At 41.7% G+C, this 72,089-nt stretch overlaps 1 long non-coding RNA gene across 1 annotated transcript; it reads left to right on the top strand.

Moving 5' to 3' along the window:
- Nucleotides 1-48,286: 48,286 nt before the first annotated feature.
- LOC143856514 (uncharacterized) lies at nucleotides 48,287-54,034 on the top strand. Its single transcript, XR_013238256.1, has 2 exons — nucleotides 48,287-48,533; nucleotides 53,427-54,034. It is a non-coding gene; the product is annotated as an uncharacterized LOC143856514 (long non-coding RNA).
- The last annotated feature ends 18,055 nt before the right edge of the window (nucleotides 54,035-72,089 follow it).

Genomic DNA, 72,089 nt, shown 5'->3' with positions numbered 1-72,089 from the left:
GGTGGATTCAAAATTCCTTTAGGAACCCTTAGAGCCCAATTTAGGAACACTGGTGTCGTGTCGTGTCGTGTCCTAAGTTTTAGGGAGTCTTAGGTTTTAGGGAGTCCTAGAGTCAGGAGTCCAGCCTCATCACGGACGTTTGCTATGTATAGCAACCGTGCCATAGGTTTAGTTACACTAGTCACCCGATCTTTTCCATAGGACTAGCCTAGTAAACTAGGATGTAGGCTAACCTGCATTAGTCTAAGGGACAACTTGCATTTAGATAAGAATCATATAGCATCTTCGATGAAATCCTAAGATAATAAAATCCTCAACTTGAATTAAATAACTTCTCTTAAAACTGTTGAAACAGTCAATCCCGTCTAGGTCGGTGTCTTAGTTGAGTTAGGCATATGTAACTTAGCTTAGGTGCACCGAACTACGTCGACTCTGATCCCAGTGAGGCTTGGGTACGTAGGCAGCTTGGATGTCTGACGGCATACCACCCGCGAGTCGGCACCACAACAAATTGTGGTGTTTTATATATTAATTTTCTTGTAAATGCTTAATTAAATCACTTAGGATTTTCCATGAAATTAGAATTCTAGGAGAACTGTCACTTAGATTGAATCCAGACAAATTAATAAATCAAGATACACATCTAGGATTCACATTGAAATTAGATTCTAGGATGCATGTCACTTAGTTCGCACATTAACATAGAGTTGAATGAGCCATTTAAAATAAATTTAAAAGAGTTAGCTTTTGGAATCGAAGACCGATTATCGGGCAGGAATGGTGCATGTGGCGGATAACTCCCCATACCTTCCATTCTCGTAACCAGGTAGCGAGTCTAGATTTCTGGTTAATTACGGGTCCTAGATCCCACATCTAGGTGGCGACTCTGTCAGTCTCTTTCGTGTGGAATTCGGATTGCCTTAGTGATCCCAAGTTCACAGGAAAGATTAATTCAAATCAACATTAAAATGCACACGCCAATCGCGTGGATACGAGAGACCAAAAGAGAGAGCGCGTGGCGGCTCGCGCCCCGCCCCTCTCGCGGGATCCGGGTACCACAGTACCATTTCAGGAGGGCCTACCGCAGGAGGGACCTCTTCATCGGCCCGCAGGACCTATGCCCGGCAGGTCAACGCCGTCCATGCCTGCAGCAAGAAGGCCGAGCCGGAAAATGAGATATCCTTTTCGGAGGCAGATCTTGACGGCCTGATCCTCCCGCACGATGATGCCCTGGTCGTCACCATGCTAGTGGCGAACTGGGAAATGAAGAAGATCCTGGTCGACAACGGGAGCTCCGCCGACATCCTCTACTATCACGCCTTCGAACAGATGATGATCGGAGCTGACCGTCTGAAGCCGGCCAACTCTGATCTGTTCGAGTTCTCAGGAGAAGTTGTCAAGGTCGAAGGGCAGATTGAGCTTCCAGTTCTTATCGGGGAGCCGCCCCGCCAGTCCTTCGCCATGGTGACCTTCCTGGTGGTTAAGGCCAAGTCAGCCTATAATGCCATTCTAGGATGCCCTGGCCAGAACCTCCTCCGAGCTATTCCCTCCGCTTATCATCAGAAGATGAAGTTCATTACGCCAGGAGGCGTAGGTGAAGTTAGAGGGGATCAGCCCCAATCAAGACGATGCTATGCAGCGGCGCTGAAAGGGAAGAATGCGTCTGAGTCTCTGCCAATCGAGCTGTATGATCTGAGAGACGAAGCGCAGGTGATAGTCAACAAGCCCGCAGAGGACCTCATCTCTATTCAATTGACCAACGATGACGAACAGAGGGTTGTCCAGATCGGTTCTGCCCTGTCAGAGGCCGCGCAAGAGGATCTCGCTCAGTTCCTCAGAGCTAATGCGGATGTCTTTGCCTGGACTCCTTCAGACATGCCCGGCATCGACCCGTCGATTAGCACCCATGAGCTCGGTGTCGATCAAACCTGCAAGCCCGTGAAGCAGAAGAGGAGACACTTTGCACCAGAAAGACGAAGAGCCATCAGAGAAGAGGTGGAGAGGCTTTTGAAGGCCGATTTCATCCGTGAGATCCAGTATCCGGACTGGCTCGCGAATATGGTGATGGTGAAAAAGTCCAATGGGAAGTGAAGGACCTGTATAGACTTCACAGACCTGAATAAGGCCTGCCCAAATGACAGCTACCCACTCCCAAAAATAGACCAGCTCATTGACGCTACAGCAGGTCACGAGCTGCTCAGTTTCATGGATGCTTTCTCAGGATACAATCAAATCAGAATGTACGAGTCTGACATCCCGAAGACATCATTCGTTACCGACCAGGGGACTTATTGCTATCGGGTGATGCCTTTCGGACTAAAGAATGCAGGAGCCACTTACCAGCGGCTCGTCAACAAGCTGTTCAGAAATCAGATCGGTCGGAACATGGAGGTCTACGTCGATGATATGCTAGTGAAGAGCAGAAGTGCTACCAGCCACGTCTCCGACCTCGAAGAGGCCTTCCAAGTCTTGAGGGAACACAACATGAAGCTTAATCCGACTAAGTGTACGTTCGGCGTCGGAGCAGGCAAGTTCCTGGGCTTCATGGTAAGCCAGAGAGGAATAGAGGCGAATCCAGAGAAGATCAAGGCAGTAATGGAGCTGACTCCTCCCAACACTATCAGAGAAGTGCAGCGGCTGACCGGGCTGGTGGCAGCTCTGGGGCGGTTTATTTCTAAATCCGCCGAGAGATGCCTCCCGTTCTTCAATGCGGTCAAAGGTATAAAAACCGCGCCCTGGACTCCAGAATGTCAAGCAGCGTTCGAGGAGCTGAAGCAGTACTTATCCTCCCCCCCTTTGTTGTCCACGCCGGAGCCAGGAGAAGAGCTGATTCTGTACCTCTCAGCGGGACCCTTGGCAGTTGCAGCAGTACTGATCAGAGAAGAGTCTAACCAGCAAAAGCCGATCTACTATGTCAGCAAGGTCCTCCACGATGCGGAGACCAGATATCAGCGAGTAGAGAAGCTCGTGTGTGCCCTCATTATGGCGGCCAGAAAGCTAAGGCCGTACTTCCAGGCGCACACGGTCAGGGTCTTGACAGGGCAGCCCCTCAGGCAGATCCTCCACCGACCAGACACTTCGGGCCGACTTGTCAAGTGGGCCGTGTAGCTCAGCGAGTTCGATATCAAGTGTAATAACCGGTAAAAAATATATATATATATATATATATATATACAAATAAATAAAAATGGCCTCATAGGTGGGTAATCATTGGCCATTACTCATTTTTCCCCGAGTTAATCGGGCATGAGGACATCTGGCATAATGGGGCGTACGCGATTCGAACCCAACGCTGAGCGAGGATTGAACGGCTTCCTACCACTAAACCACCGTCCCAGATGTCAACTAAAAATGAGTAGATACTTACACATATAAAAAAATTACCAATAGTCACTATTCATAATTACTATTCACAATAGTCACTATGCAAGATTACTATGCAGAAATACTACGTAAGATTACTATGCAGAAATACTATGCAAGTTCACTATTGAAATAAGCTATTCAAAATTACTATTCACAGTAGGACCCACCGAGTACTATTCACAAGCGGGTCCCACCAACAGCGGGTCCCACATCAGCGGGCCCCACACAAACGGGTCCCACATCAGCGGGCCCCACACAAGCAGGTCCCATATCAGCAGGCCCCACATCAGCGGGCCCCACACAAGCGGGTCCCACAACAAGCAGGACCCACAAATAGCGGGACCCAACGCCAGCGGGACCCATCACTAGTGGGAACCACTACCAGAAGGACACACCGCAACCACTTTCATTAACTCATTGATTAAGCGGGTCACTCCACAACCACTATCATTAATGAGTAGTTGTGAATTTAAGACGGTAGTTGAAAAAAAAATACCTATAAATAGAGGAAGAGAAGAAGAAGAAAAATAAAAGGAAAGAGAGAGAGAAAAGAGAACGAGAAAGAAGAAAGAGTAAGAGAGAGAGGAAAAAAAAAAGAGAGAGAGGAGAAGAAAAAGGAAATCCACTTCATCACTACCAAGGTAAGTCTTTCATATAGATAGTTAAAGTATTTAATATGGTTGGTTCTGTAAGTCTTTCATATAGATAGTTAAAGTATTTAATATGGTTGGTTCTACCACCTATGTAAATAATAGGATAAAGAATGCATAAGAGGCGATAACTCGCTATAGATTATGCAAGTTTTATTATCTTATTTGAACGGTGAAATGCTAGCATAGTAACCGTAAAGTAAACTTTAATCAAAGAAAGGCGAACTGCTGAGCATAGTAGCCCATCTTATTTGAACGGTGAAATGCTAGCATAGTAACCGTAAAGTAAACTTTAATCAAAGAAAGGCGAACTGCTGAGCATAGTAGCCTATTTTATTTGAACGGTGAAATGCTAGCATAGTAACCGTAAATTACACTTTAATCAAAGAAAGGCGAACTGCTGAGCATAGTAGCCAAGAAATAAACTAAATCAAAGAATGGTGAACTGCTGAGCATAGTAACCTGTGGGGTCCACATGAATAGTAACATGTGGGGTCCACATGAATAGTAACCTATGGGGTCCATATGAATAGTGCATGCTGGGCCCCATGATTTTAAAATTTTAATAGAAAGAACACTGAACACAGGGAACATTATTTTGGACATAGATGGACATTACTTGGACAGAAAGGACACTGCCTTAAAACATGAATTTGATAAAATTAGAATATATTTACAGGTTATCCACTCCAAGGTGTAAGCTCAAACAAACCTGTGATCAAAAAGCTAAATGTAAAGGTTTTCGTCCATTGATTTTCTTTTGCTATATGTAAGAGTTTTCTTCCTTTGATTCTCTTTTACTATACTGGATGAAAGTATTTTCTATTCTTTGATTCTCTTTATACGCAATTGCCATAAGAGTTTCTATCATTCTGAGATCCACAACTGATGAGAATCCAAGGGGGATCCTTTCTTTCTGATCCCATTCCTTTCAGATAAATGACTTTACTGATAAAACTATAATTCTATTTGTATCATCGAAACTTGTTTCCGTGAGATATGTTTATGTTTAGGGTTTATCTTGTGATACCCTAATTCTGAATATGGACTGAGTTATGATATGATGACGGGTGGACGCGTTATAGTCCTCCATGTGCACGTGGGTAAAGACGACTCTAGAGAGTGTAAATCTAGAGGATTATGAGCCGAGGTATGGCTATGAATGGGCCGAGATATGGCTATGAATGAAAGCATCTATGCTTAATAAAGTCTATATATATAATTCTATATATATCAAGTTCTGTAAGTTTTCTCTATACGTTTGGAAAGTATGTTGTGCTTATTCTTTCTTTCCATGTTTATGTCCTATCTGCAAAATATCATGTTCTTATGAGCTTGACAATTCTACATCACTTGTTGTTTATACCCTACTGGGCTATTTGAGCTCACCCATTTTTCCTTGTCTTATTGTCCAACCCCCATGTGAAGTATAGATGAAAGATGAGGAATGCTAGAGTTGAATCCAGAACTGTTCTAAAGGACAAATATGTTTTAAATATGTATCAACTATGTCTTGAATTAAGATGTAATAAGTTAGACCTAATTTCTGTAAACCCTCTAAACGTAGTTGTTGTATTTGAGATCTTGGGAATAATGAAAGTTTTTGAAAAAGATGATGTAATATTCTTCTACGCACCGAGTTGGTATTTCAAAAAATCCGGGGCGTTACATTTGGTATCAGAGCGAAGTTTAGTCGGTTTTGGAAATTAGGATTCAAAGAGATAGGATTAGAATTTACCCTATCTTAAGTTAGAATATGTTAACTATACCGCTAGTAGTTGGTTAATATAGAACTTATGTGCTATTTATAACTTCTGTGATACTTCTATAAATGCTTTTAAATATGAGTTATAATTTAGATTACTAACGTGATACTATGATATGAAGATGGCGGAGAATCAGGAACAGATTATTGCAATCGAGGCCGAGACAAGGAGGGGACGTGGCAGGCCACGCAGAGAAAGGCAAGCAAGAAACGAACAACCTACAGCCAACGCTAGAAACAACAACGCAGGAAATGATGCCATTGCTACTGCATTGGCACAACTAGCCCAAGCAATGACAGCAAACATGAACCAACAACGAGCCCCATCTACTCCACTTCAAAACGAAGGAGCTACACTGGAACAGTTTATAAGGCAACGTCCTGCTGCCTTCTCGGGAACTACAGATCCCTTAGAAGCTGAAAGATGGATTCACTCCATCGAAAAGATCTTTTCGGTGATTGACTGCACCAGCCAACAACGTGTAAGATTGACGACGTATAGATTGGACGGTGACGCGGATTAGTGGTGGAATTTAATCCGAAATACAAAAACCGAAGAAGAAATGCACGCAATGTGTTGGAATGAATTCAAAAGAATCTTCCTCGAAAAATACTTTCCACAACCACTAAAAGCTCAGCTAGTGAGAGAATTTATTTCATTAAAGCAAGAAGAGGGAGAGACAGTCTCCCAATATGAAGCAAAATTCACAAGACTAGCTCGATATGCAACCCACCTAGTGACTGACGTTCAAAGTAAGGTGGACAAATTCCAATACGGATTAAAGCCTAGTGTCAGGCGAGCATTAGCAGCTTTAGATTTTCAAAGCTACGAAGCTGTGGTGAGATGTGCTTTGAAAGTGGAAATTGAACATTTGGACTTTCAGCAGTCCAAAAATAAGTTGACTGGCGTAAAGAGAACGAATGAAAGCCAATCAGGAGGATCTGGAACGAAGAGACCTAATGTCAAGGAAGCAGGAGACCAGCAACATTGCTCAAAATGTGGAAAGAGACATGGAGGTGTCTGTTACATGGGGACACGAAAATGCTTCCAATGCGGAATGGAAGGACATGTGGCAAAGGAATGCAAGACGGTCCCAAAACGGGAACAAAATCCAACTTTGACTCGGAACAGTCAGCCAACCCTCAAGCAGACTCTGAATGCTCACCCAGACATCAAGTGTTTCAATTGTAACGAAATGGGACACTATTCAAATCAATGCACCAAGCCTAGAGCAGTAGGAGGAGGTCGACAACAACAACAACAGCCAAGGGGACAGGCCCGTACTTTTGCTATCACAACTGCTGAAGTGGAAGCAACGAATGATGTGGTGACAGGTACTTTGTCTGTAAGTTCGAAGAATGCACATATATTATTTGATTCTGGCTCTACGCATTCTTTCGTTTCACCAAAGTTTGCCAAGCATTTGAGCATACCACTTCAGAAGTTAGATCTTGAACTTTCTGTTAAAACGCCTGGTGGAAATTCTCTAGTTACATCAGGAGTTTATCGAGCATGCTCTGTTGATATTTGTGGCAGAAACTTATCGGTAGATCTTATCTCCTTACCTATTTTAGAATTCGATGTTATATTAGGAATGGATTGGTTGACTTTAAACCATGCTAACATAGACTGTTACAGGAAAGAAGTCAGGTTTACTATTCCTGATCAACCCCAACTTGTATATAAAAGCCTTGACAGAAACAAAACTCCAGCACTAATATCATCGTTGCAGGCAAGACGATTATTAAAACAGGGCTGTGAAGGATATCTCGCTCAAGTTCAAGTTGTGGACACGAGTAAAAAGAAGATGAAATTGGAGGACGTGCCTATTGTGCAAAAATACGTGGATGTATTCCCTGACGATCTACCAGGAGCCCCACCGAATCGAGAACTGGAGTTCTCTATCGAGCTAGTACCGGGAGCAAATCCAATATCCAAAAGACCGTATCGAATGGCGCCGATAGAATTGGAGGAACTAAAGAAGCAACTGCAAGAACTATTAGACAAAGGATTCATCCGGCCCAGTGTATCACCCTGGGGAGCTCCCGTCCTGTTCGTAAAGAAGAAGGATGGATCAATGAGGTTGTGCATTGATTATCGAGAACTGAACAATGTCACAATAAAGAACAAGTACCCGTTGCCCAGAATCGACGACTTGTTCGACCAACTTCAAGGTGCCATGTACTTCTCCAAGATCGATCTCAGATCTGGTTACCACCAACTGAAAGTAAAGAAGGAAGACGTTCCAAAGACGGCGTTCCGCACGCGATACGGACATTATGAGTTCATTGTCATGCCATTCGGACTAACGAATGCCCCAGCCGTATTCATGGATCTAATGAACAGAGTATTTCACGATTATCTTGACAAGTTTGTCGTGGTGTTTATCGACGACATTCTTGTCTATTCTAAGAGTCGCGAAGAACATGAGGAACATCTGAAGATTATTTTACAAACACTTCGACAGAAGAAGCTGTATGCCAAATTCAGTAAATGTGAATTCTGGTTGCAACAAGTGGCGTTCTTGGGTCACATAGTCACCCGAGAAGGAATTTCGGTGGATCCAGCAAAGACTAAAGCCGTTGAAGAATGGCAAAGACCCACAACAGCAACAGAAATTCGGAGTTTCTTGGGACTTGCCGGCTATTATAGAAGGTTCGTGAAAAACTTCGCTCGATTAGCAAATCCATTAACGAAATTAACTCGGAAAGGTGCGAAGTTTATCTGGACCAAAGAATGCGAGGAAAGCTTCCAAACGTTAAAGAAGAGACTCGTCAGCGCACCTGTGCTAGCATTACCAACACCAACCGGAGGATTTGTGATCTACAGTGACGCATCAAAGGAAGGGCTCGGCTGCGTATTAATGCAAAATGATAAAGTTATAGCTTATGCATCACGCCAACTAAAATGCCACGAGCAAAACTACCCCACACATGATATGGAATTGGCGGCAGTAATCTTTGCACTGAAGATCTGGCGACATTATCTGTACGGGGAAAAGTGTGAAATTTATACTGATCACAAGAGTCTTAAATACATATTTTCCCAGAAGGAGCTGAATATGAGACAAAGAAGGTGGCTCGAGTTACTAAAGGATTATGACTGCACCATTCATTATCATCCTGGAAAGGCGAATGTAGTGGCAGATGCATTGAGTAGAAAAACTTCTGGAACCTTGGCAAGAATGCTAACCACTCAAAAGCATTTACTCCAAGATCTGAGAAAACTGGATATGGAAATAGTAGAACCGCAAACCAAGGGCTACATAGCACAAATGGTTGCTCAACCATCACTATTGGAGAAAATCAAGGCCACTCAAGTCGACGATCCTGAATTACAAGGAAAGATCGAAGCAGTTCGGAAAGGTAAACTTTCCGAATTCAATGTTGATAAAGATGACATCTTAAGATTCAACACAAGACTGTGTGTGCCCTCCGATTTAGAATTAAGAAGGAAGTTGCTAACTGAGGCACATAGTTCGGCATTCTCCATACACCCAGGGAGTACGAAGATGTATCGAGATCTTCGAACCCATTATTGGTGGAATAATATGAAGAGAGAGATTGCTGAGTTCGTGTCTACATGCTTGGTTTGCCAACAAGTTAAAGCAGAACGACAGCTACCAAAGGGAGCCTTACAACCACTAGAGGTACCTATATGGAAGTGGGATATGATAGCAATGGATTTCGTTACGGGACTACCGAGGACTACGAAAGGAAATGACGCAATATGGGTCATCATTGATCGACTGACGAAGGTAGCTCATTTTATCCCAATACGAGAAAATTTTTCCTTAGATCAATTGGCGAAGCTCTACATCAAAGAAGTAGTCAGGTTACACGGCATACCAGCATCCATTGTGTCTGATCGTGACCCGCGCTTCACATCTAATTTTTGGAGGAGTATACAAAAGCATTGGGGGACAAAGTTGAACTTCAGCACTGCCTTTCATCCTCAAACAGATGGTCAATCCGAACGGACAATTCAAACACTGGAGGATATGCTTAGAGCTTGCATAATAGACTTCCAAGGTAATTGGGACCAACACTTACCATTGGTTGAATTTTCTTATAATAACAGTTATCACTCTAGTATAGAGAGTGCACCCTATGAAGCTCTCTATGGTAAGAGGTGTAGAACACCGACGTGTTGGGATGAGGTCGGAGAAAGAAAACTTCTAGGCCCAGAGTTAGTACAAGAAACTACTGACAAAGTACGTATGATCCAACAACATATGAGGACGGCTCAAAGCAGACAGAAGAGCTATGCCGATCATCGACGTCGAGACCTGGAGTTTGCAGTGGGTGACCGTGTATTCTTAAAAGTATCACCTTGGAAGGGTGTGATAAGGTTCGGAAAGAAAGGGAAGCTCAGTCCCAGATATATTGGACCATACGAAATACTTGAACGAATTTGACCAGTAGCATACCGTGTAGCTTTGCCACCAGCCTTGTCACATGTTCACAATGTGTTTCACGTCTCACTTTAAGGAAATACTTGGCGGACCCATCACATGTATTGCAAACAGAACCAATGCAGTTGGAACAAGATTTGTCTTATGAAGAGCAACCAGTACAAATCCTTGATCGAAAGGAACAAATCCTTCGGACAAAGAGAATATCACTGGTAAAGATTCTGTGGAGGAGCCAGGCCACCGAGGAAGCAACATGGGAACCGGAGGAGGAGATGAAACAAAAGTACCCTCATCTATTTACTTCTTAAGGTACGTAAAATTTCGAGGACGAAATTTTTTTTAAGGGGGGTAGAATGTAATAACCGGTAAAAAAATATATATATATATATATATATATACAAATAAATAAAAATGGCCTCATAGGTGGGTAATCATTGGCCATTACTCATTTTTCCCCGAGTTAATCGGGCATGAGGACATCTGGCATAATGGGGCGTACGCGATTCGAACCCAACGCTGAGCGAGGATTGAACGGCTTCCTACCACTAAACCACCGTCCCAGATGTCAACTAAAAATGAGTAGATACTTACACATATAAAAAAATTACCAATAGTCACTATTCATAATTACTATTCACAATAGTCACTATGCAAGATTACTATGCAGAAATACTACGTAAGATTACTATGCAGAAATACTATGCAAGTTCACTATTGAGATAAGCTATTCAAAATTACTATTCACAGTAGGACCCACCGAGTACTATTCACAAGCGGGTCCCACCAACAGCGGGTCCCACATCAGCGGGCCCCACACAAACGGGTCCCACATCAGCGGGCCCCACACAAGCAGGTCCCATATCAGCAGGCCCCACATCAGCGGGCCCCACACAAGCGGGTCCCACAACAAGCAGGACCCACAAATAGCGGGACCCAACGCCAGCGGGACCCATCACTAGTGGGAACCACTACCAGAAGGACACACCGCAACCACTTTCATTAACTCATTGATTAAGCGGGTCACTCCACAACCACTATCATTAATGAGTAGTTGTGAATTTAAGACGGTAGTTGAAAAAAAAATACCTATAAATAGAGGAAGAGAAGAAGAAGAAAAATAAAAGGAAAGAGAGAGAGAAAAGAGAACGAGAAAGAAGAAAGAGTAAGAGAGAGAGGAAAAAAAAAAGAGAGAGAGGAGAAGAAAAAGGAAATCCACTTCATCACTACCAAGGTAAGTCTTTCATATAGATAGTTAAAGTATTTAATATGGTTGGTTCTGTAAGTCTTTCATATAGATAGTTAAAGTATTTAATATGGTTGGTTCTACCACCTATGTAAATAATAGGATAAAGAATGCATAAGAGGCGATAACTCGCTATAGATTATGCAAGTTTTATTATCTTATTTGAACGGTGAAATGCTAGCATAGTAACCGTAAAGTAAACTTTAATCAAAGAAAGGCGAACTGCTGAGCATAGTAGCCCATCTTATTTGAACGGTGAAATGCTAGCATAGTAACCGTAAAGTAAACTTTAATCAAAGAAAGGCGAACTGCTGAGCATAGTAGCCTATTTTATTTGAACGGTGAAATGCTAGCATAGTAACCGTAAATTACACTTTAATCAAAGAAAGGCGAACTGCTGAGCATAGTAGCCAAGAAATAAACTAAATCAAAGAATGGTGAACTGCTGAGCATAGTAACCTGTGGGGTCCACATGAATAGTAACATGTGGGGTCCACATGAATAGTAACCTATGGGGTCCACATGAATAGTAACATGTGGGGTCCATATGAATAGTGCATGCTGGGCCCCATGATTTTAAAATTTTAATAGAAAGAACACTGAACACAGGGAACATTATTTTGGACATAGATGGACATTACCTGGACAGAAAGGACACTGCCTTAAAACATGAATTTGATAAAATTAGAATATATTTACAGGTTATCCACTCCAAGGTGTAAGCTCAAACAAACCTGTGATCAAAAAGCTAAATGTAAGGGTTTTCGTCCATTGATTTTCTTTTGCTATATGTAAGAGTTTTCTTCCTTTGATTCTCTTTTACTATACTGGATGAAAGTATTTTCTATTCTTTGATTCTCTTTATACGCAATTGCCATAAGAGTTTCTATCATTCTGAGATCCACAACTGATGAGAATCCAAGGGGGATCCTTTCTTTCTGATCCCATTCCTTTCAGATAAATGACTTTACTGATAAAACTATAATTCTATTTGTATCATCGAAACTTGTTTCCGTGAGATATGTTTATGTTTAGGGTTTATCTTGTGATACCCTAATTCTGAATATGGACTGAGTTATGATATGATGACGGGTGGACGCGTTATAGTCCTCCATGTGCACGTGGGTAAAGACGACTCTAGAGAGTGTAAATCTAGAGGATTATGAGCCGAGGTATGGCTATGAATGGGCCGAGATATGGCTATGAATGAAAGCATCTATGCTTAATGAAGTCTATATATATAATTCTATATATATCAAGTTCTGTAAGTTTTCTCTATACGTTTGGAAAGTATGTTGTGCTTATTCTTTCTTTCCATGTTTATGTCCTATCTGCAAAATATCATGTTCTTATGAGCTTGACAATTCTACATCACTTGTTGTTTATACCCTACTGGGCTATTTGAGCTCACCCATTTTTCCTTGTCTTATTGTCCAACCCCCAGGTGAAGTATAGATGAAAGATGAGGAATGCTAGAGTTGAATCCAGAACTGTTCTAAAGGACAAATATGTTTTAAATATGTATCAACTATGTCTTGAATTAAGATGTAATAAGTTAGACCTAATTTCTGTAAACCCTCTAAACGTAGTTGTTGTATTTGAGATCTTGGGAATAATGAAAGTTTTTGAAAAAGATGATGTAATATTCTTCTACGCACCGAGTTGGTATTTCAAAAAAATCCGGGGCGTTACATCAAGTATCTGCCCAGGCCGGCGATCAAAGCTCAGATTCTCGCTGACTTTATAGCTGAGTGCACAGTTCCGTACCCAAGTCCCGGGCTGGTAGCAGTTCCCTCTCCAGAAGCAGAGCTGGCTGTACCGGAGCCACGAGTCGTTTCCAGAGCATCACCGCCCCCCGGGACTGAGTCCGTCATCGCGCATCCAGTTTTGGAAGAGCCGCTCTGGGAAGTTTATGTGGACGGGTCATCGAACAAGACGGGGTGTGGTGCAGGGCTAGTTCTTACTTGACCAGAGGACTTCGTCCTGAACTATGCCCTGAGGTTTGGTTTCCGTGCGTCCAACAATGAAGCAGAATATGAAGCGCTCATAGCCGGGATGAATCTCGCTGTGCAGACCCGTGCTCAGAGGCTAAAGGCGTACTGCGATTCACAGCTGGTCGTCTGTCAGATCCAGGGAGTATATGAAGCCCGTGAAGAGCGGATGATCAAGTACTTGGGAAGGGTTCGCAGTCTGGCCGATCATTTCAAGAGCTTTGAGATCGTCAGAATCCCCCGAGCAGAGAATGTAAAGGCAGATGTGCTATCAAAGCTTGCAGCATCAGGTTACACCGCCCTCAGAGAAATTCGTATGGAGTTTCTGAAGAGGTCCAGTATCGATGCCCAGTCCGTCGTGGTGATGCAGATTGACGATGAGCCGTGCTGGATGGATGAGATAATCAGGTATCTGCGCAGCGGAGAGCTCCCAGGAGAAAGAAAGGAGGCCCGCAAGGTCACGCAGCGGGCGGCGAGGTTTTCACTGGATGGCGGGACTCTATATAAGAGGTCGTATACCCTCCCATATCTAAAGTGTCTTCGCCCCAGTGATGCCTTGTTAGCCCTGCAGGAAACCCATGAAGGAATCTGCGGAGAACACCTCGGGGGCAAGGCCCTCGCCATCAAAGTCCTCCTGAGAGGTCTGTACTGGCCTACATTGAGGAAGGACGCGCTGAGCCTTGTGAAAAAGTGTGAAAAGTGCCAGAAGTTCTCTCCGGCCGTCCATCAGCCACCCGTTCCAATGGCCCCGATCATCAGTCCTCTTCCCTTCGCAGTATGGGGAATGGATATTCTGGGCCCCTTTCCGCCGGCCTCGGGAGGCCGTGAGTTCGTCGTTGTCACCATCGATTATTTCACAAAATGGGTAGAAGCAGAGCCTCTGGCCAAGATCACGGAGCAGAATGTACAGAACTTCTTTTGGAAATCAGTGGTGTGCAGGTTCGGAATCCCCCGGGTCCTCATAACGGACAATGGCAAGCAGTTCGACTCGAGGAACTTCCGAAAGTTTTGTTCTGACCTGCAGATAGAGCAGAGATTCACATCTGTGGCACATCCTCAGACGAATGGGCAAACAGAGGTGACGAACAGGACCCTCTTGCAGGGGATAAAGAAGAGACTGGATGGCAAGGCCGGGCGTTGGGCTGACGAACTGTATCATGTGCTCTGGGCGTATCGGACTACTCCGCGCACGGCTACAGGCGAGTCACCCTTCAATCTCTCCTTCGGAACAGAAGCAGTGATCCCGGTTGACATCGGCGTCCCCTCCCCAAGGATCGTCCATTTCAGTGAGCAGCTCAACGGGGACGGACTCCGTGCCAACCTTGACTTGCTTGAAGAAGTCCGTGAGGAATCTCAAATCAGGGCTGCGGCCTATAAGCAGAAAGTATCCAGATATCATGACGTCAAGATCCGACCAAGAGAATTCCGTACCGGCCACCTAGTCCTGAGGAAGGCCTCCGTTTCCCAGCCAAGAAGCGTGGGCAAGCTCTCTCCGACCTGGGAAGGGCCGTACCGAATCAAAGAAGTCATCCGCCCAGGAAGCTATCGGTTAGAGTCCCTTGACGAACAGATGCTACAACACGCCTGGAATTCTAGAAATCTTCGGATCTACTATCAGTAATTTTGTTTGCCTTCATAGGCTTGTAAAGAACTGCTGTAATCCCAAGTTCTGGAATGAATAAAATAAGTTTCCCGAACAAGTGTCCCTCTTTGAGTCACTTATATAAACATCATCATACAATAAGTGGTGCACTCCGGCTCATCCTAGTGGCTTGGAGATCAGTTCCAGCCGAGGACGCCCGCAGTGGAAACCACCTCCAAATATTTCCTAAGTGTTTGAGTACCAAGCTTCCAGCTCGGTTCTCGCAGACTTAGGACGAGCAGTAGTGGTGCACTCCGGCTCATCCTAGTGGCTTGGAGATCAGTTCCAGCCAGGACGCCCGCAGTGGAAACCATCTTCAAATATTTCCTAAGTGTTTGAGTACCAAGCTTCCAGCTCGGTTCTCGCAGACTTAGGACGAGCAGTAATGGTGCACTCCGGCTCATCCTAGTGGCTTGGAGATCAGTTCCAGCCAGGACGCCCGCAGTGGAAACCATCTTCAAATATTTCCTAAGTGTTTGAGTACCAAGCTTCCAGCTCGGTTCTCGCAGACTTAGGACGAGCAGTAATGGTGCACTCCGGCTCATCCTAGTGGCTTGGAGATCATTTCCAGCCGAGGACGCCCGCAGTGGAAAGCATTTCCTAAGAATCTAAGTGTTTGCATACTTGGTTCCCAGCTCGGTCAACGACGCAGCACAGAAATAATGCGTACAAAAAATAAGAATGCCGTACAGATAGTTAAACAAAAGTGTATTTGTATTCAGTATTCATATCACAAAATTGCTCTTTTCGCCGAGCTGGCTTACAAAGAATGGGCCTTACAAAAAAAAAAGAAGAAAAAACATATCACCAAAAAGAAAGAGGGCTGCTTCTCAGGCCTCCTCGTCGGCCACTACCTCGGTGACGACCTCTGTGGGAGTGAGGGTTGCAAGCTCGCCGCCCTCAGCAGAGGAGACTGCGGCCACAGTCACCTCCGCATCCACCTCAACAGGCCGGGAGGAGTCCGGTTCGTCTTCCTCTTCGTCTTCCTCCTCCGGAGGAGGTGCATACGGAACCGTCAGGCCATCCAAGGAAACGCCGGGGTGAAGCCTCTTCACCTGCTCGGAGCAGAGAAGGAAACCTGCCCTATAGGCCTGGAGGCCCAAGTCGAAGTGCTGAGCCTCCTTCCTCTCCTCGGTCTCCTTCACGGCCTTCTCCACGGCCGCCTTCTCCTTCTTTCCGGCCCTCTCCGTCGAACTGAGGAGATCCTGCACGGCCTGGTTTTTTACCCTCTGCAGTTCGTCCTGCAAGCTGTTGAGTTCGGCTTCTTTGATCTGGACGGCTTCGGTGAGTTCGCCGTTCTCCTTCTGGAGTTGGGCCTTCTCAGACTCGATCCTTGTGATCGTCTCAGAGAAGAGATATCGCTTCTTAGCCATATCCCTCGAGTAGACCTGGAGTTGATAGAGGGCGGAGCTGATTGCCGCTTCGCAGGTCTCCGGCACCTCTTTTTCGACTTCCAAGCGGTCGCGTGGGAGGACGCCCTTGTACATCAACTCTGTGGCCACCCGGGTATCCCCCAGACCGGTGTCCGTTTTCTGCACGGCCCAGTTCGGGCGGAAGACGTTGTCGCCTCCAACCGATGCGGCGGCCGCAATACCCAGTACGGCCCCGCCGTGTTTTGGCCCTGTCGTCGCTCCGGACTTGGAGCTCTGACCCGTGGTATCTGCCCGGCTCGATAGGGCAAGCTTATGCGTCGCCCGGCTGCTTTTCAGAGGCTTAGCCAGTGCGACAATTGGCGGAGTCGACTCCGGCACCTTCCTCTTCTTGCCCTTTGTTTGGGGCTGCTCCTGCGCTGGGGACGCGCCAGAGGTCTGCTTGATTCTGTCCAAAAGGGACATCTGCTTCACCATTTCTGCAAGAGAGAACGAAACGCAGTCAGAACTATGAAAATTGAAGAACAGTTCAGGAAAACAAAATGCTGGCCTAAAAAGTCTACATACGTGCCGGCGTCGCACGACTGACCCCGAGTGCTACCAGCTCGGCCTCATCTTCGAACTCTGAGCAGTGTATTTGACCTCGCTTGAGCTCTTCTTTGATCAGAGCGAAGGTCATATGGTCATAGTCCTCGAGGGCTGGTTTCTTACTAAGGCGGCGAGTGTCCGGCGTTCTCCATTGTAATGAGAACGGCCAGTGCGAGCCCGGCACGGTGTCCTTCACATAGAAAAACCTGTTCTTCCATGTGTGAATGGAAGTAGGTATCCCGGTGATCATTCTCATTTCAGGCCTCTGGCTAATATAGATCCAGCCGCCGTCCTTATGCCTCTTCAGATGCGCACACATCCTGAAGACGGGCACGGTGGGGTTCCTACGGAGCCGGACTTCCAGAAGGTATAAGAAGCCGACCAGCGTTCTCCAAGAGTTTGGGACGACCTGTGTAACTGCCAGCCCGTAATAATTCAGTACGTCCGCAAAAAAGGGGTGGAAGGGGAGTCTAAGCCCGGACCGTAAGGCCTCTTCATATATGCAGAGGTCTGCACTATCGTTGCTGGCCCGATCCCCTTCAACAGCCGCCCTCAGAATGTACCGGCTAGGAATACAGTATTTGTCCCTGACGGTCTGAAGCCTGCTCAGCCACAGATGGTTCACCTCGTATAGGGCCCCGATGTTATACTGTGGGTTGGCTTCCATCTGTGCCTCCGCTATCACCTCGACTGGCATGCGCGACGATCGAGGAACTGCCGCTTCGACGTCCTCTTCATCGTCGCTGGTTTCTACCCGGTCCGGTCCGTCCCCACAGACCGGGATTGTGTCTAAGTCCACACTCATTTCCTCACCGCTCTCCTCGTCTATTACGATTACTAGCTCTTCGCCCTCAATACCGGCCTCCACTATAGGTGAGGCCGGCACCGCCCTCTCCGACGCCCCGGACCCCGTGGTTGTACTGGTCGAACCGGACTCCTTTGAGCTGGAGTCCGTCTCCGAACTAGTGCTAGACATTAAAAAGGGAAGAAAAGAAAAGCTAGAAGAGATTACCGAACTGAAGTGTTGGACGAAGATCTCCGGGCTCACTGATCCGAAGCGGGCAGAAAACTTGAATGGCCGAACAGAGGAGGAGGAGAGTAAAAGATGAAAAGTAAGAAATGAAGAGTAAACTTCAGTACTTATAGAGAGGCTGGGAAGAGCGGGAAAAATCCCGCCCCTTTCCGCCAGCCGGAGTGCGCCACGTCGCCTGCCGCATTAAATGCGCCGTTCGCATTAAATGCGCCGTCCGCATTAAATGCGCCGCCTGCATTAAATACAAGGCACAGGTCCCAAAGCGCTAGAAGACAAAAGACCTGTCCGGCCGTCCGGACAGGATATGGCGCGTTCGCTAGATGACAAAAGCGCTAGCAGACAAAAGACCTGTCCGGCTGTCCGGACAGGATATGGCGCATCCGCTAAAGAAGACAAAAGACCTGCCCGGCTGTCCGGACAGGATATGGCGCTTTCGCTAGACGACAAAAGCGCTAGAAGACAAAAGACCTGTCCGGCTGTCCGGACAGGATATGGCGCGTTCGCTAGACGACAAAAGCGCTAGCAGACAAAAGACCTGTCCGGCTGTCCGGACAGGATATGCGCATCCGCTAAAGAAGACAAAAGACCTGCCCGGCTGTCCGGACAGGATATGGCGCGTTCGCTAGACGACAAAAGCGCTAGAAGACAAAAGACCTGTCCGGCTGTCCGGACAGGATATGGCGCGTTCGCTAGACGACAAAAGCGCTAGAAGACAAAAGACCTGTCCGGCTGTCCGGACAGGATATGGCGCATCCGCTAAAGAAGACAAAAGACCTGCCCGGCTGTCCGGACAGGATATGGCGCGTTCGCTAGACGACAAAAGCGCTAGAAGACAAAAGACCTATCCGGCTGTCCGGACAGGATATGGCGCGTTCGCTAGACGACAAAAGCGCTAGAAGACAAAAGACCTGTCCGGCTGTCCGGACAGGATATGGCGCATCCGCTAAAGAAGACAAAAGACCTGCCCGGCTGTCCGGACAGGATATGGCGCGTTCGCTAGACGACAAAAGCGCTAGAAGACAAAAGACCTGTCCGGCTGTCCGGACAGGATATGGCGCGTTCGCTAGACGACAAAAGCGCTAGAAGACAAAAGACCTGTCCGGCTGTTCGGTGGCGCGTTCGCTAGACGACAAAAGCGCTAGAAGACAAAAGACCTGTCCGGCTGTCCGGACAGGATATGGCGCATCCGCTAAAGAAGACAAAAGACCTGTCCGGCTGTCCGGACAGGATATGGCGCGTTCGCTAGACGACAAAAGCGCTAGAAGACAAAAGACCTGTCCGGCTGTCCGGACAGGATATGGCGCGTTCGCTAGACGACAAAAGCGCTAGAAGACAAAAGACCTGTTCGGCTGTCCGGACAGGATATGGCGCGTTCGCTAGACGACAAAAGCGCTAGAAGACAAAAGACCTGTCCGGCTGTCCGGACAGGATATGGCGCATCCGCTAAAGAAGACAAAAGACCTGCCCGGCTGTCCGGACAGGATATGGCGCGTTCGCTAGACGACAAAAGCGCTAGCAGACAAAAGACCTGTCCGGCTGTCCGGACAGGATATGGCGCGTTCGCTAGACGACAAAAGCGCTAGAAGACAAAAGACCTGTCCGGCTGTCCGGACAGGATATGGCGCGTTCGCTAGACGACAAAAGCGCTAGAAGACAAAAGACCTGTCCGGCTGTCCGGACAGGATATGGCGCGTTCGCTAGACGACAAAAGCGCTAGCCGACGAAAGCGCTAGACGACAGAAAGCGCTACAAGCAAAGACCTGCCCGGCTGGCCGTCCACAGCCTTAGCCGAACAGGACCGCATAACCTCCTGAACCAAGGACGTCCAGGAAGCCTGGCCGCCCAGACCTCTGGTCAAAAAAAATTAGCCGTACTGGATAGCCGAAAGCCTACTGCCCGGCCTTGCTCCTTCAGGCCAAACTTCAAGGCCTGGCCAGGGCGCCCGGAGGCTCCTGTCCGGCCACGATTTCTCCTAGCTGAATCTGAGCCTGGCCTAAGCTGCCCGGAGGCCTTAAGGCCGGCCCGACGCTGTCTTTACCTTCTCTTTGCTTCTTCTTTGCTTCTTCTAGCCACTCTCATGGCTTGAAGAACCAGGGGGCAACTGATGGGGTCCGGACTCAGCACTGAGGGAATCCGGACTCACCACTGAGGGAATCCGAACTCAGCATCCAATGGGCTGCTGGCACGTGGCCCTCGCAAGGACCGTTGGAAGGCCAACACCTGTCCCCACTAGCTGTGGCACCTGGACCAATCAAGGACTTCCACCTGCCCTTCTTAGGTATGAGACCTGGTCCACACAGAGCCCACCACCTGTCTTGGACAGGTGGCTCAGAATTACCACCTGTCCTAGACAGGTGGCTCAGAATCACTATAAATAGCCTTCACTTGTGCTAAGGTGAGGGTCCTGAAATCTGAGAACCAAAACTCTAAGCTTTTGCTCTGACATTGCTCCGCACTCCTGCTCATACTGACTTGAGTGTCGAAGCGCCCATCCGGAGTATCACTCCGGGTTGGTCCTCTGACCCTTTTCTTTCTTGTCTGTACCCTTGTGCAGCGCAGGACTCAACCAGCCCTTCAGTCGTGGCTTGTTAGCTGGGACCATCCAGCCCTACCATAACCTGTTAGCAATTTTAGGCCTAACATGGGCACTCCTGTATTTTTGGGCTGCACGTGCATGCACGACTGTGCTCTATATAATTTCTCGTATGATCCTAACCCCTTGATTTGTGGAGGTCTCTGTAATCATCATTTTTAGCCATTTATTTTACACCCTCTATTTTATACCAAGGCACCGTTTCTTTCGGCTTACAAGTGTAAAAATAAATTTTATGCCTATTTTTACACTATAAATGAGCATAAAAACATTTTTAGCCGTTTATTTTACTCCCTCTATTTTATACCAAGGCACCGTTTCTTTCGGCGTACAAGTGTAAAAATAAATTTTATGCCTATTTTTACACACAAAATGAGCATAAAATTTGTTTTATGTTCATTTTAGGTCGGATGAAACGGAGCACAGATGTATTTGAGGGCTACAATCATCCCATGGAGAAATTTTTTGGAGCCCTTATTTACGATGGTTAACAACAAATGAACGGGTTGATCATCTAAAAATATGGGCCCCGCCTTATTTGTTGTGGCTCATCATAGGGGTCTCCCAATGGGTTTAACAGATGTATTTATTTTTAGCAGTTCACTTTGGTCAACTACTTGTAATTTATGTGTATCTGTGCGGTTATTGGCTCAATATTATATTGTCTGATATCAGCGACTCAATGGGAAAACACTTCCTAAACCACATGATTTTCATACTCGTGATGAAATATTAGACGAGAAAAGAGTTTAAAGGCACAAGGGATGATGTGGCAATGCCTTTAGAGATATCTCAATGTGGACATAGGAAACAATGCAAATCATACTTATTTGCCCTTGGCCCTACATTCATCAAGTAATTCTTGACCTTTAATCATGCATGATGAAAAAGATGCCCTTAAGATACCTTCAAGCCATTCATTTTTCCACGCCCTCAATCGATCGAGGCCCCTGTTAGGCCAAAAATCGGTAACAGATACGGCAGTGACGTAAAAGCTGGGCTGGAAGACCCGTTCATTTGTTGTTAACCGCCGTAAATAAGGGCTCCAAAAATTTTCACCATAGGTTGATCATAGGTTCCATTTCTTTCGACATAAAATGAACGTAAAACAAATTTTTTACTCATTTTTAGTGCAAAAAATGGGCATAAATTTGGCAACCCCAACTAGACCAGACTCGAACTGCACTTCTATTCTTGAAACTTCAATGACAGGGTAACATTGAACTGATTAAGGTTGGTTTTAAATAAAACACTTTTTAAAATACTTTTAGTACCCTTTTAATTGGGATTTGCTAGCTCCCATCGCATAAGGCATTTCACGGATGGCCTGTTGCATGTGTGAGCAGCCACATCGGCTCACTTTTCAGCTGATTCTGTCTTCATTCATGATGTGGCTGCTCTCACATGCAACCGGCCATCCACGAAATAACTTTTTCCATGGATGCTAGAAAATCCCCTTTTAATTATTAAGAAACCTGTATAATAATGGTTTTGATGAAAAAGATCTGACAAAGCTTGCTTGTTTTGCCTATATGCTAGTATTAAGTAACAGATGAAAGAGACGATCACTGGGAACATTACTAGTTATTAATTACTCTGCTTTTATTATTTTAAGTGGTCCTGCTTACTTGATGGAATGGAGCAGATAACCATTTCACTTTCTTGATGTCGAAAGGAATACTAAAATATGACATGACACAAGACTAGGCGATCCAATTTTGGTCCCTGCAATAGAAGTGATATAGAATAAAAATCCTATTGATAGGGATAATCCAAGAGAAGAGGATTGATTTCGACTTGCCTTTGCTTGAGTGCGTAGACTCCTATTTATAGGGGAGGAGGCCAACGATCTTGAAGATATCAATTAAGCCTTTGATTTAGCCCACGTGGGGGCGTGATGGACGGAGGATAAGATCGTGGAGATAAGATCGTGGAGATATGATTTCCTGTGATACAGCGCCTTACGTGTAACGGTTGTCCGGATTGGTCGTATAATGGCGAGATTCCGGCAATCGTATCTGGCATCTCTTGATGTTCGATACTGAACAAGGGGGAATGTTGTGGATGTTTTGGCATGATTCGATAACGGGCGTTGTTCGTGGCGGTTGACTTGACCCGATCGAGTGGCAGAGAATGGTTTTGAGGGTCGGTACTGTTTATACCGATTTTACCCATAACATACTGCCCCCTACTTTCTTGTCCCTTTGTAAGAGTCAAGGAAGTAGCTAAATTTTTGAGCGGTGGACCGGTGCCGACTATCTGACGATGGCGGAGATGAAGTGTCCTTGGCGGGAATTGGCGGGTGAATTCGATGCGTCATGTCAATTGATGGGCGCGGATTTCAATGTAGCGCAGTTTCCCGCAGAATTTTATTCGTTTTGACCATTATGGGCTTCGAGAAGTGGCGGGGGTATTAAATTTTCCCTAGGTTTTTCCGCACAATTTTTTTGAAAATGGGCGCTTAAATGTTGTTTCGAAAATCGGCGGGGTTATTAAATCCCGCCCAGTTTTCCCGCCTATAGGAGCTTATAAAATAGGAGTGAGGGGAAAGGGTTCTTTGCCATTTCCCCTTCCTTCTTCAATCTTTTTCGCTACGCCTGGGATGTCTCAAGAGCTTGCCTTCGGTGATCAACCGGAGGCGAGAGTTCCGGTGGTGGAGGTGAACTCGCCGTCAGATGGAGACAAGGAGCCTCAAAGTACCATCGGAGAGCCGGTGGCCCAAGGAACTAGGAGATCACAGAGGGTGAAGAGTGTGCCGGTGGTGGAGCCTGGTTCGTCTGGAATGGTGACTTCGGGGGCGGTGTCTTCGCCAGTGGCTTCCCCAGCGACCAGAGAGAGAGGGAGGTACCTCATGGCTCCCAAAGCAAGAAGAAGCAGAAGGTTTAGCATAGTGGTGGCTCGAGCACTTCATCCGCTGGGGGTAGCCTTGCTCCTGGTGACGTTCCAAACTTCGCTGCTAATTACAAGTGGTCTTTGAAGCACGTGATGGAGAGGGGACGCGGGGTGGCGGATCAACTCCTCCGGCTGGGTGCGAAGGTTCTTCAACTATGGGCCAGAGTTGGGGAGCTGGAAGAAGAGAACGAAGCCCTGAAGGCCCAGTTACAAGGGGCGTCTGAAGGTGATACAAGGGTTGGATCTGTGTCCCTCCAGTCTCGAGCCTCATCTGGAGGAAGATCTGCTGGAAGAGGATCTTAAAGAAGACCCTAAGGAGGATCCGTCAGAGTGACCGCGCCATCAGCCACAATACTAATAATGGCAGTGTGGGACCCGATCCCGAGAGAGGGGCGCGATTCGCCTCCCTCTCTTGGTCTCTTGTACCCATGCGATTAGCGTGTGCTTTTTATTATTGATTTAATTTATCTTTTCCGTGAACTTTGGATCATTAAAAAAATCCGAATTTCACGCAAAAGAGAATGACAGAGTCGCCACCTTGATGAGAGATCTAGGAACCATAAGTGATCAGAAATCTAGATTCGTTACCCGATTACGAGAAGGAAACGTATGGAGAGTTACTACCACATGCACCAATCTTGCCCGATAATCCGGTCTTCAATTCCAAAAGTTAACTCTCTTGAATTTCTTTTAAATGGCTCATTTAACTCTATATTAATGTGCAAACTATGTGGCATGCATCCGAAAATCTAATTTCAATATAATCCCTAATGTATCTCTTGATTTTTTTGATTGGTTTGAATTCAATCTATGTGAAAGTTCTAATAAATTCTAATTTTAAAATATCTTATGTATTTTAATTAATTCAATTAAGAGAATAAATAAGTAAACTATCCTAAAACCCCCCACCATGTGAGGAGGGCCGACTCGTGTTCGGTATGCCATCCAAGCATCCAAAGCTGCCTACGTATCCAAGCCTCACTGGAATCAGAATTGATTGTAGTTTAGTGCATAAACTAAGCTATATGCCCAGACTGCTAAGACACTAATATAAATTGGACTAACTGTTTCAACAGTTTAAGGGAATTCATTTAATTCAAGTTGAGTAGCTTTTATTATCCTAGGACTTCATCTAAGATGCTATATGGTTCTATCTAAGTGTAAGACGTTCTCTAAACTAATGCAGGTGAACCTATATCCTAAGTTAACTAGGCTTGTCTTATAGGGAGAAGGGTTGACTAGTGTAACTAAATCTATGGCACGGTTGCTATCCATAGTAAACAGCCGTCATGAGGCTAGACTCCTAACTCTAGAACACCCTAAAACTTAGAACACAACGTGATGTAAGTGTTCCTAAGAGGCCCTAAAGATTCATACGATGAGAGACCGCAATCCAACGGTTCCAAACATAGGGGTTAGATCGACCCGAATTTTTAAGTTAAATAATTTTTAATTTTTCAAAAATTTTTGATTCCTAAACATCTAAGGAATACCAAAGGCTCTAAGGCTTGACAAATTTCATACTTAGATTGCATTCATGGAAGGGAGCGTGCGCTTGCGCGATTTAGTACGTAAGTTATAGTATATTATTGCCTGGCATGGTTCTCAGGATTTTTGTGGACTACAATCTCAGAGCCAACAACACACTATAATTTAAATACTGTGGACCCCGATCCTGAGGACGGTGCCGAGGGACGCGAGATCCCTCCTGCAATCCTCTAAGATCTCCACAACGGAAAGAGAGCTCTGCCAAGGAACTCTCGAAACGGATGCCACCCTCACAGCATAGCATGAGTGGCGATATAAAAAAGAAAGAGATACATCCTGATCCGGAGCCAGGGCTCGAAACCAAGATATATCTGAAAAATAACTCAGAGTCGCCATCCATGGACAAGCCATGGAACCAAAACAAATGCTCTGTTTGCAATGGATAACCAGAGATACAAAAGGTCCGTGCCTGATGACGAATGGAGAAGGTCCGAAGAGCGCCCCCAATTCGCCCGAGTGCGAACACTTGGTCTCTTATGCCATTTATTATTAACCTTGAAGAATTTCAAGCAAAAATCATATGAAATGGGAACACGCATCTCCGAGAAAACGTCTATCTAATCATGCATGTCTCGGAGATGAAAATAAGCACACAAAAGAACCGAAATAAATGTCACCTAATGATAACTAGGTCATGAGCGACATTCCTAAAGGGTGTCTAAGTTCTGGTGAACAAACACATACATGCTACAGCTAAAGGTATAGGTCTGCACAAAAAGTAAGAAAACACAACAAACTATACAATATAACAACACAACAAATCCTAAGACTCTAAACGTTTAGCCCGAGTCCTCGGATGGTCTGGTATTCATCCAAAGAAGCCTACGTATCCCCGCCTCCACGAGAATCAAGGCAACGTAGTTCTTCGCACCTATTCTAAACTAGGATGCCTAAGACACCTAGACCTCTATCTTAGACTCGATCTAAAAGACCGGACTAATTATTAAAGCTTCTTGTACGATTATTTAAATTCCAGTGAATTGTAGATTTTAGGACACCCTATATGCCCTAACTAAATGCAGGTTAGCCCTAAGCTAATGCAGGCGGTTCCTACAACCTATGTGTAACTAGGCTGTGCGTCCTAAGGAAAATAATAGGATTGCTAACGTATCCAAGACCTAGTCATCAGTCGGCGATGTGAATCGCCAACTAACCGGACGGAGGCACTCCTAGCTAGGACAAACCCCTAACTCTAAAACAAACATGAACAAGCACACAACAAATCAAAGACGAATTCCTAACTCTAAAACTCTTTATCTAGGACAAACTCCTAACTCTAGAGGAAGATTTTTGTTAAAAACAAGGTTTTAAAGTTGAAAGGTTAAAGCATTTTTTATTTACAAAGTTTGGCTGGACTTGGGATGAAGATCCCAAGCTGCACTACGTACCTCGTGAAAGATGATCAAGCCAACGTAGTTCGAAACGAACTCTCAAACTACGCTTATAAAAGAAAACACTCAACACTTTAGATTTTTTAAAGGTTTTTGATATTTTCAAATGTTTTTGAAGTGTTTTTTATATTTTTGACGATTAAAAGATGCGTTAACACCCTTCGGCTAAAGGGGATCCGATAGAAGAGCCTCCTTACCCACCATATCGCGGTAGAGTAATTTAGAGGAAAACGGGATCCCTAAAGCCTAAGGGGAAAGAAATCCAAACAGGGGGGACTAAAGTCCCGAAGAAAAGAACAATCTCGAAGAGACGAAAACAAAACTAACGAGCCCTAATCAATCTCCAAAGGAGACAATATCTAACCCGCGAGGGAAAACCCTAAATAAACGAGAGATGAAAAAGATTCTAACCCTAAGGGCAGACTTCTAAACAAAAGGAACAAACAAGAACCCTATAAGAAGAACTCCTGAACAATCAGCCACTAAGGAAGGGTTCTAAGCAGTTAAACGCTCTGAGAGAAGGAAATCCCTTAATCTGTGAGAACTCTAAGGCAGGAAGGGAAGAGGTTGGCTCAAGAAACGTTCCATCGTCGCCGAACCCAAGAGAAAGATGAGAATAGCCCCCAAAATCGATGGGATCCCGAAACTCAAAAATGACCAAAGGAATGCGCAAAGAACAATCTCAAAAAGAAAGGAAACCCCTCAAACCCTGTAGAAAGTGATAATCCTAGAGAAGAAACAACCCTAACCCTATAAACAAACCTAATATGCCGAAGGAGACAAGAGATAAACCCCAGGCACGAGAGGAAGATCTTGAAGACACTCTATAGGTAATCTCGAAGGCTACAATGAATCTTGAGGGACAGAGAAGATCCTAAAAGTCCTATAGGAATCATGCACGAAGACTAAAATCATAGAAAACATACAAACATCCCAAGCTTCAGAGTAAAATGAGAGGGCAGAGTGACAGAGAAGAGAATAAGGGAACTCTTTCGACCGATTCATTCCATATGACGCGAAGTCAAGTTGACCCAGAAGCATCAATTACTTTCTAAGAGTACACATCAATCATTCTTCTATTCACTTCTAAGTGTATACGCCAAAAGCCCCGATCCGATAAGAAGCAAGGAATGGGAATATGGAGATTAAACATAGAAAATGAACTCTATCTCATGTCCAACAGGGAGTTATTTCCAAGATTCGATCCAATTACAAGGTATACAATCAAACACAACCAATGCAGAAACAATCTACAGATTTCAGCCTTTAAATCTACTAAGCTGACTTAGATCCAGATTACATTACTGAAACACCATGAATTACAATCAAGTATCATTAACATTCAATCAGCTCTAACCAATATTTGCCTTAAAACTTAAACATGCTAAACGGAGGATATAATGAAATTATTAAATGTAAAAAAAAATCAGATATTACCTTATTAATGCAATGAGACGAGTATATATCAATTCACCTCTGTTAAAACTTGATAGAGAAATATGACCCGCAAGATCCTCGAATTCTAGATCTGGACAGAACCTTTAACATCAAACAATGGCGAAATCGCAGCGAGGTTGAGACGTCGGTCACGACGATGACCAAGCAGATATAATGGCCGAAGATGAGGGCTGGAAATTTTGTATCTCCCTCTTGCTCTTTGTCTTCTCTAATCAAGCAGAGATATGAGGGTAAAATGCCAAGTAGAAAGGAGATGGTGGAGAGATCCAATCGGCTGCAGATGATGGAAGAGGCACGGCCGGATCCCGTTTGAAGCCACCAGAGAAAAATAAAAAAATAAAAAAAGGGTTTAAGAAAATGGGTGATTAAGGTGGAGAGGAAGAAGATGGTTGGAAATGAAAATGGTCGAGGGTTTGGCTGATTCAGGTAGTGGTTATAATGGAGGTGGGTTTGGGGGAAGGAGAAGAGGATGAAGGTAAAGATGGATGGGGTGGCCGATGGAGTCGGGTGGGTTTGAAGGTGGAAATGGGTTAGGGTGTTGCAGGTGGTGGGTTTGTCTAAAAAAATAAAATAAAATAAATGAAGAGGAAGAAGATGGTGAGAGGGAGTGATGGTGGCGGTGGTGGTGCTAAACGGCGGTGATGGGGAGGCCGGATTGAATGGCAATCGATCGGATTCCGGCAAGATTGCCGGAATCAACGGATTTGCAGAAAAGAGGTGGGGATGGGATCTGCCGGTGGGAATGGGCTGGCCGGAGAAGACGAAGTGGGTTTTGGGTTCAAAGAGGTTCAAGGAGGTGGAGGAGAATCCGGTAAGGGTGATGGCGGATGGGGGTGGCTGTGATGTCCGGAGTGGTGTAGAATGGAGGAAGAAGATGAGGGTTGCGGTGGTTGATGGCGGATGGGGGTGGCTGTGAGGACCTTGCCGGATTCCGGCAGACCCACCGGAGAAGAAGGGGTGGCGTTGGAAGAAGAAGAAGAAGAAAAAGAAAAGGGGTGGAGGAGCTCGGAGGTGGTCGGAATCCGGCACTACCTTGCCGGAGAAGAGGAAGGAGAAGGGAAGATGATGGTGGTGCTGAGTGGTGGTGGAAGATGGGTCCGGTCGGAGTTGATGCCGGAGAAGAAGGCCGGCCAAAAATAAAAAATAAAATCCCTCTCTCTGCTTCTGTGCTTTCTCTCCTCCCTCTCTCTGTTCTCGACGAAAATGAGCTTTTTCTATTTGCTTCGATGGTTTTTTTTTTATACAAAAGAAAAAGATGTAATTAAACACACCCCTTTTCTACTTGGACAACCACCTCTAGTGTAATTTTTAACAACTTTTTAACTGGCAGGGGGGCTCAAGTAGAAAACAGGGGGAAGAAAATTTGTGCAAAATATCTTCTCCTCCTTTGATCATAACCTTTCAAATTGCCTTTATCAATGAAGGGCTGAGATCAAAAGCTCTCTAACCACCTGAGATTCTCCTAACTAATTTTGTTACACACTAATCAGCATGCTCCTGTATCTCCCTGGACAGCCCATAATGGCAAATTGGAACTGGTTTTCCAGATTTAAGCAAAACCCCTTTTCTGGCTAAATCGCCACCCTTCTGGACTTGCACCACGACACCGCCTTAGCTCGTTCACTAGGCAAATGTGCACGGATCTTAACGAAATTTCATAGGGACCTTGGTGGGACCCTAAGGCAGCCTAGGGTGAAATTAGGGACCCTGAAACACTCATCTGATGGAATTTTTATTCAAAATGATAGCTTGGGGTACGGTCAAAATGGGGTGTCTACAGATGCCCCTCTTTGGCAGAGCGTGTACAACATGCGAATGGCAAAGCTGAACAGACAACGCATTTTGATCGACCCGAAAAATAAAGCAAAACAAATTTTTGGGTTTTTTGGTTTTAAAACGGTACTTACAAGGGTAAAATGGATTTTGGTGTTGAAGTTTCAACATTCAACATGACTTATGAGTAATTTGGTAAAACGCGGGACACATAACTCGCCAATCAAAATATATTGGTGAGAGAAACTCTCACCAAACAAAACATAGTAACATACCAAAGAAACAAACGCAGGCATACCTAAATCCACACGTGGGGCGGCGGTTACCTAAATCCACACGCGGGCAGCGGTATACCGCAGAACAACGAATCATGTAAAACATGACTCAGGCTTTCATTACGAACAACAAAAATAACCAGATAGAGTTGCGGTCCAACTTTTTACCAAACTAGACAAGAAAGAACAACAGTTGAATGAAAATTTTGATTAAGGGTCCATGGTGATAAGCCACGAAGAGCCTTGAAAGCGGGAATCAAGGGTCCACGGTAATAAGCCGTGAAGAGCCAAGAAAGAAGGAATCAAGGGTCCATGGTAATAAGCCATGAAGAGCCAAGGAAGCAAGGATCAAGGGTCCACGGTGATGAGCCGTGAAGAGCCAAGAAAGAAAGAATCAAGGGTCCATGGTAATAAGCCATGAAGAGCCAAGGAAGCAAGGATCAAGGGTCCACGGTGCTAAGCCGTGAAGAGCCAAGAAAGAAGGAATCAAGGGTCATTAAGCCATGAAGAGCCAAGGAAGCAAGGATCAAGGGTCCACGGTGATAAGCCGTGAAGAGCCAAGAAAGAAGGAATCAAGGGTCCATGGTATTAAGCCATGAAGAGCCAAGGAAGCAAGGATCAAGGGTCCACGGTGATAAGCCGTGAAGAGCCAAGAAAGAAGGAATCAAGGGTCCATGGTAATAAGCCATGAAGAGCCAAGGAAGCAATGATTAAGGAAATGATCAATGACATGTAAGAGATGTGAATGGAATGACTATGAATAGTGGGTCCATGATATATCTGAGAGGACACATCACGAAGAGCCACTCAGGGAGCAAGGGTTCATGGTGTACCTGACTGGTAGACCATGAAGAGCCAAGGATGAACAAGGATAATGACAAGCAATGGAGATGAATAGAATGAGTATGGATAGTGGGTCCGTGATATAACTCGAAAGTCAGATCACGAAGAGCCACTCGGGAAGCAAGGGTCCATGGTATTCCTAAATGGTAGACCACGAAGAGCCTTGAATGAATATAGAGGACTAATTTATTGAATGGAGAATTGATTTTTGGATTTTTTAGATTTTTCTGGAATTAGCTTTCTCTTGCCAAGAAAATTGGGAGTATGAGTTCCTTGCTGAGGATCAGACTTAAGTACTTGACGGGGCTTTCAGGTGTTTACCCTTCTTTAACAAGTGAAAAGCATTCTGCTGAGGTTTGACGGTTGTGGGAGCAAATTCTAGATTCCGCTGGGGAAATTGATTTTCTTTAGAAAATGACTCTTTTAAGAAAGAGGGCTCATTTGAAGAGTTTAAAGATTTGGCTCAAGACGTGCTCGCATCTCTCTTACTTCAACTTGTTGTAAAAATTGGCACTGATTGCCTTTGCATGCTTGATATCTTTTATGACTCAAGTCATAAAAGATGCCCCTAGTGTATTGTACTTCCATGACAAGAGTCTCAAGGAAAGTAGAACAAGGATAGATAAAGAAATTTTGGATTTGCATGGGTTCTTTCCTGGGAATAAAGATGGGAAAATGGCTAAGCTCAAAGACTTCTCCTTTCATTGACCACTATTTGAGGTTCGCTCTTTCCGACACCAACTGCTTGAAACTTGACATATTCAGCCTGTCCGAACAGGATACCTAAACCAGGGTCTTTCATTTTAAAAGGTATACATCCCTTCCTTTCAGTGCCGGACAACTTAGACCTTGAAAGAAAATAAATATAAATGAAGGACATACTCCCAAGGACTCTATCAAAGAAGATGTACATTATTCAAAGAACTCAACTCACTTTTGATTCACCTTTAGATAAAATGGGTTATTTTTTAAATGGTAAGGTCAGCCACCCTCCGAGTAATCTCGAAAACCATGTCAAGAGGATCTAATTTCCTCCATCGGGATTTCCGTCATGGTTACTACCCCCTTCGGATTGCTCGGTTTTAATGCCCCTAGTTTAAAAAGGATATCAAAGCAAGTCTCACTGACACTTCTCGGGTTCCGGGATCCTGTGCTGTTTGAAGACTACTTCTCCATCTCCTTGATTTCTCTCTTCAAAAGAAGTCACAACTTTTGCTTTACAAGTTTTCAGTCTAAAAGACCACTTGTCTCAACTTTCGCTTGCACTAGAAGGACTTTCTAGGAAGGCTTGGGATCAAAAGGGTGGGATATTTAAAGTTCAAACGATTTGGACCGAATCTGGTCTAGCCAGACTACCTACGTACCCCAAAAATGGAGGATCAGATCCGCGTAGTTCGCTTTGGGATTTTTCAAAGAATGGTTTAGCATTTAGCTTCAAATTTTTGAAAGGGATTTTATCCCAAGGTTTGACCGAACTTGAATTAATCAAGTTGCCTACGTACCCCTGAAGAGATGGGGATCAGGTCCGACGTAGTTCGGGTACATAAATGCCCCGGGTTTATAATGTGTTTGAAAAGAGATGATTTTATTTTACTTTAGGCCCAAAGGGTTTACAAAAAGATTTTTAAAACATTAGGATTTTGGCTATAAAAGCTCAGACTATCAAGGATGGCCTCCTGGCGTATTTGATGTACAAGCTCTTTTGCTTAAGGGTCAAAGACTATGAAATTTTTTTTCGAAGAGTCTGACGGTTTTTCAGGCAAAACTTCAACCGCTGTGCTCCATTCCCACATCGAAGATCTTGAATTTATGCTTAAGGTTTCACAACCCATTGTCTTTCTTCTTCTTTTTTTTTTATTTTTTTATTTTTTATTTTTTAGGACTCAAATTTATCATACTTCCTTGCCAGAAACTCTTCTCTCAATATTTCATCAGCTCCAAAGGATGTCTGATGTTTCGCTCTTTAAAATCTTCACTTTTCAACTGGATGTCTAAAGCCAATGAAATCTTGCTTTGAGCAACGACTGGGCATTCCCCTGGTTTATCCTTATAGGATCAAGCAAGACTACATTAAACCCCCCTAAACAGGTTTATCAATTCTTTGCGCTCCTCGGGAGATAAAGTTTTGCCATTCCATCTTTCTCGAGTTTTGGATTTCGATACCACTATCAATGGCTTCGACTTCTTCTTCAAGTGGCTATGCTCGACGCTCTTCCTCTCGTTTGACCATCTTTCAGATCTCGAGGTGAATTTCGTCTGCATTCTCATCCGAGAAGGGGGTCTTTAGTTATTTAAACATTAAATCTAAGAGCGAATCAATAAGATATCCGAGATACAAAAATAACAACTTTATTGAATTGAAAACTTTCGATTGCATTAATGACTCATAGACACGCCTCTATGAGCTTTACATTTGATTTGACAGGAAACAAAAAAAACTAACTCGATGAGAAAACTGACAGACATGACATACACTTCCCTCTTCTTTTTTTTCTTTTTTTTTTTTGACATCAACACAATATGACTTACCAACTTTGCGAGAGAAAAGTTGGTGTACACTCAACGAAAGACAAACCTAACAGCACAGGACACTTCTTCAATAATGATGAACCGGCGCTAGAAATTTATGAGTAGTACTCCTTCCTCCATGATATTAATGACTGGGGGTTCAACCGTGGCGCAAATCTTGTCGATCCGGGTTAAGCTGATCTTCAATAACTGGCAGTGGTGATATTCTTTCTGGCATAGAACCACCTCCTGACATCTCAAACTCTGACATTCCCAAATTTATAACTGAAGAACTCCCTAACTCAAAGGTGGGATGAGCGGTGATAATGGGATCCTCAAAAGGCTCAACCATCGAGTTAGCTTTAGTACCAACTGAAGAAATTGCAACATGTCTTGGCAAAGGATGCTGTGTAGCATTAAACCCGGGCCAAATGGGACGATCTCTATCTATGAGGTATTGGATTGCAAATCTGAGAGAGCGACAACAATTAGTGATGTGACCAGGGCCTTGATGATATTCACAGTATTCATCCTTGTTGTAGAACCTTGGAAGAACCTTAGGTGGTGGCTTTGGAGCCATAAGTTTCAACTGCCCATCCTTAACAAGCTTTCGGAGAATGACTGCTGGAGGTCTCGGCAATTGAGTGAATATCTTCTTAGGTTTCTTTACTGATTTCTCTTCTACTTCATCAGACTTATGCATGACAATTTGAGATGCCTGATGAGATGACTCAATACCGCCGATCTTCTTGGAATAAACAACAGGTTTGTTATCGCCCTTTGGGTTCTTCACATTCTGTTGATCAAAGGTTAACTTCTTAAGCTCTTTAACAAGTTCTTTCGCCTTTTCTTCTGAAGTAGGAGTTAGAAGACACTCCTTTTCAACATGTTGCTTACCTTTAAAATCATCAAGACACGCTACTGCGGCTGGTATAGGAACAGAGACCGTAGGAGGTAATTTCTCAACTTCTTTTGCAAGTTCTTCCTCTTTTCTTACGGCAGTGGGAAGTGGCAGATTCTTCTCGTCAACATGCTCCTTGTCTTTAGAACCACTGATTGGTTCTACAATGGCCTGGACAGGAACAGAGATCAGAGGAGGAGGATTTTGGACTACAGACTCCTCCAAGGTCAAAGAGTTCTCATTACCTAGGTTTTTCAGCTGGTTGAAATCCTCCTTCACATTAGAGAACTCCCTAGATAGGTTCATTACCGATTCTTGCATTTTCTTTAGGAAATCTTCAGATATGGCCATTTTGTCTGAGCAGGGAGGGAAAACTGATGCTGTCAACGGGTAAGGTGAATTAGGTCAGACTCATGTCATGGAATTGACAGACACTGACTTTAGTATGAGGCAATCTCATGAAAATGATATACACAAGTTGAAACAAGAGATAATACAAACACATCTCTCCCTAGGATAAAACTAACAGCAGAACTGTAAGAAAGATCATGGAAGGGTAAGCACATGACTTATCAATAATCCTAAAGGATAGCGATCATACTGAAAATGAGTTAAGTAAAATCCGGCAGCATGACGGCCCTAAAAGGATCGTGGTAGAGTAAACTCATGGCTTATCGATAACTCTGAAAAGATAGCGATCACGCTCAAGGTGTTTATATAAAATTCGGCAGCATGACGGCTATACAGGGTGATCCTCACAACTCAACATAAGGGTAAATGAATAGAAACTCAGTAATGTAGGACTCTCAGCAAGGATACTTGCACTCAAATAATGATGGCAAGATAAGCACACAATCAGTAAGCAGAATATGGCCACCACGGAGATGTAATCACATGAAGGACTGACCATGAATGACGACGCTTGGTCATGGGTTGGATTTGTGACCAAAGATATATCATGGCTATAGAGACACCGGACAAGCCATCGACCAGATCTAAGACACAACAAAGAATGGATATACAATCAAAAGGGCAGCAAGTAGACTGTGGCCCTGAGAGTGACAAGTACAGGCCACCCGTCAGGTGAATCTGAAAGAATGTAAATACAATTGATTAAACCAGGAATCCCCCACTAGAAATGGGTCCTAATCTAATCAACTGACAGAATCATATACAAACAAGAGATATGTACAATCCGACGACGAGATGACAGATTATGGTTTCAACAATGGCAAGGGAAATACCACCAACCAAATCCAGAGAATGTAGATAGGATGAATTAGACCAGGAATACCCACTGAAAATGAGTCCTAATCTAGACAATCAACTCAACAAATGGTATAGGTACAAGAAGGTAACTAGAAATCGACTCAGCAAAGAAGTCACGTACAAAGGAACGACACAAATATACACTCGAGAGACAAAAGGCAGACCATGGTCAAAATAATGATAGAGGAAAATTACTGACCAGGTCCGAAGGCTGGGGAATGAAACAATGTGGCTAATGGATAGACCAGAAAACTTCATTGATAGACAGGCCCTGGTCTAACAGCTAGCAAGAAGAATGGATAACAAAGAATCAAGAAATGAACCCAGGCTATAAAAGGTGGTGAACAAGAATCATTGGCCTGATCCAAAACTGAAATAGTGAACGAACTCTAATCAATGATAATAGGTCAGAAAATCTCAGTAGAAAGTAGGCCCTGATCAGACAGCCGACAAAACGGATATAAATCCGAGATACAGGAATAATCATATGATAAAGATGACAGGGTAGACCGCGATCTGGATGATGACCAAGCAAGAGCAAGAGTCATCGACCGGGTCTGAAAGAATGGTATGACTGAAATAGATAAAGAAATCTTATTCGAAAGGATAAGCCCTAATCTAAGAATAATACACTATACACACATATATATACATATATATATATATATACACACACCCTAACCAGGGGCACCAGCCCTAATCTAATCTAACGGAGTCGAGAAAATCTCGACTTGCGACAGACCAGTGAGTGTACTAGGACCGTGTTGTAGCCACGCAAGGTGAGCTACCCTAGTCTACAAATGGGACAAGGCTCCTAACTCTAGGCTTCACATGTGTAAGCAACACATGTTCAACCTTATATGAATGCAATATACTTATATAAACACGGGTACCTCCTAGTTGGGTTTCACTAGGTCAATAAGTATATACATAATATATAAAACAAAGTAGGGCTCCGGACTCAATCTAATGGGTACTATGCGTATGAAACATACTTAATATGTATAAAAAAAGTACGCCCAATGTTATACATAGTATGCTTCATTGCTCATCGGCTGCTGTAAACACAAGTACGCCCAATGTTTACAGCTGCAGCACCGGCGCATAGCTTGGAAATAGACTCAACAGTACCATCAGGGTGTAATGACATCCCAGTCGAGCACGCATTGAATCTATCCCATGGAGCCAATAATGAAAACAAATAAAAAAACAATGAAAGGAATAAAAAATAGGATAATGCATGATGTGCAGTGTGTGAATCTCTTGTTTTAATTACGCACCTATCTGGTGCCCCTGGATTCTAAGCGAAAAGGTTCCCATTTAAGATGATTTTAACCCAAATTCCTCCAAAGTTAGCAAAAATGGCATTCTAACAGAGTTAGGCAATGTTTCAAGAACTCCCCAGCAGAGTCGCCAGCCTGTGGACCCCGATCCTGAGGACAGTGCCGAGGGACGCGAGATCCCTTCTGCAATCCTCTAAGATCTCCACAACGGAAAGAGAGCTCTGCCAAGGAACTCTCGAAACGGATGCCACCCTCACAGCATAGCATGAGTGGCGATATAAAAAAGAAAGAGATACATCCTGATCCGGAGCCAGGGCTCAAAACCAAGATATATCTGAAAAATAACTCAGAGTCGCCATCCATGGACAAGCCATGGAACCAAAACAAATGCTCTGTTTGCAATGGATAACCAGAGATACAAAAGGTTCGTGCCTGATGACGAATGGAGAAGGTCCGAAGAGCGCCCCCAATTCGCCCGAGTGCGAACACTTGGTCTCTTATGCCATTTATTATTAACCTTGAAGAATTTCAAGCAAAAATCATATGAAATGGGAACACGCATCTCCGAGAAAACGTCTATCTAATCATGCATGTCTCGGAGATGAAAATAAGCACACAAAAGAACCGAAATAAATGTCACCTAATGATAACTAGGTCATGAGTGACATTCCTAAAGGGTGTCTAAGTTCTGGTGAACAAACACATACATGCTACAGCTAAAGGTATAGGTCTGCACAAAAAGTAAGAAAACACAACAAACTATACAATATAACAACACAACAAATCCTAAGACTCTAAACGTTTAGCCCGAGTCCTCGGATGGTCTGGTATTCATCCAAAGAAGCCTACGTATCCCCGCCTCCACGAGAATCAAGGCAACGTAGTTCTTCGCACCTATTCTAAACTAGGATGCCTAAGACACCTAGACCTCTATCTTAGACTCGATCTAAAAGACCGGACTAATTATTAAAGCTTCTTGTACAATTATTTAAATTCCAGTGAATTGTAGATTTTAGGACACCCTATATGCCCTAACTAAATGCAGGTTAGCCCTAAGCTAATGCAGGCGGTTCCTACAACCTATGTGTAACTAGGCTGTGCGCCCTAAGGAAAATAATAGGATTGCTAACGTATCCAAGACCTAGTCATCAGTCGGCGATGTGAATCGCCAACTAACCGGACGGAGGCACTCCTAGCTAGGACAAACCCCTAACTCTAAAACAAACACGAACAAGCACACAACAAATCAAAGACGAATTCCTAACTCTAAAACTCTTTATCTAGGACAAACTCCTAACTCTAGAGGAAGATTTTTGTTAAAAATAAGGTTTTAAAGTTGAAAGGTTAAAGCATTTTTTATTTACAAAGTTTGGCTGGACTTGGGATGAAGATCCCAAGCTGCACTACGTACCTCGTGAAAGAGGATCAAGCCAACGTAGTTCGAAACGAACTCTCAAACTACGCTTATAAAAGAAAACACTCAACACTTTAGATTTTTTAAAGGTTTTTGATATTTTCAAATGTTTTTGAAGTGTTTTTTATATTTTTGACGATTAAAAGATGCGTTAACACCCTTCGGCTAAAGGGGATCCGATAGAAGAGCCTCCTTACCCACCATATCGCGGTAGAGTAATTTAGAGGAAAACGGGATCCCTAAAGCCTAAGGGGAAAGAAATCCAAACAGGGGGGACTAAAGTCCCGAAGAAAAGAACAATCTCGAAGAGACGAAAACAAAACTAACGAGCCCTAATCAATCTCCAAAGGAGACAATATCTAACCCGCGAGGGAAAACCCTAAATAAACGAGAGATGAAAAAGATTCTAACCCTAAGGGCAGACTTCTAAACAAAAGGAACAAACAAGAACCCTATAGGAAGAACTCCTGAACAATCAGCCACTAAGGAAGGGTTCTAAGCAGTTAAACGCTCTGAGAGAAGGAAATCCCTTAATCTGTGAGAACTCTAAGGCAGGAAGGGAAGAGGTTGGCTCAAGAAACGTTCCATCGTCGCCGAACCCAAGAGAAAGATGAGAATAGCCCCCAAAATCGATGGGATCCCGAAACTCAAAAATGATCCAAAGGAATGCGCAAAGAACAATCTCAAAAAGAAAGGAAACCCCTCAAACCCTGTAGAAAGTGATAATCTTAGAGAAGAAACAACCCTAACCCTATAAACAAACCTAATATGCCGAAGGAGACAAGAGATAAACCCCAGGCACGAGAGGAAGATCTTGAAGACACTCTATAGGTAATCTCGAAGGCTACAATGAATCTTGAGGGACAGAGAAGATCCTAAAAGTCCTATAGGAATCATGCACGAAGACTAAAATCATAGAAAACATACAAACATCCCAAGCTTCAGAGTAAAATGAGAGGGCAGAGTGACAGAGAAGAGAATAAGGGAACTCTTTCGACCGATTCATTCCATATGACGCGAAGTCAAGTTGACCCAGAAGCATCAATTACTTTCTAAGAGTACACATCAATCATTCTTCTATTCACTTCTAAGTGTATACGCCAAAAGCCCCGATCCGATAAGAAGCAAGGAATGGGAATATGGAGATTAAACATAGAAAATGAACTCTATCTCATGTCCAACAGGGAGTTATTTCCAAGATTCGATCCAATTACAAGGTATACAATCAAACACGACCAATGCAGAAACAATCTACAGATTTCAGCCTTTAAATCTACTAAGCTGACTTTGTAGACACCCCATTTTGTTTTGTTTTAATCAACAAATAAATTAGTGTGTTAAATCCATGTGAGAACCCCCTCTATCATTGATTTATATGTTTTAGGTCATTAATATCTTGATCTGACTTTACGGATCATCAATCGGGACAAAATAAGCTAGGGTCACTTCATAGCCCGGACCCTGATTCCATTCCGAGACCCGATTTCCGTAAATCGTTAGATCAATGGCAGATCATGACCTGGGTCTAACCATCCAAAACCACCTAACCTCTCCTCTCATCCTAACCATTCAAACCTCACCTAACCTCACCTAACCTCTCCTCCCATCATAACCATCCAAACCTCACCTAACCTCACCTAACCTCACCTAACATCACCTAACCTCACCTAACCTTACCTAACCTCACCTAACCTCACCTAACCTCCTATCCCATTCTCCTATAAATACCCTCTCATCTTACCAAAGAAAGGAAGGAAAAAAAAGAAAAGTGGAGAGAACCCCTCTCTTAGAAAATTCAAGCCCTCTCTCTAGACCAAATCCCTCTTCTCCATAAGTTTGCATGGAATATCGTCTACAAAAAGGTATGTCTTTTGGAATTTTATTTTCTTTTCTATATTTGTAGGATTGAGTGTTGTTTTGCGTATATTTTGGTTGATGTCATGTTTAATTTTGTACTAGTTTGGCCTTGGTCATGTTCTCACTTATGCTAAATATGATTAATGTGTTAGGGTCATTAGAACCTATTTGCAATGGGATGTTGAAATCATTGGCTTGTTAGGGAATTTAGATTTCTTTTGGGAAAACAATTCATTAAAAATTTTGAACATTTACAAGAAAGAAAACTTGAATTTTACATGAATTATCAAAACCCATTTAATTTGGCTTACAAAACCTCCATCTTTCAATTGATAACAACAGCCCCCACTCCAATTTGATAACAACAGCCCCCACTCAATCTCAAGAACCCAATATCCATACCCCACCTTGCCAAGTAGATAAAAACAACCCCTTTTTCAAACATCCCATTTGAATCTAATCTCAGGCCCATTCAAGCCATTTTTCATATTCACCGTCTTTTAATCACTAAAAAAATAAGAACTATCAAAAGAAAACATGGGGGTGCCAATATCATTCCCGTCATAGTGCTAGCTGTTAGACTTTAAACAGATTTTTCGACCTCTAAACAACAGAATCGTGGGAAATGGTTAACTACAAAGTCGTAGATATTTTCGTGCCGTTTCCAACGAGTATTCGTGCTAGATCAGACAGCGAGCGGTTAAAAAATTAAGTCCAAAATGGTTGCGGCACACCTTTAGGCATTTCCAGTTTAATGTTGCTGTCCTTTTGTTTGCAACACAAATTCGAACCTCTAAATCACAGATTTACAAACAATGGAGAACTACAAAGTTGTAGCCCTATAAAAGATCTTTCCAACGCATGTTTGTACGTTGAATTTGGCCAAGCGGTTAAAGAGTTACGACAGTTTTAGTGGGCTGCATTTGTCAGATCTTTTAATGGTCAATGGTTTGTCGAATTTGTGCAATTGTCAAAACTTGGTTGTGTTAACGTCATTTTCCAAACCAAAATCGAAAGACATTAATCTAAAGTACATCCAACCTAAAATTAACAAAACTAAAATTCACCCATTTAAAATCCACTGATAAAAATCCGTTAAAAGCCATTAACCAAAAGACCACTAAAAATTTCAAATGAAACTAAAACCTTCTAAATAAACAACTTTAAAAGCTACCAAACACACTAAATACCTTCAGATAATAAAAGCTTCAAGAAAACTCTAAAAGTTTCCACAAACCCAAAAGAATTCGAGATTCCCAAGAGCCGGTGGATTCAAAATTCCTTTAGGAACCCTTAGAGCCCAATTTAGGAACACTGGTGTCGTGTCGTGTCGTGTCCTAAGTTTTAGGGAGTCTTAGGTTTTAGGGAGTCCTAGAGTCAGGAGTCCAGCCTCATCACGGACGTTTGCTATGTATAGCAACCGTGCCATAGGTTTAGTTACACTAGTCACCCGATCTTTTCCATAGGACAAGCCTAGTAAACTAGGATGTAGGCTAACCTGCATTAGTCTAAGGGACAACTTGCATTTAGATAAGAATCATATAGCATCTTCGATGAAATCCTAAGATAATAAAATCCTCAACTTGAATTAAATAACTTCTCTTAAAACTGTTGAAACAGTCAATCCCGTCTAGGTCGGTGTCTTAGTTGAGTTAGGCATATGTAACTTAGCTTAGGTGCACCGAACTACGTCGACTCTGATCCCAGTGAGGCTTGGGTACGTAGGCAGCTTGGATGTCTGATGGCATACCACCCGCGAGTCGGCACCACAAACAAATTGTGGTGTTTTGTATATTAATTTTCTTGTAAATGCTTGATCAAATCACTTAGGACTTTCCATGAAATTAGAATTTTAGGAGAACTTTCACTTAGATTGAATCCAGACAAATTAATAAATCAAGATACACATTTAGGATTCACATTGAAATTAGATCATAGGATGCATGTCACTTAGTTCGCACATTAACATAGAGTTGAATGAGCCATTTAAAATAAATTTAAAAGAGTTAGCTTTTGGAATCGAAGACCGATTATCGGGCAAGAATGGTGCATGTGGTGGATAACTCCCCATACCTTCCATTCTCGTAACCAGGTAGCGAGTCTAGATTTCTGGTTAATTACGGGTCCTAGATCCCACATCTAGGTGGCGACTCTGTCAGTCTCTTTCGTGTGGAATTCGGATTGCCTTAGTGATCCCAAGTTCACAGGAAAGATTAATTCAAATCAATAATAAAATGCACACGCCAATCGCGTGGATACGAGAGACCAAGAGAGAGAGAGCGGCGGCTCGCGCCCCACACCCCTCTCGCGGGATCAGGGTACCACAGTCTGGCGACTCTGCTGGGGATCACCTAACTTCATTAAAACTTCAAAAGATAATTCATTTGAATTTAATTTTAAATGGCTCATAAAAACTCTATACTTGTTAGATTAGTTTGTCTTGTTTTATTTTCTCATCACATTTTACTCGAACTTAACCTAACAAAACCTGAGGGCATCATAGATTGCGCAAACATATTGCACACACTTACATCACTTGCATCTAAACTCTTGCATCTCACGTGCACACACGTCCTATTTTAGGAACCCGGAGTGTTATCTAGCATGGTTGACTGGGATTTCATCACCTGGTGCCTCTGTGCTAGAGAAGCATTCCACCCTTAGCCTAGTACCTTTATGGTACGTAAACGGATCTCTTGTTCACGTACTGATACGCCGGACACTGGTACAGTATATCGAACAGGGATTCGCGCTAAGGGAACTCTTGGCCTTACCCCTAGATTAACCCACACATGCATGTAGTATACGAACACATGTGCATCATGTGTGTGAGCCTAGTTTAGGATATCCTACCCATTGGTGTCTAGATTAGGCCGTGGTCCATCTTCCAATGGTCACGATCGGTCCTTAGATACACGAACAAAGTCATGAGTCGAGATTCTCTCTCCACTCCGATAGATTAGGATTAGGGTTGATGCCTTCAGGTAACACTGATAAAATGTGAAAAAAAAAAAAAAAAAATTTCCCTTTGGGTTAGGATATAAATCCCATAATTTTCAAAGATCTCATAGGATTAGTCATTCATGATCTATCCGTTGAAAGCAATCTTATGCTATCTCATCTAATCTTTTGATCGTGCGTCTTTCGTTCTTCTGTCATACGATTCGATCGTATCTTCATGCCATCCCCTAACTGGCAGATGCAGAATCTCACAATCTTTCGATTATGCGTTCTCATGATCTGATCATGCCTGGTCCAGATAATCCAATCTTGCTTGTACCCCTGGTCTGTTCCTCCTCTAGGGGCTACCTTTTTCAAGATTATTTTGCTAAGTCCTTCAGAGTTCACTCTCAGAATCATTGAGCTAGGGGCATTTCCCTATGCGAATCAGTCATCATTGTCCAAAATTGAAAGTATCAGCCATGATGATGTTCAGAACGAACCAGCCTTCGCCGAGCCTTCAACGCCAAACAGTTGCAGCAGTTAAAGTTTTTGTCACTTACTATTTTATGTTGAGTCAGTCATCATGGTCAGTATAATTGTTGAGTCCGGTCTTACAGTTAAAGGTCAATGCCTAGTCCAGGCAAGTTATCTTCTGTTTCTCTTTCTTATTTAGAGTTGTGAATCGTGAGCATGTTCAGGATAGGTCGTCTGATGTAATAGCTTTTCTTTAAATAAAATTTCGGTCAGTTCCAAAAAGTTCACTTGTGTCTGTTCTTAAGTGTGCTTCTGATCTTAAAATAAGACTCCCTCTTCAAATGAGGACAAAATTGACGAAACTCCACTTGAGTCACAGCAATTACTTGAACGAGAGGAGGAGCGCCAATCCCAACCTTTCAAAGATGAAATTGAAATGATAAACACTGGCACTGAAACTTTGATTCAGTGAATGCCGATTGAAAATACATTACCCTCTAAAGAGTGTGAAGAATTGATAAAATTATTTCAAGAATAAGAAGATTGTCTAGAAAAGCTACAACCGATACCAGGGGCAAGACATAGATAGAAGGTTCAAGAAAGAATGAAGTGAATATCATATGCTATGCAAGGGGCATAGAGTGGAAATAACTTTCATATTTCCAATCAATGACCTTGGTTCTCAAATTCATAACATGAAGCCAACAAATTCAAGATAAGAAGTTCAAGAACAAGTATTGAAAAGTGGTCATCAGATATCAAGAGTTACAAATCCATAGATGGAGGATGTCAAGGAACAAGTTTCGCTCTATGAAAGCCGAAAGCACGCATTAGAATCTTGAAAGAAGAAAATCCATTATCTTACCTGGAAATGCCGTCAAACTCCGTGAAAAAAAAAAGAGAAAAAAAAGAAATAAATAATCAGTACCAGACAGACTCTAGTAACCTAGATCGATTCCCAATCTGAACATCGAAAGGCCTCCTTTGGCCGATTAAATCCCAAAATCAAAACCCAATGTCAAAAGAATACCGATTTGCAAACCCTTCGAGCCTAAATCAAATTTTCTTGAAAACCCATCAAACTTGGGGCATTCCCCCGAACTACGCGAGACCTGATCCCTATACTGGGGTACGTAGGCAACTCGGTTGAACCGAGTTCGGTCGATTCAAAAAGGAAAAGAAATTCAATCCTTTCAAAAAAAAGAAGAGAGGGACAAGTTCCAAAAGAAGAGAAGTTAATTGTTCCAGAAAGAAAAGAAAAAAGGAAAAAAAAATCAAACAATTTATCTTCAAACTAGGGGCATTCGCCCTGAACTACACACGACCTGATTCCTACCTTGGGATATGTAGGCGACCTGTTCACAGGTTCGGTCGAAATCTTTGTTGAGCCTTAAGCCATTCTTTGAAAAGCCCTATCCTACCTATAAAAGTCCTTCTGGTGTTCAGAACTAATGAGCTAGGTCCTGAGATACAATAAAAAAATGAAATGATGATGAATAAGAAAAATAACGGAGTTTGAAGATCTGCTAGACTGAAAACCTGAAAGGGCGGTCTAGGCAAAATTTAAGATCATTCCCCTGCTAAGTTGAAAACCCGAAAGGGCGGCTTAGGCAAAAGCTAAGGGGATAGCCTGCTGGATCGAAAACCTAGAAAGGTGGTTCAGGCAAAAGTTAAGGCTAGCGCGGTCCGCCAAGTTAAAAACCCTGAAGAGGTGACTTGGTCACGGTAAGAGAATCAGTATAAGAAGGCAACAGCCGGTATCAAGACTGAAGATCAACTGAAGTTCAAGCAAATTCAAGTGATATCCTCAAAACTGGGGGCATTGAAGCTAAGCAATCTTAGGGGTCGTAATTAAATTCTTGAGGCATTACTGTTTCGAGGAAGAAGTCCGGTGTTTACCAATTGAAAAACTATTCCTTGAAAGGATAGACTTACCAAACAAAACATTAACTAAGTCAGAAGCATCACTATGTTTGTCAGTATAGTCAGTCAATCTTTATTATTCTAAGTTCACTCCTTCAGGGCTGCTCAATCCTTTGAGTAGTGCCTTTCATCTAAGTTTTCTCTTTAGAAAGAGTCAATTGTCGTTCCTATGTCCAAATGATGTAACTGTCTTGGTGAAGGAGGCCAGGCCTAGGCAGCTCCCTGCAATTATACCTGAAAGAGCTCGAGAATTTAGTCAAACAACTTCATTTCAAAGAAGATCAGCTCAGAAAAATTCAGAAGTAGAAACATCAGAAAGCCCAGCTTCCGTAAAAAGATCATACCCCAGGAAGGCACCTTAAGCTTGGAAGAACCTCAGATGCAATGGTGGTTGAGCCAATTTCTCAGAAAGATGAACCATTCAAATTCATAATTCCCTTCCGGTTAGTTATCCTGGTCAAGAAATGTTTATCTAAACACCTGTCAAGAAGCAGATCCCGCTTTTCCATGAGAGTCGTTGTTCTAAATTACCAATCTCAAATGTCTTGTTCAAGGTTTCAGTTATCAAAATCCCCAGAAGACAAGACCAGCAGTCTCTTTGAGAAAAATCTTGTTGAAGTTTCATAAAAATGTTCCTAATCCATTCTTGCTAGTAATGGTTCTTCGTTCCAAAGGTTTGCCGTTTCATCATTCGTCAAAGTCCTAGTTTCCAACATCTTTGTCGGGCACGATCCATAATATCCCCGATTTCATTGAGTTCAAAAAAATAAAAAATTCATCAAATCCAATCTTACGTCAAATTCAAGTTCATGGAAAATCTCTAAATTCTTCGAGCCCGTTTGTGAACGGTACCTCTTTTCTCGAGCCCATTTGCAAATGGCCTCGTCTTCTCCTTGAGCCCGTTTGTGAACGGTGCCTCATCTCTCGAGTCCATTTGCAAATGGCCTCGTCTTCTCCTTGAGCCCGTTTGTGAACGGTGCCTCATTTTCTGAGTCCATTTGGGGATGGTCTCGTCTTCTCCTTGAACCCGTTTGTGAACAGGTTTCTCATTCTCTGAGTCCATTTGTGAATGGTCTCATGTCCTCTTTGAGCCCGTTTGTGAACGGTGCCTCTTTTCTCGAGGCCATTTGTGAATGGTCTCATCTTCTCCTTGAGCCCGTTTGCGGACGGTACCTCATTTTCCAAAAATAAAAAAATTTATCAAATCCAAATCCTTAATTAAAAAATAAAAATAAAAATCCATTCCTACGTCAAATTCAAGTTCATAAAAAAAATCCCTAAATTCTTCGAGCCCGTTTGTGAACGGTGCCTCATTTCTCGAGCCCATTTGTGAATGGTCTCGTCTTCTCTTCGAACCCGTTTGTGAACAGGTGTCTCATTCTCTGAGTCCATTTGTGAATGGTCTCATCTTCTCCTTGAGCCCGTTTGCGGACGGTACCTCATTTTCCAAAAATAAAAAAATTTATCAAATCCAAATCCTTAATTAAAAAATAAAAATAAAAATCCATTCCTACGTCAAATTCAAGTTCATAAAAAAATCCCTAAATTCTTCGAGCCCGTTTGTGAACGGTGCCTCATTTCTCGAGTCCATTTGTGAATGGTCTCGTCTTCTCTTCGAACCCGTTTGTGAACAGGTGTCTCATTCTCTGAGTCCATTTGTGAATGGTCTCATCTTCTCCTTGAGCCCGTTTGTGAACGGTGCCTCATTTTCAGAGTCCATTTGTGAATGGTCTCGTGTCCTCTTTGAGCCCGTTTGTGAACGGTGCCTCATTTCTCGAGTCCATTTGTGAATGGTCTTGTCTTCTCCTTGAGCCCGTTTGTGAACGGTGCCTCATTTCTCGAATCCATTTGTGAATGGTCTTGTCTTATCCTTGAGCCCGTTTGTGAATGGTGCCTCTTTTCTCGAATCCATTTGTGAATGGTATCGTCCTCCTTGAGCCCGTTTGTGAACGGTGCCTCATTTCTCGAGTCCATTTGTGAATGGTCTTGTCTTCTCCTTGAGCCCGTTTGTGAACGGTGCCTCTTTTCTCGAATCCATTTGTGAATGGTATCTTCCTCCTTGAGCCCGTTTGTGAACGGTGCCTCATTTCTCGAGTCCATTTGTGAATGGTCTTGTCTTCTCCTTGAGCCCGTTTGTGAACGGTGCCTCTTTTCTCGAGTCCATTTGTGAATGGTTTTCTATCCTCCTTGAGGCCGTTTGTGAACGGTGCCTCATTATCCAAGTCCATTTGGGAATGCTTCTTATCCTCGTTGAACCCGCTTGTGAGCGGCGTCTCATCTCCTTCTAAAAACTGTTTGAGAGCGATCTTTGTCCTTTCCCTTCAGAATCCATTCGAAAATGATATCTCATTCTCTAATTGCCCATTTGTGAACGGCGCCGCATCGAGTTTTTATTATTATTCAAGTTCTAGGGTTTCATCTAAGGTTTGGCATTATGTTAAGGTGCGTTGTATCTAGAGAGTCCTTTGTCGATTAAAACTACGCAAAATGGTTCTGTCATTTTTAACTTTGGTATTCAATGACTACGTCATCTCTACCAAAGAGGGGCATCTGTAGACACCCCATTTTGTTTTGTTTTAATCAACAAATAAATTAGTGTGTTAAATCCATGTGAGAACCCCCTCTATCATTGATTTATATGTTTTAGGTCATTAATATCTTGATCTGACTTTACGGATCATCAATCGGGACAAAATAAGCTAGGGTCACTTCATAGCCCGGACCCTGATTCCATTCCGAGACCCGATTTCCGTAAATCGTTAGATCAATGGCAGATCATGACCTGGGTCTAACCATCCAAAACCACCTAACCTCTCCTCTCATCCTAACCATTCAAACCTCACCTAACCTCACCTAACCTCTCCTCCCATCATAACCATCCAAACCTCACCTAACCTCACCTAACCTCACCTAACATCACCTAACCTCACCTAACCTTACCTAACCTCACCTAACCTCACCTAACCTCCTATCCCATTCTCCTATAAATACCCTCTCATCTTACCAAAGAAAGGAAGGAAAAAAAAGAAAAGAGGAGAGAACCCCTCTCTTAGAAAATTCAAGCCCTCTCTCTAGACCAAATCCCTCTTCTCCATAAGTTTGCATGGAATATCGTCTACAAAAAGGTATGTCTTTTGGAATTTTATTTTCTTTTCTATATTTGTAGGATTGAGTGTTGTTTTGCGTATATTTTGGTTGATGTCATGTTTAATTTTGTACTAGTTTGGCCTTGGTCATGTTCTCACTTATGCTAAATATGATTAATGTGTTAGGGTCATTAGAACCTATTTGCAATGGGATGTTGAAATCATTGGCTTGTTAGGGAATTTAGATTTCTTTTGGGAAAACAATTCATTAAAAATTTTGAACATTTACAAGAAAGAAAACTTGAATTTTACATGAATTATCAAAACCCATTTAATTTGGCTTACAAAACCTCCATCTTTCAATTGATAACAACAGCCCCCACTCCAATTTGATAACAACAGCCCCCACTCAATCTCAAGAACCCAATATCCATACCCCACCTTGCCAAGTAGATAAAAACAACCCCTTTTTCAAACATCCCATTTGAATCTAATCTCAGGCCCATTCAAGCCATTTTTCATATTCACCGTCTTTTAATCACTAAAAAAATAAGAACTATCAAAAGAAAACATGGGGGTGCCAATATCATTCCCGTCATAGTGCTAGCTGTTAGACTTTAAACAGATTTTTCGACCTCTAAACAACAGAATCGTGGGAAATGGTTAACTACAAAGTCGTAGATATTTTCGTGCCGTTTCCAACGAGTATTCGTGCTAGATCAGACAGCGAGCGGTTAAAAAGTTAAGTCCAAAATGGTTGCGGCACACCTTTAGGCATTTCCAGTTTAATGTTGCTGTCCTTTTGTTTGCAACACAAATTCGAACCTCTAAATCACAGATTTACAAACAATGGAGAACTACAAAGTTGTAGCCCTATAAAAGATCTTTCCAACGCATGTTTGTACGTTGAATTTGGCCAAGCGGTTAAAGAGTTACGACAGTTTTAGTGGGCTGCATTTGTCAGATCTTTTAATGGTCAATGGTTTGTCGAATTTGTGCAATTGTCAAAACTTGGTTGTGTTAACGTCATTTTCCAAACCAAAATCGAAAGACATTAATCTAAAGTACATCCAACCTAAAATTAACAAAACTAAAATTCACCCATTTAAAATCCACTGATAAAAATCCGTTAAAAGCCATTAACCAAAAGACCACTAAAAATTTCAAATGAAACTAAAACCTTCTAAATAAACAACTTTAAAAGCTACCAAACACACTAAATACCTTCAGATAATAAAAGCTTCAAGAAAACTCTAAAAGTTTCCACAAACCCAAAAGAATTCGAGATTCCCAAGAGCCGGTGGATTCAAAATTCCTTTAGGAACCCTTAGAGCCCAATTTAGGAACACTGGTGTCGTGTCGTGTCGTGTCCTAAGTTTTAGGGAGTCTTAGGTTTTAGGGAGTCCTAGAGTCAGGAGTCCAGCCTCATCACGGACGTTTGCTATGTATAGCAACCGTGCCATAGGTTTAGTTACACTAGTCACCCGATCTTTTCCATAGGACAAGCCTAGTAAACTAGGATGTAGGCTAACCTGCATTAGTCTAAGGGACAACTTGCATTTAGATAAGAATCATATAGCATCTTCGATGAAATCCTAAGATAATAAAATCCTCAACTTGAATTAAATAACTTCTCTTAAAACTGTTGAAACAGTCAATCCCGTCTAGGTCGGTGTCTTAGTTGAGTTAGGCATATGTAACTTAGCTTAGGTGCACCGAACTACGTCGACTCTGATCCCAGTGAGGCTTGGGTACGTAGGCAGCTTGGATGTCTGATGGCATACCACCCGCGAGTCGGCACCACAAACAAATTGTGGTGTTTTGTATATTAATTTTCTTGTAAATGCTTGATCAAATCACTTAGGACTTTCCATGAAATTAGAATTTTAGGAGAACTTTCACTTAGATTGAATCCAGACAAATTAATAAATCAAGATACACATTTAGGATTCACATTGAAATTAGATCATAGGATGCATGTCACTTAGTTCGCACATTAACATAGAGTTGAATGAGCCATTTAAAATAAATTTAAAAGAGTTAGCTTTTGGAATCGAAGACCGATTATCGGGCAAGAATGGTGCATGTGGTGGATAACTCCCCATACCTTCCATTCTCGTAACCAGGTAGCGAGTCTAGATTTCTGGTTAATTACGGGTCCTAGATCCCACATCTAGGTGGCGACTCTGTCAGTCTCTTTCGTGTGGAATTCGGATTGCCTTAGTGATCCCAAGTTCACAGGAAAGATTAATTCAAATCAATAATAAAATGCACACGCCAATCGCGTGGATACGAGAGACCAAGAGAGAGAGAGCGGCGGCTCGCGCCCCACACCCCTCTCGCGGGATCAGGGTACCACAGACTTAGATCCAGATTACATTACTGAAACACCATGAATTACAATCAAGTATCATTAACATTCAATCAGCTCTAACCAATATTTGCCTTAAAACTTAAACATGCTAAACGGAGGATATAAAAAAAATCAGATATTACCTTATTAATGCAATGAGACGAGTATATATCAATTCACCTCTGTTAAAACTTGATAGAGAAATATGACCCGCAAGATCCTCGAATTCTAGATCTGGACAGAACCTTTAACATCAAACAATGGCGAAATCGCAGCGAGGTTGAGACGTCGGTCACGACGATGACCAAGCAGATATAATGGCCGAAGATGAGGGCTGGAAATTTTGTATCTCCCTCTTGCTCTTTGTCTTCTCTAATCAAGCAGAGATATGAGGGTAAAATGCCAAGTAGAAAGGAGATGGTGGAGAGATCCAATCGGCTGCAGATGATGGAAGAGGCACGGCCGGATCCCGTTTGAAGCCACCGGAGAAAAATAAAAAAATAAAAAAAGGGTTTAAGAAAATGGGTGATTAAGGTGGAGAGGAAGAAGATGGTTGGAAATGAAAATGGTCGAGGGTTTGGCTGATTCAGGTAGTGGTTATAATGGAGGTGGGTTTGGGGGAAGGAGAAGAGGATGAAGGTAAAGATGGATGGGGTGGCCGATGGAGTCGGGTGGGTTTGAAGGTGGAAATGGGTTAGGGTGTTGCAGGTGGTGGGTTTGTCTAAAAAAATAAAATAAAATAAATGAAGAGGAAGAAGATGGTGAGAGGGAGTGATGGTGGCGGTGGTGGTGCTAAACGGCGGTGATGGGGAGGCCGGATTGAATGGCAATCGATCGGATTCCGGCAAGATTGCCGGAATCAACGGATTTGCAGAAAAGAGGTGGGGATGGGATCTGCCGGTGGGAATGGGCTGGCCGGAGAAGACGAAGTGGGTTTTGGGTTCAAAGAGGTTTGATGAGCACATTTATGTGTGAATTGTAGGTGTAAAAAGCATGCATATTTGATAATTAAAGCGGTGCTACTAATGTATTTTGTGTGTTTCTGGTGTTGCATGGTTATTTATGGATTTTCACGGAAAATAGAGCTAAGGAGATGAAATTCCTAAGGAAAACAATCAATTTTCAAGAAAATCTAAAATTTCAAGATACTTTGGTGGCCGAGTTCAAGATGCTCTAACTGGGTTGAATTTAACGGTTCAGATTACCTTATTGGAGTTATTTAAGGGAAGCAATCAAGTTACATGGTGGACCATTAAATTGGATGGCTCGGATCAGCTATGGAAATGATTTAGAGGGTGCACTTGATTACCATCACGGCCCATTAAATGAATAGTTTAGATCATCCAATAGAAATGGTTTGGGAAAAGTCCGTCAAAGCTCATAGTCTAGATGGTTTGGATTAGCGAACAAGTGGCCCCTAAAAGTAGTTTTTATCACTAATATTTGGATGGTCTAGATTGTTCTTTGGAATTATTCAAAAGGGCACAATCATATTTACCTTGCAGCCAACAAATTGGACGGTTGGATTGTCCTATGAAAACCAATTTGGGTACTTTTAAATGGGCGGTGTGGATCGTTCTACGAAGATGAATTAGGGGTGCAACCACTCTATATTATCGCCCATCATTTGTACGGTTTAGATCATCATACGACAATGGGTGAGGTGCGTCATTAATTTATCTTGTAGCCCAACATAATGAGCGGTTTGGATCATCTAAAGGAAATAATCCAAGGGATCTATTTATGGACCATCCAGTGAACAGTTCAGATTGCCTTGTAGAAACGATTAAGGGGCATAACCTCTCTGCATGGAAGGGGGTTTTAAATAAATGGACGGTCACATCATCATATGGAAGTTGCTTATGGGATTTTTGGACATATATATGATGGAGGGGCAGTTTTGCCATTTAGAGAATAACCAAATATCTTAAATAGGAATTGCACTAAGAAAGAGATGGTTCGAATTTGAAGAAATATCCGTATATGTATTGGGGCCTACTTTCTCAACTCACATATTATATTTAAAGAAGGTTCTTTGTGGCAGTAGATGGAAAGGGCAACTAAATTTTCCATTGGATTCTTATATGAGTACATGCATGCACGTACAGTTCTATTGAGATGGGATTTTCGAAAGCACATGCAAAGGGGGCGTAAATATCAGTTTCCTTATATTCATGGTGGGCCCCACGTTATTCTAACGATGTTTGCAAATCCAGCGTGCTCCAAGGCAGAAACTTTTAATATTAGAATGGGGTGCGAGTATAAAATAAACAAGGAGTGTGGATATCATCAACAAGCAGCCCTCAACTTTGGCAATTGCCATATTGTGTTACAACAATAGTGGGACCCATTTACAGTTTGGAAATTACCAAATACATGCAAAACTCTCTACAACCCACGTTTCCTTTTGAAAGAAATAGCAACTTCCTAATTGCTATACATGCATTTGTGGGACCCACTTGAAGATTAAAAATAGCATTCCACGGTTTTGGATTCAAAAATAGCTTGTCTTATATGTTATATAATGCAAATGGGACCCACTTACTAACTTGTTTTACTTGTTTGCACATTTAATATAGGTTGGGCCCACCATGAAGAATGAGAGAAAGTTGCTAAATTCCCACCCATTTCTACGTAAGAGAAGAGGAAAAAGTCAACAAAAATGGCCCAAATTACCAAGACAAGGTACAAAGTTGCTGAAATTATACACACAAGGTGGAAGTTGCTAAAATTTCAAAGATGCCAAGTTATTTTTGTGAACTTCCTTGGGGCTTGTAAATAGAAAGAGATTCCCTCCATATATTGGTGTAAAGAATAAAAAAGAACTCTCCTCTCTATCACCCTTCTCTCTTACATATTCTCCCTATGCCCTCTTGTTAAAAAAGTTCTCTTGCTCTCCCATGCTTTCCTCACTCTATTTTCTCTTTTTCTCTCCACTACTCTCAAGCTCTCTCCCTTAGGTTTTCTTGTTCTTTCTTTTTCTTTTTCTTTTCAACTCTCAATCCAAGGCATCATCATCCACCATTCAAACTCAAGGTGACATTAAAGCTTGAAGGAGGAAGATGCAACCAAAGTTGGAGGAGAAAAAGACTAAGTTCTATTTAATTTTTGTTATTTATTTTAAGTTCAATTTGATGTAATTTTGTTTCAATTCAAGTTAGTGAAGAAGTAATTAGTTTTTGTTTAATTTTCTTTCAAGTTCTATATGGCAATTCTTCTCCCATCTATCTCGTTTATTTTTGTTTTTCTTCCCTTCTTCATGAGTAACTAAATCCTATTTACTTAGGGTTTAGTTGAAACTATGGGGAAGGAGAAATAATTACAATTAAATCAATCTACTCAATTGAAAAATTGTGTAGGATTTTGTGTTTGGAAAATCCCAATCATTCATGCCATTGGCTTTCCCCTTTCGTATGAATGATTGTTGATTAACAAATATAAAGTTCTATATAATCAATGTAAATTGGAAAGTGGATTTGATTAATTACTTATAAGGAATGACATCCCTTTGATCTTATTCCTTATTGACTAGTTAATCGAATTTTCAACCCAATTCAAGAGTTGTTTTAATTAATCAATTTAATCCGAACCCATGGTGGATTCTAACCCTAAGTAATCTTTTATATTGAATTAAGGTTTTTCACTATTCTAAATTACTTTTGCAATTTTTCAATTTACTTAAGCCCTTAGAATTTAGTTTTCTAATTAAATTAGATAAGTAGTTAATAGAGATCATTAAAATTTGGTACACTTTGCCTAAATTAAGATTTCCAAATCAAGATCGTAGTTGAATTTGATTCTTAGATTGAATAGAATACACGCTTATATATAGTGTTGGCTCCGAGGTCTAAGTCCACGGAAATCCTGAGATTTTGCCAGGCAACAGTATATCATAGCTAGTATTCTAATCGGTACAAGAATAGGATTGACAACTAGATTTCTCTTCCTTGAGTTCGACCCGTATTTACACGATCCGTGCACTTGCGGTTATTTAATTTCTCAATCAAGGTTCAAGGAGGTGGAGGAGAATCCGGTAAGGGTGATGGCGGATGGGGGTGGCTGTGATGTCCGGAGTGGTGTAGAATGGAGGAAGAAGATGAGGGTTGCGGTGGTTGATGGCGGATGGGGGTGGCTGTGAGGACCTTGCCGGATTCCGGCAGACCCACCGGAGAAGAAGGGGTGGCGTTGGAAGAAGAAGAAGAAGAAGAAGAAGAAAAAGAAAAGGGGTGGAGGAGCTCGGAGGTGGTCGGAATCCGGCACTACATTGCCGGAGAAGAGGAAGGAGAAGGGAAGATGATGGTGGTGCTGAGTGGTGGTGGAAGATGGGTCCGGCCGGAGTTGATGCCGGAGAAGAAGGCCGGCCAAAAATAAAAAATAAAATCCCTCTCTCTGCTTCTGTGCTTTCTCTCCTCCCTCTCTCTGTTCTCGACGAAAATGAGCTTTTTCTATTTGCTTCGATGGTTTTTTTTTATATACAAAAGAAAAAGATGTAATTAAACACACCCCTTTTCTACTTGGACAACCACCTCTAGTGTAATTTTTAACAACTTTTTAACTGGCAGGGGGGCTCAAGTAGAAAACAGGGGGAAGAAAATTTGTGCAAAATATCTTCTCCTCCTTTGATCCTAACCTTTCAAATTGCCTTTATCAATGAAGGGCTGAGATCAAAAGCTCTCTAACCACCTAAGATTCCCCTAACTAATTTTGTTACACACTAATCAGCATGCCCCTGTATCTCCCTGGACAGCCCATAATGGCAAATTGGAACTGGTTTTCCAGATTTAAGCAAAACCCCTTTTCTGGCTAAATCGCCACCCTTCTGGACTTGCACCACGACACCGCCTTAGCTCGTTCACTAGGCAAATGTGCACGGATCTTAACGAAATTTCATAGGGACCTTGGTGGGACCCTAAGCCAGCCTAGGGTGAAATTAGGGACCCTGAAACACTCATCTGATGGAATTTTTATTCAAAATGATAGCTTGGGGTACGGTCAAAATGGGGTGTCTACAAATACTCAAATTGCTAATGATCAATTGCAATTGGGATACGATTATGAATGCAGTCTTGGCATCTAAACTTTCCTACCATGTCCAATTTCAAAGGAGATCTATGACGCTTAAAGTTTCTGTTTCAACGGCTTAGGTAATAAATACATGATATAAAATTAGAGTTTTCTGAAAACTTTCATGATGTTTGGTATTAGTTTCAACTTTTAATGGAATTTATCAATTTCACGCGAGGTAGGTGATGTTACAAAACAACCTATAACAAATTAATTTTAATTGAGTTCAAATTTTTACAATATTAAGATATGAGTAAATATAGATCACTGTCAAAATTTCAGCTATTTCTATTTTAATTTTCTATTATATTTTGATTTTACAAAATTGAGGTTAGGTTGTTCAATTCACAAAGCAACCTATAGCAAAAGACTTTCAAATCATTCCAAACTTTACAGTATCAAGATAACCATGATAGAAAACTACGGTAAAAATTTCATGAATTTTCATTATGATTTGATATCCAATAAAAATCACACAAAATCTAGATATTTTGGAAGAATCAATCAAAATGCATACTTAATGACATCCTAAAATCAAGAAAAAATTAGAGTAGATATAATATATATCATAATATTTCTCTTCCAAATTTCAGAACTTGAAAATCGAAATTTCTCCAAGACGCTCAATTTTTAAAGAGAAGATCCCTTGTTTCCTAGAAATTCAAAACTCACTTTATTAAAAATAAAATAAAAACTATATTAAATCTTTATAGAAATTCATGAAAATTTTTCTAAGACATACCAGTAATATATATTACTGGTTTGTAAACAAATTTTTTAGAATTAATCGATTTTATCATAAGAAATAATTATGGTATGCAAAACGAAGCTCGGGTTGGAAAAAAATGAATAAGATAAATTTTTCAAAATTTTCTTTCATGAAAAATTCTATTTATATATAAACCTAATATCTGAAGAGTTTCATGAGTTTTCAAATTGGTTTGATATTTATTAGAAATAGGCCACATTTAAAATAATTTAAAATCGGATTAAAAAAAATCTAAAAAATCTAAAAATCTTTAAGTGATCTGAAAATCTAAATATCGGTTTAGAAATAAATTCCCATCGAATTTGGACTTGATTTGACCCATTTTTTATTTTATTCTTCGAGAAATAACCATTTTCTGGGTTATCTTTTGAAAAATAAAACTATCAACTTGTGGTAAAAAATTATATTTTTCAGTAGTTTTTAATTTTATATTAAACTCAGAAAATATTAGGTATTGAAAAACACAATGATTTGGAGGGCTTGCTTTCAAAATCTCATTGAAAACCCATATTGAAGAAAGATTTAATAAATCAATATTTTAATGAAGAAAAATTAATTTTCAAGCAAAAATTTGAAAAATAAAAAATCATGATTTATACTATATCATACTCAAATTTCATCCAAAAACTCCATCGTTTAAGATCATGTTTGAAAATTAAACCCTAAAATACCCTAAACATGATTTCTAAACAAAAAAAAAAAACTGTAAAAGTGAAAGAACGCCTACCGTTGATCCCAAATCCTTATCTCTAGGGCTGGTATTTCGAGATATAGGCTTTGTCCAGCCCTTATAATCGCTCTTTTGAGAAGATGAAGCATAAAATATGAAAACCAAAAGGGAAAATTTTTTAGACATTTTTCCAAGCTTGGGGAACCAAGTGGGACGTTTTTGGATGATAGCTCTCTAGGGTTTGTGTATTGGTTTTTATAGAAAAGCCACAAGTTTGATTGGAAAAATGTGTCTTCTAATATGAGGAGTCTTTTTTTAGTTAGTTTCCTTATTCTTACTTTCCAAATTTGATTACCTTCTTAATTAAGGTTACTTGTATGCTAAGTTATTCTAGAAGATTTCGAATTGCCTCTTGTTAAAAAAACCTCTTTTGTAAACAACCTTTTCCAATTACAACTCTACTTTCCTTTTTTTCTTCCTTTCTTCTCTCTCTCTTTTTTTTTATCAACAAATAATGATGTCATCACCACCTCATCCATGATTGGGCGCCCAACCATGTGGGGCCAACCATGTGGGGCGCCCACCATGGTGGTCGACCCACATGGGTGAGCCCACATGGGCCCTCATCTTGCGGGCTTTAGGCCATTGGGCCTTTTCACATGGGTTTCAAGTTTTTTTTTTTTTTTGTAAAAATTCAATAAAATCCTTCTAAATTCAACACTTTATAAATGAACCCAACCCATGTAGAATCTATGGTGCACCCCCCAACATATGGTTGAACCATCTCCTTTAGAAAAAAAATAAACTTTTGGACCAAAATACCCTCAAATTGGTTCATTTTTAAAGGGAAAAGTTAAAAATGAAAAGTCTTCGTGGTCAAACTTCAAAAGTAGAAACTTTCAAAGTTTGGTCATTTTGGTGGGCAATATCAAACATGATCATTTTGTACCCCCTGAAAATACCCAAAATGCCCTCGTCTCACAAAATTTTCAAATCAAGTAACACCCCTGAAAGTTTCTAAATTTAGCAACTTTTTCAAAATTCATCTCTTCATTCAAGATTTCACATGCACAACCCGGGGGTCAAATGTGACACACTGGAAAGGACTGAATCACCCCTATGGTGCCAAAATTGCCAAAATCAAAGAAAATCCTAAGAAATTCCAAAAATAGCAAGTTTCCCAAAATTCATGAATTATTCAAGATTCATCAGATACGACTCAAGGGTGAAATGGGAGACTCCAGAAATGACCAAAATACCCCCAGGGTAAAAAATAAAGGAGTTTCTAAAAATAGCGGGTTTTTCTCACTTGATTGAAAACTTGAATTCTCATCTCCCAACAATCAAGGGAACCCCCTAGTGACATTTAGGATTGCGAATCAACTTCAAAACACTAAAAAAATGAGGTGAAATTCACCCTAAAATTCAAGAATACCTACTTCTACTACGGAAAACGACTCAAGACTTGATGAAACTGTCGAACCTTATGCTTTTTAAAACGTAGCAAAATGGGGGTGTCTACAGGCACCTCCAGAATCAAGCTTCCTTCTGGAGCAAAGAAGATTGTGCCAAGTGGGTGCCATGGCATGAGGGTGCTGGGTGGTGATGGTGAGGTCCAATATGAGGCGAAGCTCGGTAGATCATTAGGCGTGTTTTACCTTTTTTGTTTCTTGTAATTAGCTGTAGTTCAGTGAAGTTTCAAACGCTTTAGTCTTTCTTTACTTTCTTGTAATTGGACTAGAAGTCCTCTTCTGTAAAGGTTCCTTCGCACGTGAATAAAAAAATATAGTTTTAGCAATTTCCACTGTCTTTAAGCAATCTTAGTATTATTCTATACTGAGTGTAGTGAGTGGTTGAAGCTTGCATGCTGTGAGGCACGAGTGTTTACACGCATCATTTGGTTAGGGCTACTCGTGCGGTGTAAGTGAGTAGAGTTGGTTCCGAACGATGTGAGTTGTAAGCGGTGTAGTTTGATGGGCGAGTTATATTTTGCACAACATGGGAGTGTTGCGTGCCTGAGAAGACGATCGGTACCAGATTACATTTTACCTTCATGAGTGCGGATCGACATGTCTAGCGGAGGTCCCTTGAGGGGACACATGGGAGAATCGTGACTATTCGATCCAAGCGTAACGGGGGTTTGGCGCCTTGAGTCATGATGGCGAAACAACGTATTTATGGCCCTAACAGCCGTGCATGGATTACGGGGTGCCACGTGGCGCTCCACGTCAGTGCGACGTGACTCTTGGGTTTCCCTCGTATGGGTCAATAAAATCCCGCCCATTTTTCATTTGTGCCTCACCTTGCATTTATCTCTTTTTCTCTCCCTTTATTTTCTTGTCTTTGCTTTGGTGAGATTTCTTTGGATTTTTTGGCGTGAGGTTCCACTCCCCTGGCGCATCGTTTTCCTTTTCCCGGCCGAAGCTTTCCGCCCTCTCTCATTTTCTTATTTCTGCCGAAGTTTTACGAAATTCCGAATTTTCCGACCGGGTTTTCTCCTTTTCCGGAGGGATCTCCGGCACTGGTTCATCTTCTCCGGCGGGTTCTTCAACGTTTCTCTTCAATCTCACCGGTGCGTTTCTCAACCCAATCTTTTTGTTTCATTTTCTTTAAAATTTGAAGCACTTGTTGGAGGGAGTTCGCGACGTCTCCGAGTTGTTGCGTGAACTAGTTGAAGGCGGTCATGGTGACCGGAGCATCGCCACAGACAATCATTTCTTCTGTCTCCGCTCGTTGTTCTTGGTCTCTTGGCTTGCTTGGCTTCTCGTAACCATTTCACCGTTAGGTTGAGAGGGAGCTTTCAATTTTGGCATCGAGTTCCCACGGATGGCGCCAATCTGATGACTCCTAAAATCTGACTGCACATACTAGCCTGGCAGAACCTGTAATCCTGCGCTCACAAAAAAAGCGTCAGCGGGCCCGGAGTTGTGGCTCCGGATGGCTATTTCGACCCTCAAGTCAGAGATAGGCAATCACAGACAATGGACGATGGATAGGGGGAGGGCCAAGACAAGTTACCAGACCAAGAGAGTAGGAGGATTGATTTCGACTTGCCTTTGCCTGAGTACGTAGACCCCTATTTATAGGGGAGGAGGCCCACGATCTTGAAGATATCAATTAAACCTTTGATTTAGCCCATGTGGGGGCGTGATGGATGGAGGAGGATGAGATCGTGGAGATATGATTTCCTATGATTCCGGGCGGAGATCTTGGACGGTGGCGTAGGCAGGCTGTTTTGAATTTGAATACAGCGCCTTACGTGTAACGGTTGTCCGGATTGGTCGCATAATGGCGAGATTCCCACAATCGTATTTGGCATCTCTTGATGTTCGATACCGAAAAAGAGGAAATGTTGTGGATGTTTTGGCATGATTCAATAACGGACATTGTTTGTGGCGGTTGACTTGACCCGGTCGAATGGCGGAGAATGGTTTTGAGGGTCAGCACCGTGTATACCGATTTTACCCCTAACAGTACGTGTGGCCAATTATCGGTGTATATATTATTAAGTATATGTGGTACCATTTTAACCTTGAATGTCATTCTCGTCATGTGTTTATTATTAGTTTTTTCAAGAACATAACATTTACTGAATAAAAGATGATTACAGGTGCACTTCAGGGGGCTAGAGACTGCCCCATATAAAAGGTAGCTCTAGAAGCACCCAATTTAGCCAAGCAATCAACCAAATTGTTGGCACTTGTAGGTATGAGAGAGAAAGAGAAAGCACCATGCATACAGAGATCTCTAATCTCATCCAATAGATTGGCAAATCTTCACGGACAGTCTTTAATCCCTTTGACCAACAACAAAATGTTGGATGAATCACTTTCCACTTCCAAACTCCCTTCCATATGGTTAATGAAGATGGATTATCCCCGGTGGAGCGCTCGAACCTTAGGTTTAGAAAAGAGTAAATAATATCACCCCAGGAAATCCTAAAAACGCCACCAATACCTGGTATGATTAGTAATCACCAATACCTGCTACTGCACCCAAGGACCTCAGCTTCTCATCATGGTTTTATGACTAGTAAATCCTTTCTTCATTGGTCTTAAAACTAGGGCTGCAACTCGAGCCGGGTTTTACCCGACCCGCATCGACCCGACCGAAAATAACCTGGGTCGGGTTCAGGTTTCGTGGGTTTCGGGTTGAGCCGGGTTTGAAGGGTCCCGACCCGACCCGACCCGAGTTACATAAGTTATAGTATGTTCATTTTTTTCTATTGTTAGTTAAAAGTTAAAAGTGAAAACCCACGCACCCACTGTTATTGTATGTGAGTGTAATTTCTGCTTCTATGAGTTGAGTTGATTCAAGTGTTTGATTCAACATTGTTTGATTGTAATTACAACATTGTTTGATTATGGCATTGTTTGATTCAAGTGTAGTGTGAGTGTAATTACATCATTGTTTGATTCAAGTGTAATGTGAGTGTAATTTCTACTTCTATGAGTTGAGTTGCCTTGCCAAACAAGAATTTTCCTAAAAAAATTGCGTCAACGTGAAAAAACCCGACCCGAGATATTTCTCGGGTAGGGTTGGGTTCTCCAAAACCCGACCCGCCCGACCCGAGTTGCAGCCCTACTTAAAACCACGAAAAACAAAGTCCATACATTATTTTATTGAGACTTTTCACTTTATTAATGATTGTTTTGAGAGGAATGATAAATTGAAGTTGCCCTTGCAAAAAACCATCTACATGGGAGCACACGTAGGTCCTTCTCAACAAAATGCATTTATTGTTCCTTCAATTTTGTATTTCTCTGAACCATTTTCATATGTTTGTCTATCCTTATAAATGAAATCATATGTTTATGTGTCCTTATAAATGAACTTTGTTGAGATAGACCAATGAGGGTGCACTGGTTTTTGCAAGGTCTCCACTTAATTTTTCACTCCTCTTGTTTTGATTAGCTGTTAAAATCTTTTAGGCAGTGTTTGATATGGTCTAATTGTCAGCCTGGAAACCATAATTCCATAGATATCCATCAATTTCTACGTTTGATATATTGAACAATAAGGGTGAAAATTGAATTAGAAATCTCATGGGGAACTAAAATGATGAAATTTGGAGCTCTTTCCTTTGTTTTAAATGTGTGGGATAGGTGCCGGATTTTTCATGTCCACAAGGGGAAGAAAATACACTTATGTCGTGGAAAATGACAAAAGTACCCATATCTCATAAATCATCCTACTACCCACAAAGGCATACATAGAAGGCAGTATCTCACCCGGGTCGAGATCTGAGGATGGTGAGGCAACCGGTAAAGTCTCATCTTGTGTGTTGGCCGAAGTGACAATAGTCACATTGAACCCTCGAATATGCTCGAAGATCTCGAAACTATCTTCCAGTTCCGGGGATAATTCGCAAAACTCCATTTCCATCGAGAATTGAATGGGTAGGACCCTACTTCTTTCTTTAGAGTTCCAGCTTTATTGACGGATTCTTTATTTTACTGAACTACTAGACCAAGGGAAAGACATAGATAAAGACTCCATTTTCAGGCAATCCAATCTTCCGTGTGTCACGCGGAAGCCCCAAAAAGAGGTTTTCCCCTCTCAACGTCTTTAGACACAATGATGGTTCCGGTGGAAATTGTCCAAGACAGGACCTAGGCCTAAGCGCTTAGTCAGCCTCGCAAGGATTTGCGTATCTTGGCCCAGTGGGGAACTGGCAACTTCTTATAGAAAAGGTGAGAAAGAGTCTCTATTGCTGGATCAACGGAAATAATTGGATCTCGATCTCATCCTGGAACATCTGGAACATATGGATCAATTTTTGCAAGCTCTCGATCCGGAACTAATGGATACTGCTCAGATGCTGTGCTTCCACCCGCCACCCCTCCCTGCTACTCATGCTACTAGTGATGGTGCCGATGGATCTGCTACTGATGCCATTGGTGGTGCTGGTGCAACTTCTATTTGTTCTTCGCTGCTTTGGGTTGTGCTTGGTGTGAATTCTTCTTTTTATTGATCCAGCCCGGAAACCGGCTACGACAGTTCCTTTTTTGCAAGGATCACCCCCATTTCAATCACGAACAGCGTAAACTAGGTATGGCTGATGGTGCAGGTGAGAGTGTGGAATTTGACTCTCCGTGCCTTCCTCGATCTGTCCATTCTTTGCACAAAGCCAACCTATAGGTCAAGCTGCCCAATTCTATCTGGGAAAGTCAAGATTGCTTTCAATATCTGGGTCAAGTAGATTCTATTCTTTCAAGATCGAGAATTCGTACGGGAGCACTCATCTAGCGAAATGAAAGAAATGAAAGACTGGCTAGGGATTGACCAGGCTCATTTAAGGTGGAGTTGGGGGGCACTAACTCTTATTCACGTGTTCACATTCATTCGAGGATATCGCACTAATACCTATGCCGATTGCCTCTCTCAATCCTTGCTTGAACCACCCTCCTCATGACTAGCGCGCCTCACCAAACACAAGCCCTGCTAAGCAACAATGCAACAAACAGAATTGCGTAAGAAAAGAAAACAAAAAATAGAAAAAGCCGATAAAACGTCACATCCATTACCGAAGCTAACGAGGCTTTCAAAGGTTATTTAACCTTTGAAATCTTTACGGTTATAGCTCTCCACTGGTCGGTGGAATTATGAAATAGAAGGAGAGGAGCTATTGGAGCACAAAAAGACTGGCCCTACATCAGCCATGTGGAAGTCAGGAAGAAGACGAACTATCAGAAGGTTCTATTTAGTGGCATTGCGCTATTTAGTTCCAGTTCCTAGACCCAACCGATAGATAACGGTCCTGGTACGGTCAAGATTTTTTCTCTTTGTTCTACCTATTAGATTCCCTTGAGTTCGGTGCTCTCCCATGTCCAGACGTAGTAAATGGCCGTAGAAGGCTTTTCATGTCGAACAAGAGTTCCTTTTTGCCAGTTCTTTGCTGGTCGGTAACCTGAATTCCTGGTGGTCTGGAGTCAGGAAGCCTTTGGCAATGCACTCAAGAACTCAATGCAAGAGCCCTACCCTACCCTTACCTTAGAACTAAAGCCCCCCCCCCCCCCCCCAAATACCCATGTCTCATGAAATAACAAAAGTGCCCTGATCTCCTAGAAAATGACTATCATCGAAAATAACAAAATACCGATGTCTCATGAAAATGACAAAGATACTCATATCTAATAGAAAAGAATCAAAATACCCATACCCATATCCTTGAATCAAATTGTACGGAGACTAATACGTGGAATTGATTCTCCTTAATCCAAGGATCAACTACTACACCCTTATATACTGAAATGTAGGTCAAAAGAACCTTTTACAGTAGGGCATTCAATAAGTAGTGGACTTGATGGGACTTCCTCGCCATGCGTTCGAAGTTGTGAAAACCAAGATGCATGCCACAATCCCACCTCTGACAACTACCTTGATTATGGTACTAGAGAGTCTCACGAAGAGTTAAGCTCGTACCAAGAACGCATTTGGTCTTTGAGGACCAAATGGAAAGTGTTGCTTCGGTTCGGGCGTAACTAGTGATAAGGCTAAAGTCGAGGGGGGAAGGAGAAAGGGAAGAGCTATGCCTACACTAAATCAATTGTTTCATCAGGGTAGCGAAGAAAATGGCACACAAACATTTTGAATTGTCGATATGGAAGACCATAATTATTGATACAGATCTTTTCCTAGAAAAATAAACTTGAAACTTTGAGAAGAGGTGATGGAAGAGCAAGCAAAGAAAGGACGATGGAAAATAGAAGGGTCTAACTGGGAAAGACATTCTATCGTGTGGAAAATGACAAAAATACTCATGTGGTGTCCTGTTAATTAAATGAGGGGACTGATCGGTGTTGGTGATTCCCAGCTTCCGAAGATACTCTTGAAAATTACCTCTGGAAAAAGTATGTATTTTGTCATATCATTTTCCCAAATCATTGGATAAATACTCTTAAACAAAAGTATAAGTGGGGTCATTATAGTTGTGTCATGTCCAAAATCTTGAAAATTGAGAGCAACACAATGATGTCTATTGCATGTAGGCCCCACATAATGTGTCTGCTCAGTGTGAGTACCGTAATAATACTACACATTCTTTGTTGTTTTTGGGACATACAACGCTGGTTTACAGTGGTGTGGGACTCAAACTTTCCGATCACCGTTCACCTTTTTTCCTTTCTTATGAATGAATAGAAAAGATTTGTACAAGTTATACGTTTCGTCACCACCTTGTGGAAAATCATTAGGTATGAATAAGTCAAATACTTGTGACTCGATTGGCGAAATAGTTGAGATCTGTCTTAGAATAGGTGCCTCAATTTAATATTTGTACCTGTTATAGTGGCATCAAGGCATCAAATAGAGAAAGGAAAATGATAGATGCGGCCCTTTTCTTTACATGGGTCAACCAGCTTCAATGTATGTGACAACCAGGTGCGTTGAATCCTTCCCACGTGAAGTACATCAGCCCCTCTGCACTCATAGATACACAGCAGCTAGCTGTACCAAGTAAAAAAAAAAGGGCGGATATACCACTTCCCTTTTAATATTTGCTAAGTGTGGGTCCTAAAGTAAAACTAGGTCAAGGGATGTATTGTTAGGATTTTATGACTTTTAATTGTGGCCTTTCAAGAAAATTTAGTCATTAATCTAATTTATCTTCCTTTATACTCTATGTGTACATCATGTGTATGATGGAATATGGGAAAATCCCCTTAGCTGGATTGGACCTATATTTCCACGGTGAGCGGGGTGTTAGGAATGTGTACTGACCCAGTTAGTGCCGGGACAAGACCACGGCCTACATCGTGCAATGGTGACAGGACCATGGGACCTACCGATGGAATATAGCCCTTGAACGTGGTATTTTGAATGTTCTGCTAGGATCTGCTTGAAGTAATCGGCTCCTAAAGATTGGTGGCCCTATGTGTTTGAGGAAACACGTGGATCTTGTGTTAGTGTGTCTCACACTAGAAAGTACTCATCATAACATGTGGAAATACACGCATGTGCAAGGGATCAGAAAGTAATTCAACGGAATTGAGCTAATGCATGTTTTTCCAGAATACGTTGCATTACGTGCACTGATATAATGGAGTGTACGCAAGACACTTAACTAGAAAAGTCGTTGTGGTGAAATCTTTGGTATGGGACATAGGGCACTATATTGTAAAGAGTGACGAATGCCCATGCTGGGACTCATTGCAACATGCCAATCGAAGTTGAGGAATTAACTGTGGAATTTCCTGATTAAATTGTATTTAATTATATTTAATTTGAGTGTGTTTAGAGAGATCAACAAATACACGAAAATTAAATATAATTACGCTTATGATACTTGATTCTTTGGTCAATCTAAATTGGATTTTATCGGAATGTCTTTGACGAAAAATTAGCAGCGAAATTTCTTCAAAATTATTATATTATTAAATATTTATTTTTTGTAATGATTATGTCGCGGGAATTTAATAAAACAATTACTAATTTGGCTTATCAAAATCGAGGAACGCTTTGAATTCTCGATGGTGTGCTAGAGTTAAGGTTCTCATAGGATTTAATTATTAGTGTCACTGGTGCTCTCGGTCCATTATTATTTTTGGTCAGGGTTTGCTGAATGAGAGTTGATTTGGATATTCCAATTAAACTCCTTTATTAGAAAGAAAAGAAATAGTTCTGGCCGGATCGTTTAGTAGCCACACGCTGCATTGCATGGCTCAAAATTTTCAGTCCAGACCACTCCTCTTGCTGAATTATTTTTTGCCATGGCGCAGCCACCACCGCGCAACCTCTGTTTGTGCCCAAGGTAGCCGGTTAGGTGTGGCTGAAAATTTTGCCAAGCCGATCATTGCCCACGTAATTGTTAACTGCGTAAATCTGGGACACCTTTTGGCCTTCGGCTTAACACGTAAGACATCCGAGAGCTCTGTTTAAATTTGGTGCCGTGTTCCACAGGTTTAAAAACATGTTGAACTTATCTTTTGCTAGTGACATGTTTGCCGGTGATTCATATTTCAAGAGACAAGCTATAAAAAGTGAACACATGTTCAAGTGAAGCTGCCCAAGGTGCCAAGGTGGCCTATTTTTGGTTTGCGTATTGGATAAACGTTCTCTAATATAAGTGCTTCGGATCTGATTTTGGCGAAGTTTTCTTCTAGAGTCTTGTTCCTCTCGCCACCAGCATTGTATCCAGAAACTCCGTTACTGCCTGAGATCAGGTCACGGATTGATCTCCGCCATCCATTCAGATCCAACGGTTGATCATCATCGGATCAAGCCGGAATTCAACGTACACTGATTTTTTGATGTGGGTCGCTGATTGGGACCATCAGATCAATCGACGGAACAGTGGGAGTCCTTCAAACCGGGTAGCTTCGTTACTAATTCTCCGTTTTAAATTTCTTAATGGCTTCGAAAAGTGCCTTGCTAGAAATTTTGAAAAAATCAGAAACTTGACGGTTAAGTTGATGTATGTGCTTGTGTGTAGAATTTAAGATAAAAGAATAATGAACAAACATCGATAGAAGAGTCTTTTTTCTATTGACAATAGAAAAACGTAGCACTTTTTTTTATTCTATTCATCTCATCTGAAACAACTGACATAGGCATCTTTAAATAGATGTTGCTATGACTTAACCAAAAAATCACACGCCTTTGTCTCTCTTGATCCTACCCACACATGGACTCCAAGTAGATAAATTATTATTCCTAACAAATAGCATCCTATCCTAATAACATTGTATAAAACAGGGCTCTCCACCGGCTAACTACTTCTAAAAATAATAAGATAATGATAAAAACAAAATATCTAAAAACTCTACCCAACAAAGAGAACCGACTCAACTTTAATGTGGAAATACTTGGGTAGACTTTGGTGAGCCCCACATAGTTGAATTATATTTCCAACACGCCCCCTTAATTCAAACTATGTGGGGTGTTTGTACTTCCATCATATGACGAAATTTGTTTAACTTTTCTTTTGGCAATGCTTTGGTAAAAATATCCGCTACTTGATCTTCAGTGTTGCAATGCTTTAGTTCTACTTCTTCTTGGGCTGTAACTTCTCAAATAAAATGATGACGAATCTCAATGTGCTTCGTCCTCCCTTGATGAATTGGATTTTTTGTCAAAACAATTGTGGATTTGTTGTCACAAAACATCCATGTAGGTCCGCCTTGTTCCTCTTTCAAATCATGCAAAATCCTTCGTAGCCAAATTGCTTGACAAGCTGTAGTTGTAGCACCAATATACTCGGCTTCTGTGCTTGAGAGAGCTGTAGTGAGTTGCTTCTTGGATGCCCAAGCTATGACACCGGGTCCAAGGCTAAAACAATACCCCGTTGTGCTTTTATGATCATCAATGAAACTTGCCCAATCACTATTAGAAAAACAAATCAATTTAGAATTAGTGGCTTTTGAGTACACAACATCAAAATTGATTGTGTCTTGGATGTATCTCATAATTCTCTTTGCTGTCCCAAGATGACGCTTGCTTGGACTGTGCATAAACATGAAAATAATGCTAACGACAAACATAATATCTGGTCTTGTATGAGTTAGATAAATCAAACCGCCAACAATGCTTTTAAAATTCTTCTCATCTGGGATCAAAGTCGACGTAGTTCGATAGCCTAAACTAAGCTATATGCCTAGCTCATCTAGGACACCGATCTAGACTGGACAGACTGTTTCAACAGTTTTAAGAGAAATTAATTAATTTAAATTGATTACGTTTTATTATCTTAGGACTTTATCTAAGATGCTATATGATCTTATCTAAGTGCAAGATACTCCATAGACTAATGCAGGTGGGCCTTACATCCTAGGTTTACCTAGTCTTGTCCTATGGGGAAATGAAAGGTGACTAAGTGAAACCTAGACTAGTGCTTAATCGCTAAATATAGCAACCACGGTGATAAGGCTGGACTCCTAGCTCTAAGACTCCTTAAGACTTAGGACTCAATCGTGACCTAAGTTTTCCTATAAGGGCTCTATAGGGCTCCTACGGAGGTGGGACCATGAACAATGGTGCCAAGAACTACGTTGATATGAGGGTTATACCAACCCAATTCATTAAGTTGGTGTTTTCCATCTTTTAAGGGATTCCTATGACCTAGAATTCAAAGCTTTCTAAGGCTTTAAAGGTTGGCTATTTCCGTGCTTGGGTTGAATTCATGGAAGGAAATCGTGCTTTCTAACCTTACACTATTCGGCAAATAAATTACGCTATACTGTTGCCTGAAATTTTCTCAAGATTTCCGTAAACAAAGACCTCAGAGCCAACAATATATTTAAATTTAGATGCTAAAAAGTCCAGATTCGATTGCAATGAAGAAGCGATTATGAATACAACCCTCACATTTAAGATGACCTATAATAGCAAGTTATGAAGAAAATTAATGATTTTTAAGTTTTCTGCATCAACAACTGAGCAATTACATGGATTCTGAAAAGTTATTACATTCTGAATTTTTTCATAATTTTAGCATTAAAATGAATTTTTAATAATTTAAATGGAATCAGGCCATATTAACGTTATTACAAAGGAACCTGTATCAAATATGATCCAAATTGGCTCAAATTGTTATGGGATCATGTTCATGCCAGTTGTAAGTCACAATAAAAATATCAACAATTTTTACTATGAGTTACTATGTGTTTCAGATTCAACAAGATCAGCTTGATTTAGAAGAAAAATCACAAACAATTAGCTAATATTATCCAAAAATCATGATAAATTCACAGAAGATCAGATCAGAACCAAAGTATTTTATGACCAAATTTCAGTTCTAGAAAATTAATATATTTTCGAAAACTCAATTTTCAGTGAAACATCAACAATTTTCCTAATATTTTAATAAACAATATCGAGATTATTAGTAATAAATACTAAAACACCAAGAAAATTAATGAAACTTTTTCTTCGTTATTCCAGCAACATATTTTACTTCTTTGAAAAGAAAAATTTCTAAAAAAATTGATTTTAGCATAAAAATCCTCTTCGCACGTAAAACGATGTTTTGACTATAAAACAATGAAAACAATTGAAATTCTAGGATTTTTTATAGTAAAACTCTGTAACTATATATAGAATAAAGATCTGGAAAGTTTCATTGGTTTTCGAATTCATTCGATATTTACCGTACCAAAAATACTTCTCAAAGCAAATTAATTATAAAAATACTAGATAATTTCGAAAAATCCTGAAACGTTTTATGTGATCTGAAATCATAGAAAAACCACTGGAGAAAAATTTCCAGCACTTTCTGACTTTTTTTGCTATATGTCGAATTTATTCTTCGAAAAATAGCCTTTTCTAGGGTAATTCGAAGCACTAAAACAATATCCAAACAAGTTAAAATCCAATGAAAATTTAGGTTTCCAGTTGTTTTTTTTAACTTAGATTAAACTCAGGAAAATTAAGATTTGAAAAAATACAAAAATTTAATTTACTTGCTTTGTAAAACAGATTTTAACCCATTTTTTACAAAAATCAATTTTAATTAATCAAAACTAATTTTTCCAGCAAAAAATCGGATTATAAAATATTATGATTATGACATTTTCATATAAAAATCTCATGCGAAAACATGGACATATACATCACTTTTCAAAGTAAAACCCTAAATCTACCATAAGCATGCTTTCTAGTTCTATATTACATAGAATAGAGTACCAACCTTCGATTGCTCTCCTAATTTCTAAGTTATAAAACTCCGGGATATTCGCTTTGTTGCACCTTGTAATCCGCGAGAGAAACCCCGAAGATCGATGGAGATAAGTCGCTTTGATGTAGATCGGAAGAAGAGATGGTGAAGATTAAGTGCTTCAATGAGAGGGATCACAAAAAATGGCCAAGTTACCCATGGGGAGTTGAGCAAATTTTGCAAAGGGGCAGCAAGAGGGCTATACCAAAATTTTTAAAAGAGGAGAAATAGTGGGTTGGGTTGGTTTTTATAGGCCAAGGCTAGGGTTAAATGGAATTGAAAGTTTCCAATGTGAGAGCTCTCTCTTTTAGTTTGTTTTCAAATCACACATTTGACTTTCTTTTCCCTTTGTTTATAAATTGGATTTGCTTCTAATTTAGATTTCTTACAACCTAAGGCATGCCATTATGCAGAAGAGAGATATTTCAAAATCCTTCTAGAAGCTCTCACATATTGGAAACAACCTATTATGAAAGATTTCCGTCCAAAAAGGACTTCTGAATGTTGAAGCTCGTTTTTGTCCTATTTAGGGGAAGAATCAGGAAAATTTGTAAACTAGAAAGTTGTAGATCTTTTTGAGATCTTAACAACAACTATAAAAGCAATTTTTTTGGATAAGTATGTAAAACGTTATGGTCATTTTAGTAACCTAACAATATTAGCACTTTCTAGAAGGGAAAATCTTTTCATGAGATCTTTTTAAGATTTTTATTTTTGTATACAAATTCCACTCTTATGGGGGACGCCCAACATGTGGGGACCACATGTTGACCGACCACTAATGTGGGCAAACCATACATGTGGTTCCCACATTGGCCTTGGTCCATGGGTTATTTCAATTATGGGCTTTTAAATGGGTTATGGACTTTTTCCAACCAAAACCCAATACAAATCAATGAAATTTGAATTCTTATAAATGGGTCCAGCCCATATGGCATCTATGGTGGACCCCAACACATGGCCGAACCACCCCCTTTGGAAAAAATTATTCCTCGGACCAAAATGCCCCTATTTGATCAATACACACCCAAAAGTGACCAAAATGCCCTCAAACTGGATTGCCCTTTAAGAGAAAAGTTAAAAATACA

This window comes from Tasmannia lanceolata, unplaced genomic scaffold (assembly GCF_043159265.1).
Source record: "Tasmannia lanceolata isolate RefF3 unplaced genomic scaffold, GAP_Taslan_0.1 ptg000023l, whole genome shotgun sequence".
NCBI lineage: Eukaryota > Viridiplantae > Streptophyta > Magnoliopsida > Canellales > Winteraceae > Tasmannia > Tasmannia lanceolata.
The sequence above is the reverse complement of the archived record's forward strand: the minus strand, read 5'-3'. Positions and strand labels throughout refer to the sequence as shown.